Source organism: Carlito syrichta, unplaced genomic scaffold, assembly GCF_000164805.1.
Source record: "Carlito syrichta isolate Samal-C Ts95f unplaced genomic scaffold, Tarsius_syrichta-2.0.1 Scaffold308820, whole genome shotgun sequence".
In the NCBI taxonomy this organism is placed as follows: Eukaryota; Metazoa; Chordata; class Mammalia; order Primates; family Tarsiidae; genus Carlito; species Carlito syrichta.
Genome location: NW_007252916.1, coordinates 73,506 through 135,057, shown reverse-complemented (window position 1 = coordinate 135,057; position 61,552 = coordinate 73,506). Strand labels below are relative to the sequence as shown.

General features: G+C 41.4%; 2 protein-coding genes across 3 annotated transcripts; one reads left to right on the top strand and one right to left on the bottom strand.

Annotated features, from left to right (window-relative positions):
- The first annotated feature begins 4,699 nt into the window (after positions 1-4,699).
- On the top strand, positions 4,700-37,728 carry NFRKB (nuclear factor related to kappaB binding protein). The gene is made up of 25 exons (XM_008065905.2): positions 4,700-4,963; positions 7,376-7,577; positions 9,923-10,050; positions 12,166-12,340; positions 12,891-13,028; positions 13,660-13,733; positions 14,620-14,704; positions 15,085-15,265; positions 15,528-15,636; positions 15,866-15,992; positions 16,234-16,299; positions 21,332-21,411; positions 21,519-21,565; positions 22,753-22,813; positions 23,263-23,437; positions 24,368-24,474; positions 24,910-25,033; positions 25,219-25,298; positions 25,442-25,662; positions 25,757-26,027; positions 26,732-26,944; positions 30,105-30,872; positions 35,127-35,233; positions 36,040-36,175; positions 36,289-37,728. Exons 1-25 carry the CDS (start codon positions 4,829-4,831, stop codon positions 36,412-36,414), a joined length of 3,936 nt encoding a protein of 1,311 aa, XP_008064096.1. The 5' UTR covers positions 4,700-4,828; the 3' UTR covers positions 36,415-37,728.
- A 3,550-nt stretch (positions 37,729-41,278) lies between these two features.
- TMEM45B (transmembrane protein 45B) lies at positions 41,279-46,629 on the bottom strand. Of its 2 annotated transcripts, XM_021716464.1 has the most exons (6): positions 46,437-46,622; positions 44,850-45,056; positions 43,562-43,746; positions 42,911-43,056; positions 41,781-41,782; positions 41,543-41,622 (listed from the first exon to the last, which is right to left on the bottom strand). In XM_021716464.1, the coding sequence occupies exons 1-6, from the start codon at positions 46,612-46,614 to the stop codon at positions 41,615-41,617; spliced, it is 726 nt and encodes a 241-aa protein (XP_021572139.1). In that variant the 5' UTR covers positions 46,615-46,622; the 3' UTR covers positions 41,543-41,614. The 2 variants fall into 2 exon arrangements, with proteins under 2 accessions (XP_008064095.1, XP_021572139.1); XM_008065904.2 differs by lacking the exon at positions 41,781-41,782 and having other exon boundaries at positions 41,279-41,622; positions 46,437-46,629.
- Positions 46,630-61,552: the final 14,923 nt, after the last annotated feature.

The following is a 61,552-nucleotide window of genomic DNA, read 5'->3' as shown; positions in this document are numbered from 1 at the left end:
CGGGAGCGGCCACTGCACTCCAGTCTGGGCGACAGAGTGAGACTCCAACTCAAAAAAACAAAACAAAACAAAAAAACCCACATATCTGATAAAGGATTGTTATTCAAAGCATACAATGAACTCTTAAAACTCAACAATAGAAAAAAACCCTAACACAAAATAGCCAAAGTCCTTAATAGACATCTCAGCAAAGAATATATACAGATCATAAATAAGCATATGAAAAGATGGTCACATTTTATGTCTTCAAGGAAATGTAAATTAAACAATATGAGACACCACTACAAAGCTATTAGAATGGCTAAAATTCAGAACATTGACAACAGGAACTCTCATTCATTGCTGATAGGAATATAAAATGGTATAGCTACTTTGGAAGGCATTTTGGCAGTTGGCTTTATTCATAATTGCCCAAACTTGGAAGCAATCAAGATGTTCCTCAGTAAGTGAATACATAAAACCATGATATATCCAGACGATGGAATCTTATTCAACACTAAAAAGAACTGAGCTATCAAGCCATGAAAAGACATGGAGGAAACTTAAACATACATTATTAAGTGAAGGAAGCCCATGTGAAAAGGTCACATACTGTGTAATTCAACTATATGGCATTCTGGAAAAGGCAAAACTGTGGAGACAATAAAAAAATCAGTGGTTGCCAGGGGGGAATAGACAAGGAGGAATGAATAAGGGAAGCACAGTTGATTTTTTAAGGCAGTAGAACTACTCCGTATTATACTGGAATGGTGGAGAATGATGTGTCAATGAAGGTTCCTCAGTTGTAAAAATGTACCATTCTAGTAGGGAATTTTGATAATAGGGGAAGCTAAGCATGGGAGGGGGTCTGGTAGTATTTGGGAAGTCGAAATACTTTGTTGTGAACCTAAAACTGCCTAAAAAATAAAGTCTATTAAAAAAATAACTTACAGTGGTTTGACTCTTTTGCTCTCTCTGGTTTGGTTACAGTCCCGGGCTACGGGAAATATTGATGACAACTATGAACTGATATTCCACTGCCATTTATACACTTGGTTGTTTCTAATTCAAGAACCTCTCAACAGTGTATCAGGAACTAAGGGCATCCGTGGAGCCGGTAGGAGATTGGGTTTTGTTTGGAAACCACTATTTTCTAACATGCGAAGAACTTCAGCTTGGCTAGCGGCTTGTCTGACATAGTCCCCACCCCACCAAGGGCACTGAGGATGGCCTCTGCACGACTGGTAGGAGTAACTGTGGAATAAGTAGTCTGAAGTCGTTGTAAATAAAACCTAGTAAATAAGAAGAAAGAGACGTAGGTACCACGAGAGGACCATTATAGAGTTTAATTTAAAATGCTATTATTCGACGTGTGTACTTTCTTTCCTAACATCGAGGACTCGAGAACGGGAGGGAAAGATGAGAACACCAAGGGGCACAGGCTGAGTTCCGTGGCTTCCTTATTGATCTCCGAGAAACCGAGATTTCCTCAAGCGCACTAATGTGCATGGCTCATAGGGCTGTGATACAAAGATAGCAAATAAAAAGTGGTTAGCGTGTTGCCTGGGGCAGGATATGATCTCCATATACGTCAGCCAATACAATTGCATTCACTCATGGGCTATGGGGCCTTGATGAGCTACGCCATCCCTGCCCTCCGAAAGCTCTTAAACCAGGTGAGACGCACAAATAGTCTGGAAACTGCATTCCCACAACAGCCTAGCGCAGAGCACCCTGGCCAGCCCCTGCACGTCCTCTCGCGCAGCTCCAGGTTCGTCCGCTGTAGCCCCGCCCCGGCACCACCCAGGCCCCGCCCCGCTCAGCCCCGCCCCTTCCGCCGCCCGCGCCCGGAGCGTGCACGCACCCAGACGCCTTGCGGGAGCGAGCGCGTCCGGGAACCCGGGGCCGGAGGAGGGCAGCGGGTTAGGAGACCCGTGTCTACGGTTCAGGTGAGGGCGGGCGGGGGCGACGAAAGGGTTAAAATGCTGTGGGGGAGCGGAGGGAGGGGGCATTTGGGTCTCCGAGGTCGCTACCTCCGTAGGCATGGGACGGCGGAATGGGGCGTGGGAGCAGGGCGGCCCAGGTGGGTGGGGGTTAGGGTTAGGCTCGATATGGGGGAGGGGCAAGGGCGAGAGGCGCAGTTCAGAGGGGCGGGAGCCGGGCGTGGACCCCTGGTAGGGTCATAGAGAGGGAATTTGCTTCAGAGGCGAAGGGTTTGGGGTAAGCGGTTGCTCCGGAAGGAGCCAGGGGTTTAGCTTCTGCACTGGGGAGGGTCCAGGAGGGAAAGTTAGCCCAGGTGTAGTCGAAATGCCGGTGGGAGAGACTTCCTGGTCTATTCAGAGGTCCAGGACGCCCCAAGACTTAGAAATCCCAGGCTTCCGGGGTTCCAAACTTCCTGGCAGCTGCCTGCTTTTTTGTAGTTTGAGATTTTGTTCAGAATAGTGGCAGGCCAAAGGTTGTCACTGGAAAAGACTCCATTTAGCTAGACAGTTCACCATAATTGAAGAAACTTGTGAGCAAGTTGCTTAGAAGTGAACCTCCTAAGAGTCAGGTAGGACACTGACTTTGCTGCCGATGCTCTGTTCTGTATCAGTTCTGTTGAGGATTTTATTCTGAGCATCAGGTTGCATTTGTATTCCCCCCATTTTAAAGTTTTTTTAAACTCATGCTGTATGCTCTTTCACGTGCTTCAGTTATTTAGGCACCAAGCATGTTCGGGATGTCATTTCACTGTGTGCTGAAGGATCATGATGGGGCACAGTTGCTTGGGGATCACTCAGCTGCCTTGATCCAGCACTGGTCTTTCTGCTGTGTCTTTACATGGATCTAAAATCTCTTCAAGAGAACTTAAAATCATGTAGTGGAATGGTGCTTCATTTTACATATAGTTATTACAGCTCTGCTCTTTATCATTTGAGGATTTCAGAAATGAGAAGTGCCTACGTTAAGTAATATAAACTGTTACTTATCTGGAGATTATTCATTGCAGGATTCCAGGATTGGAAATAACAGTAGGGAGGACCTGGTCCAACTTTACTTCATCTTGCAGATAAGGAAAGTAACACCTGGTACAGTAAGATTTGTGGAATGTCAATGAGTTAGTGGCAGCCCTGAGCTAGAAATCTGGTGTTTTGACAGTTAAATCCTTTTTCTTTCCATTTTAGTATGTTTTTGAGCCTATCTGATAGGAGTGGGAGCTAGAGAGAATGGATTTAGTTAATATATGTAGAGTGAGTGAACTCAAGCTCCCTGTGGTCCTGTTAGCATTGTTCAGTTGTATGCTGTCAACTTTTCACCTGATTCCAGCCATCATCCTTGTGAGTTGCTCTCTGAAAAAAACTTTTATGAGATAGGGTCTTATTTCATCCCCTCGTATGGAGTGCAGTAGCATGTTCATGACTCACTGCAACCTGGACCTCATGGGCTCAAGCAGTCCTCTGGCCTCAGCCTCCCAAGTAGCTAGGACAGTAGGCAGGGACCATCACACCTGGCTACTTTTTTATTATTTTAATTTTTGTAGAGATGAGGGTCTCGCTATGTTGCTAGGCTGGTCTCAAACTCTTGATCTTAGGCGGTCTTCCAACCTTGGCCTCCCAAAGTGTTGAGATTACAGGCTTGAGCTAACTGTGCCTGGCTATGAAATTGTTTTAATGTGTACTTTTCTAATGGTGATTAGCAATGTCGATTATTACAGGAAGGAGAAAAATACAGTTATTTGCATGGCTATAAAGATCAAATGGTCCAACTAAAGGCAGACGGGCCACTGACTATTGATTGTCATGGTCAGGTGCATGGAATGTCAGATATTTATGTGGATTAAGTCATATCAGAAAGCTTCCTTTTCGTTTAAATTTTGAGAGTTGTTATACAGGAAATATTATGCATAGTGTTAATAACATGGGTTTGCAGGCAGGCCGACCTAAGTTTCAGTACTACCTCTGGTGTTGGGCAATTTACTTATCTACTTTGAGCTTCAGTTTTGATATCTATAGAATAGATATAATACTCTTCCCTTGCTCTGTTGTAAGAATTAAATGAGATATATGAAAGACCTGGCACATAATAGGCCCTCATGAAATAACTGTTATTGTTTTGTCTTAGCTTTACTAATGTGTGGATTTTCAGTGAACTTTTGTGAAAGAACAACAAGTAATTGCTGAAAAACAATAATTGAAAGCCACGTACCACGGTGGCTCTTGCCTGTAATCCCAGCACTTTGGGAGACCGAGGCGAAAGGATTACTTGAGCCCAGGAGTTTTGAGACTATCCTAGGCAACATGTCGAGACTTTGTCTCTACAAAATAAAAAATAATTCGTTGGGCTTAGTGGCGCATGCCTGTCGTCCCAGCTACTCGGGAGGCCAAGGAGGAAGGATCACCAGAGCCCAGGAGGTTGAGGCTGCAGTGAGCAGTGATTGTGCCCCTACACTACAGTCTAGGCCACAGAGTGAGACCCCAACTCAAAAAAACAATTGTTAAAGAAATTATGTTGTAGTAGAGAGATTATTGATCTAGAAAGTCTAAATTATGAACTGATCTGTTTATCATTTACTCTCTGAGTCTTATTTTACTTACCTGTAAAATGAAGTTATAAGAAGTTTATGAATTTAGGCATTACTGTGGAAGCATTCTGAGAAAAGATTTCTACTAAATGAGACTTGAAAATCCCAATGGAAATGCAGTGGTGGGAGGGAGGGAGAAGAGCTGTTTAGCTGTGACTAGGGTGTAAAATAGATTTGAGATTGATTATTTTGTTTGGAAGAGTATTAGCATCATCTAGATTCCTGGGATTTCTACCTTTCTGACTCAAGATGCATGTATTTGTCTAGAATACCTGTGGAGAATAAACAATGGATTCCTTAGACCATATGTTGACAGATCCCCTGGAACTTGGTCCATGTGGAGATGGCCATGACACACGAATCATGGAGGATTGCTTACTGGGGGGCACCAGGGTCAGTCTACCTGAGGACCTTCTAGAGGATGTAAGTAGTAACATCGTTGTAATCTTTTCCTCTCTCTCAGCTTCCCAGTAACAGCTATGATAAACCATTTCTACTCTACCAGTTTTCAGTTTTTTGCTCTCTCTTTCATGAATTTTCTACATTGCAGGCAGATCTATTTTTTTTTAAGTGTAAAGTCTGTTTAATATTCTGGTTAAGGAAGAAAATATAAGCTACATTCTACATGTTTAATAACATGTTTGAATTATTTAATTATGATATAAGCTCTCCCTTCCCCCCTTTTTTTGAGTCGGGATCTCACCCTCACCCAGGCTACAATGTGGGGTATGATCAAGGCTCACTGGCTCAGGTGATCCTTCTGCCTTAGCCTCCCAAGTAGCATGTGTATGCCATCACGCCTAGTTAATTTTTAGATTTTTATAGAGATGGAGTCTTGCTATGTTGTCTTGAACTCCTGTGCTTCGGCCTCCCACAGTGCTATGTTTACAAGTGTCAACCCTATTTTTAACAAGATAATTTTCAACAATTAAAAAAAAGTATATTTTAAAAGCAGAATTATATATGTGTTTACTGTGTTGTGATTCCTTAAACAAAATCAAGACATATTTTGTCTGTCCATAAGGTAACTCTCTAGTCAAATAATAATATGTCATTTGGGATAGGAAGTCAGCACGCTTTTGACCACTTTAACAGGCAAGATGTGAAATCATTATTATTGTTAAGGAGGCTATCATTTATTTAAGCCATTGTATGTAAAAATTTCTCTTTTTTTGGTGTTAAAAAAAGGATGCTGACTTTGGAATCTTTATTTTATTTTTTCAGTGTATAAAAACATTTAATTATGTATTTTGTTTTGCCATGTTTCAAACATACAGACAGGTATAGATGACAGTATAACAAACACTCCACTCATCTATGTGTTACCCAGTTTTAGCAATTTCACTTAGTTATATTTGTTTTATGTTTTTCTTTCATAACGTATCAAATGTAGATAAAATTAAAGCCATCTGCATGCCCTTCTTTGATTCTCCCGGCTGCAGTAACAACTGTACTGCTGTTTATATATATATATGTTTTCATTTTTGTTGTCCTTGCATACTCTTTCAGGGTAATCTCTTTATGTTAATCATGAAGTCATCAAATGCTTGTTTTATTAAGTACCTATTCTGTGCCAGACACTTAGTTAGATGCTAGGAATAAAATGGTGTGCAAAAATAGTCTTGCGGGGGTGGGGGTTTTGGGGGAGATCTTGGACTTTGTGTCTGAGGTGCTTTTGGTACATTCATGCAAAGATGCCTGCTAGTGTTTCTCACCTAGATGGTGGTTACATATGAGTGGTTGGATTTCTGGGTTGTCTCCTACTTAAATGCTTCAGTGGCTGTCCGTTGTCCTAAAGTTACAACTCCTTACCATTTTTATAGTCCTTGCTTCTCTCTGCTGTGTACTGCCTCCTCCCTCCTTCCTTCCTATACTTGCTCTAGCCAAACATTGCCTGAACACTTTTTATCAAAATTAAAGTGAAATGTATCACATATCAAAAGAGTATATAAAATGCATATGTGTATGTGTGTGTATGTATTTAAAGAAATAAAGCATGCATGTAGCCACCACCTAGGTTAGGAACACTAACTAGCAATACCATTTAAGCTCCTTCCGTATCCCTCTCCATCTCATCCCACTGTTCCCTCCATAGGTAACTGCTGCCTTTTCTTTTGTGATAATTCTTCTTTTGTTTTTGTGGTTTTGCTCTGGATTTCTAACCCCCTCCCCCAGCAACGTTTTTCCCTTTCCTATCTCCTGTCTTAAATGTCACTTTGTCCGGTGGGTGTTCTCTGAAGTCATAAGAGTGGGATGTGGCTTCTATACACCTCAGTCCTTCTTAAACTGCCTTGTAATCGCATGTTTAATCTCCACACACTATATATGCCAGTCTAGCTTAATACTGGGCACATAGAAAGTATTCAGTATATAATTAGTGAGTTGAAAATAAACTCCATCCTGTTTCTTTTCACTCTTAGCAGGTGACCTCAACTCCCAAGTTCTTTCCTCCTGTTAGCCTTTTCCTGCTATTCAATTTAGGCTGAATTCAGATGTCCATCGTTATACCTTGTTGGGAGAGATGGCTTCAAAGTGGGATTCTCTCTTCTGAGATCATTTTCCTCTGGATTATTTACTCTTGGGTATAAGACTGTTGTTTATATGTAGTCTTTAATAATCTCTAAGTTTTGAGAATGGAGTAAGGATCATTGAAATTTTAGTTTGCTTAAAAAATTTAAAAACTTAGATGGTAATGCTAGTTACACAATTGTGAATGTACTAAAAGCCACTGAACTCTACACTTAAAAATGGTTAAAATGGTAAATTTTATGTTATGTGTATACTACACACAAAAAAATGTATTTTTCTTTGGTTTACTTTGCCTGTTTCTCCTAGCCCGAGATATTCTTTGATGTTGTCAGCCTCTCAACATGGCAGGAAGTATTAAGTGACTCTCAACGGGAACACCTCCAGCAGTTTCTGCCTCACTTTCCTGAAGACAGTGTTGAGCAGCAGAATGAGCTCATCCTAGCCCTATTCAGTGGGGAGAACTTCCGCTTTGGAAACCCTCTGCACATTGCCCAGAAGCTTTTCCGAGGTCTGTAGCTCAGCATTCTTTTTTGAGAGGGGTGCAGGGGTTCGGAACACATTCACTCATGTGGATATGATATTCCTTTCTTCATTTTATTCTCTTCATTTTCATATACAGTTACTGAGCCAGCAGAAAGTGATTTTGTGTAATAGTTTGCTGCTTAGGCCTTTTTTTATTTTTGAGTTTGGGTCTCACTTTGTTGCCCAGGTTGGAATGCAGGTGCACGATCATGGCTCACTGCACCCTTGACCTCCTAAACTCAGGCAGTCCTTCCACCTCAGCCTTCTGAGTTGTTGGAACTACATGTGTGTGCTACCACACCTGGCTAACTTTTTGATTTTTTTGTAAAGACTGGGGCATACTATGTTGCCCAGGCTGATCTCGAACTCCTGGACTCAAGTGATTCTCCCACATTGGCCTCCCAGAGTGCTGGGATTACAGGTGTGAGACACAGCGCTTGGCCCATTTTTAAATAAATAAAAATGTGTTGACCTATCAGAAATACATGATATGGACTCAACTGTGTAATCACCACATAGATCAAGAAATAAAATATTTCCAGCATCCTAGAAGTACTCCTTTATTATTAGTCTTAAAAAATTTTTAAAGAAATTTTAAAAACAGCTTGTTTTATTGCAAGTACATATATGTTTGTGTGTTTATATATATACATTTTTTTTCCGGTGGACTACATGACACATCATTGCTAAGCACTTCAGTGAGTAACAAGCACATTCTCGCACATAGTCACAGTCCTGTTATCACACCTAAGAAACTGTACATTGAACAAATAATATGGAATATTTCATGTTCAGGTTTTCTTACTTGTTCCTGAAATGTTCTTTATAGTTGCTGATTAAATGTTCAAGTTTCATGCATTGTGTTTGAACCTCATGTCTCTTTAGCTCATTGATTCTGGAGCCCTATGTACCTTTTGTTGTCTTTCAGTACACTGATGTTTTTAAAGAGCCCAGGATACTTGAGTTGTAAAATCCTGCTTTCTGGGAATTTGTTTTCTTCTCATAGTTAGATTCGGGTTAAATGCTTTGGCAACAATACAATATGGTAAACGTTGTCTTTCCTATTGTCACCTCAGGGGGCACATGGTGTCACTTTTTCCATTTTGGTAATGCTATGCTCAGTCATTTGGTTGAATGGTGTCTGCCAGATCTCCTGATTATAAGGGTACTTTTTTTTTTGTTAAGTCATTAAGCAATCTGTGGGGTGATACTTTGGGACTACGTGATAATCTTATTTCCCCAAAACCTTTGTTTTACAAGCAGTTTTTGCTTCCATTATTGCTTCTTGTCTGAATCAGTTATTGCATCGGGCGTTACAAAATGGTTTGGGACTACTCTTAAGTCACAGTTTACTCTGTGTCCTATGGAGAGGAGCTAAGAAAGACTCTTCTTCCTCCTTTCTGGAGTGACTTTGTTTTGGCAGGAGGCCCTGAAAGGCAGCATGTCTCCCTGGGTTCTGGACAACCTTTCAACTGCCAAACACTGGACAGAGCAACCTTTTCATTTCAAGTCTGTCATTATCTTAAGAGTTTAAAATTAGCGTTCCTTCCTTTGTTTTTGCTTTTTTGAGTGAATCTCATTCAGTTGGTCATAATGGAGTGCAGTGGCACAATTATGGCTCACTGTAGCCTCCAATTCCTAAGCTCAGGGAATCTTCCTGATTCTCCTGCCTCCACCTTCCAAGTAGCTGTAACTACAGGAGCACACCACTGCACCTGGCTAATTTTTGAGTTTTTTGTGGAGATGGGGTCTCTGCTATGTTACCTAGGCTGTCCGCTATGTTACCTAGTCTCCCAAAGTACTGGGATTACAGGTATAAGCCACCACGCCCAGCCCATTCTCTCCTTTGATGAGTTATTAATGTAAAGAGAAATTTCTGTCTGTGATCGGCCGAGATCTGTTTCATTGAAAGTGGGCGTATGCTGTCTTCTCTAATTGAGCAGAAGGGAAACCTGCTTGACTTTAGTGGAGTTGTATAAGGGGCTTTACTTATGTAATGTTAGCACTGTTTCTTATGCTGATGTGTTTTTCCCAAAACAGTATGGTAGTCTGGTAAGGATACAAAGAAAGAATATTAAGGCAGCATATTCCTTGCATATTTCACTCTGACCAGTGCTGTATTTCAGTTGTAGTGTGGTTGTTACAGTTATCAGCCTTAAATGAACTTTTATCAGTGCTTTTCAGCATTTGTTTACTTTTGGTTCTTTTTCTTGATTCTCTTGAATGTTTGCAAGTTTTCCCTTGAGTTCTGTGATAGTTTACCACATTTTAAACACTCATTAAATATTTGTTGCCTGATGTATATATAGTTGTATCTCTGTTTTTTTTAAGATGGACACTTTAACCCTGAGGTGGTCAAGTATCGGCAGCTATGCTTCAAGTCACAGTACAAACGCTACCTCAACTCTCAGCAGCAGTATTTCCATCGACTGCTGAAGCAGATCCTTGCTTCCCGGAGTGTAAGTAGTGCTGGGAATGGTATATAAAACATGGGCAGTGAACTCATAGGTATCAAGAAGCTGTTCAGATGCAAAACATGAAAGGTGCCACTAAGAAAAGCATGCTACTAATTTATCTATCTAAGTTAAGCTATGTCATTCCTATAATCAGTTTTAAGATGTGTCCTGATTTTACAGATGTTAAAACATGAAAAAATATGTGCTTCTTAAGACTGATAAAATATAATGTCTTCAATATTTACCTGGATAAACACATGGATTTCAGATCCATCATGAATTAAGGAAAACTAGGATGCTCTGGAACTGACTTGCAGGTGTGCCCAGTCTTCTGAATGCTGTGATGGAACATAGCACACAAAGCTTAATGGCCCCTGGGTCTCAACCAGCCTGGGAATTCTTAGAGGCAAACTCGTTTTGATTTTAAATGTTTTTTTAAGCTTTGGTATAGAAATACTTGGATGTCCTTATGGAAATTGGAACTGGAAACCAATTCCTTATCAAAACCTCAAATGCCCATGTCATAAGAGATAAGATAGACAAGTGGGACCTCATCAAACTGACAAGCTTCTACAAAACCAAAGAAACCATCAAGAGAGCAGGGAGACAGCCCACAGACTGGGAAAAAATATTTGCCAACTGTGTGTCTGACAAAGACCTAACATCCAGGATCTACAAGGAACTCAAACGTGCCGAAAAGAAAAAAACAGACCCATTATAAAGTGAGCAAAAGATATGCACAGATAGTTCTCAAAAGAAGATGTATGAGCAGCCAACAGATACATGAAAAAATGCTCAACCTCACTAGTCATCAAAGAAATGCAAATTAAAACTACAGAGATACCACTTAACTCTAGTCAGGAGGGCTATCATCAATAACTCAAAAAACAACAGATGCTGGAGAGGATGTGGCAAAAAGGGAACACTTCTACGCTGTTGGTAGGAGTGTAAACTAGTACAACTTCTGTGGAAAACAATGTGGCAATTCCTAAAAGATCTAAAAATCGACCTTCCATATGACCCAGCATTCCCCCTACTGGGAGTATACCCGGAAGAACTCAAATCACTCTATAAAAAAGATACCTGCACACATATCTTTATTGGCATTGTTCACAGTAGTCAGAACATGGAACCAACTGTACTGCCCATCAAAAGAGGACTGGATTAAAAAAATGTACATATGCATGATGGACTATTACGCAGCCATAAAGAACAAAATCACGAATTTCATAGCAACCTGGATGAACTTAGAGTCTGTAATACTGAGTGATCTTTCACAGCAATAAAGAAGTGAGTTTCACATGTTCTCATAAGCGAACCTTGGACAATTATCATAATACTGTAAGAAAAGGATTGGCAGTAGCGGGAAACTGCTGGGGGGGCAGGAAAGTGGGATTGGCAATAGTGGGAATCTGCCTGGGGAAGGGGGGGTCACACCTCATCAACAAGGGTACCTACATAATAAACATCTGTACACCTAACCCTGAATTGTACCCACATCTTTAAATAAAAAAAATTAAAAAAATACTATTAAATCTTCCCTCCCCCCCCAAAAAAGAAGTAGTTGGGTATCTAGTCTAATAAATATTTTTGGTGGAGGAGTTTAACACAGACTTTGGGTTTTTCACCATGTAATAATAATATAGGTTTTGTTTTTTTTTTTTACTTTTTTTTTTGAGTTGGAGTCTCACTCTGTCGCCCAGACTGGAGTGCAGTGGCCGCTCCCGGCCACCGCAGCCTCGACCTGTTGGGCTCCGGTGATCCATCCACCTCAGCCTTCCGAGTAGCCGGAATTACAGGCGCGCGCTACCACGCCCGGCTGATTTTTTTCATTTATTTATTGTAGAGATGAGGTCTCGTCTGCCCAGGCGGGTCTTGAACCCCTGGGCTCAGGCGATCCACTCACCTCAGTCTCCCAAAGGTGCGGGATTACAGGCTGAGCCATCGAGCCCGGCTTTTTTTACATATTTATACATGTGCATCTTTCTTTGTGATCTGGGGGGAGAGAATTGAGCTTGTTTAATCCTGAAGAGAAGAAAATGTAGGCTCGTAGAGTATGCTTTGTTCCAGAGCAAGGTTTGGAATGATGACATGTACCCACATCTGATCTCTTCCTAGGATCTACTGGAGATGGCCCGGCGGAGTGGTCCAGCCCTTCCCTTCCGACAGAAGCGCCCTTCACCATCTCGTACTCCTGAGGAGCGGGAGTGGCGGACCCAGCAACGCTACTTGAAGGTCTTGAGGGAAGTGAAGGAGGAGTGTGGTGACACGGCCCTGTCATCTGATGAAGAGGGTGAGCATCCTTGGGCACTTAGGGTTGCTGGGGTGTTGAATTTACACCGGCTACTTGTCCGGTTGGAGCCAGCGGTAGCCATTTATCTCCCTAGCAAAGAGCCTTCCTACTTGTCTGGGGGTGGATAGTGGGACTCAGAAGCCCTTGGTCTTTGGGTTCCTGAGACATTGCTTTTAGACGGGGAGTAACTACCTGTCCTGTTTATCCTTGTGGTCACGCGGCATCTGAGTTTAAATGCGAACCTATTGGACGAATCCCTGCACAGCAGGGCTCTCTCCACAGTAGGCCTGACTGGTCTCATTGTGCCACTTGAGAGAACTGCTTTTCCCCTTACAGGAGAGTAGTAGTGACTGTTGGCCTGCTGCAATGCGACCCCATCACTCTGTTGAAGTCTCTCTTCCTGGAAGAGCCGTTTAAATGAACTAAGTGTGCTCCAGCTCGTCTGGGGAAGGGTCAGAAAGGAATGTGGAACCCTGGCCTCCATGTGGTTGGCTTAGCCTTGTTGAACCCAAATGGCCACTTACCCAATCTCCCCTATTGGAGTCCACAGCCACGTTGGATTTACAAGAAAAATTTTCTTTTGAAGATCTCAGCTCATGGCTTCCGAGCTCTCCAGCACGTTCTCCTAGTCCTGCGGTGCCCCTGAGGGTGGTGCCCACGCTTTCAACCACGGATATGAAAACTGCAGGTGAGAACTGAGCTGGTGCTGCTACCGTTCTGGGAAATCACAGTGTAGATCTGAGAACTCCTTTAGAGGGCAGTGGGGACTAGATTCTTACCTGCCAGGAAAAAAAAGCAGTGCTTATTAGAATTAAGTGATTTGGAGAAGATTTTATACCATTCCACTTTTTTACATCTGGAGGTAGGCCTGCCTTCTTTCCTTTGTTTTAAAAATTTTCCTCAGCAGCTGATGAGCTGATATTTTGAGCTAAAAAAAAGCAGAGTTTTAAAATAACAATATTGAAGGACAGTTCAGTGATAGAACAAAAGGGATAACCAGAACCAAGGTGGTTCTTTAGCATGTCTGTGAAGTTGGAGAATTTTTATTTGGAATAAGAATCAAAGAAGAATATTAATAACCTTTAGTGTGTTTTAGAACCAGCTAAATAACTGAAGTCATTTTTACCAATGTATAGGAAAGTAGAAATGTTGATCCTGTGACTGTTTTAAGATTTTTGATACTTGTAATTCACAGAAATCAGAAGGGAAACTCAAAGAAGTATCTTACTTTTGAAAGTCACAAGTGACCAGAAAGATTTAAATTGAAGTGTCATGGTAGTGAATGACTAGTCCATGTGGTTTGGTTCATTTTCTCTCAGATAAAATAGAACTGGGGGACAGTGACCTGAAGATAATGTTAAAGAAGCACCATGAGAAGCGGAAACATCAACCAGTGAGTGGGAAGGGGTGTGGTCATTAGTGGTTTTCAGTCTATTGTCTCTGGATTGGCTATCGTGAAGAAGATACCTGGGAGTCACTACCTCATTTATGCTTACTTGTTATTGGGACAGGAGCAACCAGTGAGGCTCGATAGTGTGAAAGATGTGAGACGACACTTTGACTTTAAAGGCATGCTTAACATAGTGTCTGCTCTAACCTTTACAGCAACACTGTTTAGTATGTGACTCTTAATGTGCACCCTATCAGTGCTCAGAGGCTAAAGAGCTTGTCCTTGGTCCTATAGCCAGTGAGCGACAAAGCCAAGACCCTGTGCTCTTCCCACTTTTTACTGCTTCTATTATTCCACTCTTCCAAATCCAAATAGCACCAAGTCAGAGAGTTTAGTGGAGAAAAGATGGTGCCTTTTCAGGAAGGAAAGACAGGGACTTTCAAAGGCAGAGATAGGATTGGAAGAGTCCCACATTGGAAATCATTACTGAGTTCTCTTTCTTTTCTAATTCCTATGATACTGAGTAGGTCTGTTAACTTTTCTGAACCCAATTTTCAGACTTTGTAAAATATAAAATTACTTAACAAGACTGTTTAATGAGCACGAGATAAAGAATGGAGAAGAGTCTTATACCTATAAATGCTGTACAGTAAAAAGACTGGAACTGGATTCTGTGCACGAGTATGAAAACAGTTGGTTTTTTTTTAAATTAAATGGAGATATGGGAAAAAAACCAGTGGTTTTTATCTCTGAATATTTTAAATTCAACATGATTTCCTCAAGTGTACCTAACATTAAATTGTATCTGTTAGGTAAATAAATAGAGTCACCATCAGTGTTTGCTCCTTTTTTGGGCCTTCATAACCAAATCTCTGAATATCACATCTAGGATCACCCGGATCTTTTGACAGGGGACCTGACCCTCAATGACATCATGACTCGAGTAAATGCAGGCAGAAAGGGCTCTTTGGCAGGTAAATAAATGACTGTGAGTTCCATCTAGGTAGCTGTCGTTAAATTGCATGAACCTTAAAACATGTGGCAAAAGTAAATGAGACCACAGCTTCCTTTATGCTGATAACCTTTGTTTCAGTACTGCTTCTATGGATTTGTAGATGGGAAATGAATTTAAAATCAGAAACAACAGATTATTGATTCTTTAGTAGATATTAGAATTGTGTTGTAAATCACTCATTGATTTTGGATTAAAAAAATTCTAAATGTCTTATTACTGAGACTTTTCTATCTGTTGGGCCTGGGGAAAGGAATATGGGCCTGGGGAAACGAATATGCAGATATTCCTTTCTGATGTGGGGAGTACGGTTCTGTGACTTATGTTACTGTTTATTCCCAGCTCTGTATGACTTGGCTGTCCTTAAAAAAAAGGTTAAGGAGAAAGAAGAAAAGAAGAAGAAGAAAATAAAAATGATCAAATCCGAGGCAGAGGATATGAATGAGCCCCTAAGTAATACTGAAGGGGTCCCACCGCTCTCTCAGGCCCCATCTCCACTGGCAATTCCTGCTATCAAGGAAGAGTAAGTGAACAACAGAGAGAACAGAATGCTCAGAGTAAAAGATTAAACCAAAGGCTCTGCCCAGTTCCCTGGAGCATGTTGCAGCTGGCTGTAAGTGTACTGGGCATGTAAGCCCTGAGTCCTAGCATCCTGCTGGGAAAATGTATTGTGTGCCCCCTTCTTAAATTCTTTTATGACTACTAGGAGGCTTGGGGGCCTGAACCAATCCAGGGTTGTGATCTTGGTCTTTTTTGCTTGTTCTTATATTTTCTTCCCTCATTAGGCCCCTTGAAGACCTCAAACCTTGCCTTGGAATCAATGAAATATCTTCCAGCTTCTTCTCTCTTCTGTTAGAGATCTTGCTGTTGGAGAGTCAGGCTAGCCTTCCCATGGTAAGGTTTTTGGAAAAGTTGTGTGTACATCAGAGTCTTCAGATTATAAAATCTTTAATGGTCGATAGCTTAAGAAGCAAAACTCTGGGTTTCTCACAAAGCTGTGTAGCTAACTTGCTTTGTGACTTGGACACACACTGGACAAGTATGCCCCAGTTTGCTCTCACAGATCGGTAGAATGCTGGTGTAGAAGAGAAAGCTTACTAAGATCTGCCTTACTTTCCCTTAGCTAGAGGAGCGTGTTTTGGATTGGCAGTCTTCTCCAGCCAGCTCCCTTAACAGCTGGTTCTCTGCGGCCCCCAACTGGGCTGAATTGGTGTTACCAGCCTTGCAGTATCTTGCTGGAGAAAGCCGGGGTAAGGTGCTCTTTTTGGTAGGATTAGTATTTTCCTCCCTTTCATCTCATTAATTATGGTAAACCGTTTGTCTTGTCTATTATGCCTTTGCATAATGCCATGCCTCTGAGGTTCCTGCTATCCTGATATACTATGGAACACTCAAAAAACTATCTCAGAGCTCAGGGATGACTGTTATTTGTTACGAGTTTAACACTTTTTCTGACCTGTGTGGCTTGCTTATGTGATCTGTTTCTTGCAGCTGTTCCTTCCAGTTTTTCTCCATTTGTTGAGTTCAAAGAGAAAACCCAGCAGTGGAAATTGCTTGGTAAGTAAGTAATTCACACTACCTACCTAGCAGTAGGTTTTTGTTCTGTTTCCTACCCTCAGCTTCCCTTGCCTTCTAGTCAATGCAGTCCAGCAGCTTGGCAAGAAAGTCAATATTAGGACTTATTTTGCTCTGTGAAAGAATCCTTCAAGACCTTTTTTGTACTCTTTTTTTTTTGAGTTGGAGTCTCACTCTGTCACCCAGACTGGAGTGCAGTGGCACACTCATGGCCACTGCAGCCTCAACCTGCCTGGCTCAGGTGATCCTTCCGCCTCACCCTTCCAAGTAGGTAGAACTGTTTTTAAAGAACAGCATCCTTATTTGTGTTTTAAATTTGTAAAGCTCCACTTAGTTTGTAGGTTGTCATAAAATGCCTCAGAAGTCACTTGGTGACTGTTTCCTGGTGATGGTGATAAGAGGGAAATTCAGAGTTGGTTTCCTATTGAAATTCTCATGTTTCTCTTTGCTTTCTCTTGAGTGCTCTTTAAAAAAAAAAAAAGCTTTGTGGAGAAAGCAGTCATTCCTTATTATTATTATTTTTTCTGTCGCCCAGGCTGGAGTGCAGTGGCACACTCATGTCACCACAGCCTGACCTGCTGGGTCAGGTGATCCTTCCACCTTAACCTTCCAGGTAGCTGGAACCACAGGCATGCATTGCCATACCTGCCTGATTTTCTTGATTTATTGTAGAGATGAGATCTTTTTTTTTCCCCCAAAATGAAACATCTTTAATTTTTCCTTTTCTGTGTTAACAAATCACCAACTTTTCTTTGATAGCAGTAATCTGAAACTCATTCATGCAAAGCAGATACTCCAAGAAAACATACTACAAAAGGACATGAAATCCTTAGTATGAAATGGGGATTGTGTGTTGAATGTCCTCATTCACAAAAACCAAGTTTCTGTGGATCTCTAACATCACATTCCTATACAATATCTGCTGAGGGGGGTCCAGGCATTCCTACACCTCTGGAGAGGATTCTGTGGCAACATCCTTGAATGTCAACAACCCCTGAGAACAACAACTACAGCAACATATATTTACCAAGTGGCAGTGGACTCTAGGCAAAACAAGAGAGTTGAAGATAACCAGATCCAACTGACATAATTACATAGAATTATGCAATAAGATAATGTATTAGAGAATGTTTCTGTGTTACAAATTAAATCTGGGAAAACAGGATGAAATAAAATCCACTCAGCCAGTGTAGACACTTTTTTTGAATGATACAGCATAAATTTGGACACCAACACAGGTATGTACATTTTTCAGTGCTGTATTTACATCACACAGAGTAAGTTGCGTATACTGCTCAGATGGAAAGCTCATAATGAGTTAGAAGGTCCTAGTCAAGTTTTAATGTGTACAACAATGAATTGAATATCTTGTTAAAATGCAAATTCTGATTCAGGAGATACGGAGTTAGCCTGATTTTCTGCACTTTTTTTTTTCAGTTGGTAGGTCTCATTCTTAGCTATGCTTGGGTGTGGTAGCATAATCACAACTCATTGAAACTTCAATCACCTGGCCTGAAGGGTTGCTTCCACCATAGCCTCCAAAGTAGCAGGGACAAATGGGTGTCAGGTGCCAAGGCACACAAATACAACACAACATCCATGCTGAGATAATAAAATAGTAAAATATAATCTCAATCTAATAATAAAGAAATGTGTTTTAAGCAGAAATCCACCTACAGGTATCTTCCATGGCATATAATTTGTAAAAGTATATTGTTTGTTTTTAGCTTCCTAGAGAGCAAGTCTCTTCTAATTATTCTTTATTCAGACCTTCCTGAGTTGTTCTGGGCAGTAACCACCATTCTGGGTAAATGTGCATTTTATTAACCATGTTCTCCATGGAGCTGATGGAGCATCATGTGAAGTCTTAATTGTACATGTTCCCATCCTTCACTTGTATCTGAGGATCTACCCTATTATCAATTGGAATCTTGGGTATCCACACCTTCTCAAGTTCCCCAGCCACAAGAGAACATTTTTAATACTGCAGCTGCAGATCGTACATTCAAGGTGAGAACAATTAATGGCAACTAGGCAGCATGGATGATGAGAACAGAGTGGTCTCTAGTATGTAGGGAGACGTGTCCTTCAGAGTCCTTGAATATCACAAGAACAAAATTAGTTGAAACAAACTTACTAGGCAGGGCCATCACAAATAGTATAGTTTTAAAAATGACATTCCTTCTGACTTGGGACACATTTACCTGAGACCAGACATTCTTTTCCTTTTTCTCCTACTTCTCTGGGATTACTTTTTTTTTTTTTTTGAATCGGTGTCTCACTCCATCACCCAGTCTGGAGTGCAGTGGCAAGCTCACAGCCACCTAGCGTCAACCTGCTGGGCTCACGGCTCAGGCAATCCTTCTGCCTCAGCCTTCCAAGTAGCTGTAACTGTAGTCACACGTTAGTATGCCCAGCTTTATTTTTGATGTATTGTAGAGGAGGTCTTGCCAAGTGGCTCAGGCTGGTCTTCATCCCACGGGTTCAGGCAGTCCACCTTGGCCTCCCAAACTGCTGGGATTATAGGTTGAACCGCCGAGCCCGGCCCTGTGGGATTTCTTATCAGGTGAGATGATCTGGACAGGTCACAAGGTGACAAGAGGCTGAAGCGACATGTGACATGCGACATGCGTGGATTCCAGAGAGCGGTACAAAACTGAGAGGAGATGAAATCTTGCCATGTTCCTCAGGCTGGTCTTGAACCCCTGAGCTTGGGTAATCCTCTTATCTCTGCCTTCCAAAGTGTTGGGATTATAGGCGTGAGCCACCACACCAGGCTCATTCCTTATTTATTACATTCATTCAGCTTGTAGGTGTTGACACCATGTCAGGTACTGGGGGTATTTTTCCTAAGTTAGACAGTGTGCTCCCCTCATGGAACTTAAGGTCAGTTTGGGAAACAAATATTCATTCAGATTAAATAGTAAACTCTGATCGTTTCTGTAAAGGAAATTTCAGAAAGGATGGGAGTTTATCATAGGAGTTGGTGTAGTCTGGAGAGGCAAGGAGGACCTTTCTGAGGAAGCTGTGTTTGAGTGAAGATAGGTGATGAGTAGGACCAAGCTAGGCAAATCGAGGGAAAGAGTGTTCCAGGTGGAGGAAGCAGTATCTGTTAGTAGTACTTGGGGAAGATTCTGTTTAAAACAGACACACAAACCTGTGAAAGAGACATGATAATCTGGACCCGGGTAGAGAGAATGGATACATTTGAGAAAGTGGTAGAAGCCACAGGACTTGGTTGTGAATTGGCTATGGGAGTGAAGGAAGAGCAGTGTTAGCATGGCCTCTGCTAGATTTGTAGGAAGGCCCCATTCATCAAGGTAGGTGGCTATGACAGATTGGGCTTTGGGGTGGTAGAAGCATGAGTTTAGTTTGGATGTGCTGAGTTGGAACTGCCTTTGAGGTATTTAAGTGGAGTTGTTGAATAGTAGGATATGTGGAGTTAGCATTCCTGTCCTAGAATTAAGGTGGAGAGCCATTGGCATGTATGTGGTTGAGGGCATGGATGCCATTACCTCCAGGGGAAAGTGTCAAGTGAGGAGGGAAGAGGGCCGAGGAAACTCATGGCAGAAGAGACTGGAGAGCATGTGGGCAGGAGGTGACTACTGAGATAGGAAAATCCTGGTGGAGTCTTTGGAGCCCAAGGCACAAGAGTGCCTAAAAAGTGGAGATTGGATGTTAGCATTCCTGAAAGATTCAGTAAGATATGTGGAAGAAATTGCCAGTATTTTAGTGAGAGTGATTTGATGAGAATTAAAGCTAGTGTGAGTGGAAGGTGACCATAACCACTGACTGCAACACTTCCTGACTGGGGGGTTGGAGTAGCCATGGTGAGAATACTTCTACTAGGGCTTGGCAGGCTGTTTTGAACAGGGCCAGATAATACATTTTTTAAGCTTGTGGGACAGATGCTTTCTGTTGCATGTACTCAACTCTGCCGTTGTTCAGAGCTTTCTGCAGATAGTGGTATTGGTGGTATTGTGTATTTACTAGTGAAAGCAAAGATAAGTGTCTTAGTGAACATTGTCTAAACAGCCGCTTTGAGAGGGGTTAGCTGCATTCTTCACACAGCAGACCTGGGTGATGGTTCCATGCCTTCTAGCCTGGGCAAGAGAACTACGTACTATTCATTGTGTGCCAGGTGCTGCAGTCAGAGCCTCAACAAAGTGACCTGAGAGGAGGACACAGAGGGAAAGTGCTCGTCTCTTTCTGGGCAGGTCATTGAGAGGTCAAGCCTTTTCTTGCCCTGGGAACTTCTTATTGCTGTGCTAGTGCACACAATGCCTCTGTGTCCCTACTAGCCAAAAACCTTTTCTCTCCTACAAGAGTGGGATTACTTCCCTGGTGTAAGCTATCATTACATTCTTTGTGACATCTACTTTTTTTTTTGAGTTGGGTGTCTCACTTTGTCACCCAGGCTGGAGTGCAGTGCCACGGTCATGGCTACTGCAGTCTCAGCCTGATGAGCTCAGGCTGTCCTCTGCCTCAGCCTTCCAAGTAGCTGGAACTACAGGTGCGGTGCGTGCCACCATGCCTAGCTAATTTTTTTGATTTATTGTAAAGACGAGATTTTGCAAAGTTGCCCAAGCTGATCTTGAACCCCTGGGTTCAGGCAGTCTTCTCACCTTTGCCCTACAAAGTGCTGGAATTACATGAGTGAATTGCTGTGCCTGGCTAACCTCCCACTTTCTGAGTAATTGTATTTATTAAATGTGCTCTTTCCTCACTTGACTGTAAACTCCATGAGGGTGAAGAAAATTCACTGAATGACCCTGGCTTCACATAGAGTGCTTGGCACTCAGCAAATAAATACTGAGTGAATGATTTAATTAAGTGGCATCCAAGAACGATAGTCCAGGCAGACTTCCTCTGACTGGAAGGGCAGTGAATGTGCAAAGGATCATTGCCATAGCTCCTGATATGGTCTCTGTCTGGCACAGGTATAGCAAGTAAAGAGAAAGTGGCATTCTCAATACCTTAGATCTTGTTTTTTGGTTTTTTTTTCCTCTTATAGGTCAGTCCCAAGATAATGAAAAGGAATTAGCTGCCCTTTTCCAACTGTGGCTAGAGACCAAAGACCAGGCCTTCTGTAAGGTATGGTTTTTAAGAAATACCAGATCTTACTCATTAGTTTTTCAGAGTCCTTAAGTTAGCCAGAATTCTTTAGTTCATTTACCTTTTAATGTTTTCCTTTTCTCCAGCAAGAAAATGAAGACAGCTCAGATGCCACAACACCTGTCCCTCGGGTGTGAGTACAATACTCTAATGGTGGGTGGTAATGAAACAGTAGTTGAAGGTACTGCCATGGTTTTGCTGATATTTAGAGCTGATATTTAGTGCTGATGTTAGAGCTGTAATGGACTCTAGAGATCCTAGGGATTCTTACCTGCCTCAGCATACCTGAGAAGGACAGCACACTCCCCTCAGAGTGACTCCCCCCAAGGGCTTCTTGACTGGGGGAGAGGACTGTGCCATCGAGCTTCTGAGGGGCATGTGGTCTACCTTGTAGGTGAACATACTTTATCATCAGTATACTGCTCCCTGGGTTCCCTCTTTGAGAATGGTTAATCCACCTACCTCATTTTACCAATGTATTAAGGCGTGAGGTTGACTCACTGAAGATTAGTGGCAGGGCCCTGACTAGAACTGAGGTCCCTTGACTCTTAGTATCACATCGTCTTGTGCTTCTGTTTCCAGCCTTGTGTGGTTCTATACTGCGATTTTTCTTTTTTTTTAGTTGGAGTCTCACTCTGTTGCCCAGGCTGAAGTGCAATGGCACCTCAGCCTTCCAAGTAACTGGAACTACAGATGTGCGCCACCACACCTGGCTAATTTTTTGATTTATAGTAGAGATGAGGTCTCACCATGTTGCCCACGCTGGTCCCAAACCCCTGAGCTCAGGCTGTCCTCTCACCTCAGCCTCCCAAAGTTCTGGGATTATAGGTGTGAACCACTGTGTCTGGCCTTATAGTTAGATTTTTGAATGCCAATGCAGAGGCCCAGTGTAAGTGTGGCAGAACTGTTGTGTCGTGTAATAGGGGTGTGGAACTCAAGTTCTGGGTACTTTCCCAGGAGGCAGAAAAACTGCCATTGTCATCTAACACTCTTGAAACCCTTTATTTCTCTAAGGTGAATTTTTTGTTGCTATTAGAATGGGCTTACATAGCTGCAAGACTGAAAACAGTAGGTAAAAATGTCAGCCTTTTTCTTACCTACCCAATACTTTGCTGAATTTCTAAGAATCTAGTACTTTTGGAAATACCAACAGGAGTTAACTTGGTAGGAACTGTAAAGTGGGCTTTTCACCTTTGCATGAACTGAGTGCTTATGAAGAGAAATCTTTCCAAGTTGCCGAGGAAGTGGTTCTGAAGAGGAGTGATGGGTCTGACTCATGTGCCAGCTCTCAGGGTTGACACAGAATTCTTTATGTTCTAGAAGAACTGACTATGTGGTGCGGCCCAGCACAGGGGAGGAGAAACGGGTTTTTCAGGAGCAGGTAAGAAATACCTAGAAGTCTCTGTGAGCCATGCAGAGAAAAGCTCTGAGCCTGACTCTCTTTGAGCCCACACTCTTGGAGAAAATCCACTCCTTTCACTTTAGATACTCTGTTGCTTGAGATTGCTTGTTGGGGTGGAATGGTATGAGGAAAAGGAATAAGAAATGCTTTGATATTCTTTTTTTCCAGGTAACGAAGTACATTTATATTTACCTCTTTGTCCTTTTGCTCAGTGTCCAGCTCTGAGGACCATTTTTTCCCCCACTGTATTTGGCTCAATATTCTAGTAAAATCACCTGTTTCCTTCCTGTTTTATTTTTCTTTTGTAGAGATGGGGTCTCACTATGTTGTCCAGGCTGGTCTTAAACTCCACAACTCCATGTGAATTTCCTTATAGAAAGAACCTCACTCATTTTGACTTAGAAGCCTTGTTCCTTCTCTGTTTGTAGGAGCGTTATAGGTACAGCCAACCCCATAAGGCGTTCACCTTTCGCATGCATGGCTTTGAGTCCGTGGTGGGGCCAGTGAAGGGCGTGTTTGACAAGGAGACCTCACTCAACAAGGCTCGGGAGCATTCACTGCTGCGCTCTGACCGGCCTGCCTATGTCACCATCCTGTCTCTTGGTATGTGCCCTCTATTCATTATCAGGGTTCCCTTTTTTGATCCCAGAGCTTTTCTCTAATTAACCTGAACTCCATTCTCCCTTTTCCCTCTTTCATCCAGGGATGTCTTTGAGGGTCAGGCATAATTTTCAGAAGCTTTGGAGTTTGTGAATTGAAGGAGAAATTTGCCCAGAGACTGATGCCAGGAATCAGTGTTTCTTCCTGAAGTCTGGCCTTACAATTGTGTTCATTTAGGAATTGCTAGGCCACCTGAATAGTTATGTTATGTGTAGGAATTTTCTTCCTCCAGGCTGTGATTCCTTTAAAAATGAGAGTTCTTAACCTTTTTGTGTGCCATGAGTCCATTTGCAGTCTGTTGGAACCTTTGGAATTATGCTTTTAACTGCATAAAATAAAACGTGTAGAGTTACAAAAGAAATCAGTCGTGTTAAAATAGTTAATGACGGTATTAAATTTGGTACAGAAATAGATATGCTTTTATTTTAATACTGTATGACAAGATCCGGCAGCAGGTCTTAGCGATAACTGTAATTTTCAGATAGTGATGAGTGTAAATGATATTTTGAACTTTTCTGCAATAATGTTAATACATGAAAATATTTGGTTTCTATTATACCATCATAGCACTCCAACATATGCTTTGTCATCTTAGTTCATAATTGAAGAAAATACAAAATTTCAGTTAAAGATATAATTTCTTCCCACCCAAGTTCACAGGCCCACTGAGTTCTAAGGTGGTTTGCCTAAAAGTCTGACAGGTATAGGAAACTCCATTGACAAAGGTGCCAGCCATGAGGGGGGAGTTGGTGAGTTGGTGGGGTAGAGGAGCAGGATCCCCAGGGAGCTTCCCCTACCAGAGCAGGTTGGGAGACGGTCATCAAGAGGGAGCCTGGCTTGACTCTTGGACTTTGCGTTTTCTGCTGTCATCAGTTCGGGATGCGGCTGCTCGACTGCCAAATGGAGAAGGCACACGGGCAGAGATCTGTGAGCTCCTTAAAGACTCCCAGTTTCTTGCACCAGATGTCACCAGCACTCAGGTAGGATGGAGAAGACATTACTTTTGCTTTGTTTTAGAATGATTTAAGAAAAATTATTAGGAAATGTCACATATAACAAAGTTTTAAAAAAGGATATCTTGAAAAATGCATAGTGGTGACCAACCAAGATCCTTTACTGTCAGTGAAGCACAGATTTGGCTCTCGGCTTTCTTTTAGCTTATGATAAAGGAAAGAAGGCCAATCACTTACTCAGTTCACAGTATCCTTACAGTGAAAACAGGTCAGTATCCAGTAGTCTTACAGCATTTATTGTTTTGCCAAATGATTTGACAAAACATTGGGAGTACACAGCTGGGCTTAAATATAATCTCTTTACCAGCTGTAACTTCACATCCAGTGTTTTTTTTATCTAGAGTACAATTACCTTCTGTTATCTGAGTCTGACTTATTTCTTCCCTTTGCTCTGGTTTGTAGGTGAATACAGTAGTGAGTGGTGCACTGGATCGGCTTCATTATGAAAAAGACCCTTGTGTGAAGTATGACATTGGACGAAAGCTGTGGATCTACCTGCATCGTGACCGAAGTGAAGAAGAGTTTGGTGTGTGAGGCCCCTGGGCAGTGTGTTCAGCTAGATTAGGATTCCTTTTGACTTTCTGGCCCAGACAGGAGAGGATTCTAGAGGCAGGATTCAGCCCACCAGTGAGGCACTGGTTTTTAGCAGAATCTTCTTCCTTAGTATACTGAGGTTAAACTCTTGCCAAAGCTTACCACTCTTGTTTACAGAGCGGATTCACCAAGCACAAGCAGCTGCAGCTAAAGCTAGAAAAGCCCTTCAGCAAAAACCTAAGCCTCCATCCAAGGTGGTAAGTGAGAGCAACTGCTTAGGGATTCTGGGATGGCAGCAACTAAGAGTTACTGCTAAATGGCTTTCATTTACCATAGTACATGTCTTTCTTGGAAACCTTCTGACACCTACAGGTAAATTTCCTTTTATCTTCCATTCTAGAAGTCTAGTAGCAAGGAGAACTCCATAAAGGTTCTCAGCAGTGGCCCTTCTGAGCAGAGCCAGATGAGCCTCAGTGACTCCAGCATGCCACCCACCCCAGTCACCCCTGTAACCCCCACCACGCCAGCATTGCCTGCCACTCCGATCTCCCCTCCACCTGTGTCATCGGTGAACAAAAGTGGCCCTACCACCATCTCCGAACCAACTAAATCTAACTCAGGGTGAGCATCTCCTTTCCTTCTCCTCCAAATTCCTTTTGTATATATGCCCTAAGTGCCTGGTTTTTTTTTTATTTTGCCCTGATTTTCCTTCTAGGGTTCTTCTAGTGTCCTCACCAACAATGCCACAGCTAGGAACAATGCTTTCCCCAGCTTCCAGCCAGACTCCACCTAATTCTCAGGCTGCTGCCCGGGTTGTGAGTCACTCTGGCTCAGCTGGACTGTCCCAGGTGCGAGTGGTGGCCCAGCCTAGCCTTCCTGCTATTCCCCCGCAGTCAGCAGGGCCAGCCCAGACACTGCCACAGATGCCAGCAGGACCACAGATCCGGGTTCCAGCTACTGCCACACAGACCAAAGTAGTGCCCCAGGTAAACAGGGAAGCTGCAGGTCATTGGGTGGCAGGGAAAGCGGAACTAGTGGTGGGCTGATGGGTCAAGTAGGCAGAACCTGGGTCAGGACTGAGACATCATAGATTATTGCTGTTGCTGATGATGGACGCCAAATCAGCTCATTTAATGTTCAAACCTGGGTAAGAATTTTTACATATTGTATTTTATATGTTGGGAGTCAGTAAATGAGTGATTTACTCAGGATTCTGACATCAGGACCGTGGTAGAGATGGGGTATAAATCCAAATCTTGTTGAGTCTAAATCTCAGACTTCTTCTATGGCGCCTCTAGTTTCAGCCATTTAACTAGTTGTGTGAATTTAGAGGAGTTGTATCCTCTTTGCCTCAGTTTCCTTTACTGTAAACAAGGTGTACTATATTCTCAGTGTGTAGGAATAACATATTATTTAATTGTTAAATGTAAAGATATTCTGAAAATTAAGCTGTTATACACAAATAAGACCTTTGTGTCTACAGCCATACCACTCTGAACATGCCCAGTCTTGTCTAGTCTTGGAAGACACTTATGTACTTTTTAGAGAATGATGATTCCCCTTAGCACAGTTAGATTAGAAGTACTCTTAGAGGAATACTTCCTGGGTGGTAAATGTGGGAGACCTTTTTTGGAGTGCTGTTCTGCATCTTAGTGTCTAATTTAGCTCTTGGCCTCATGCCCTGAACTAGACAGTAATGGCCACCGTTCCAGTCAAATCACAGACTGCAGCAGCCACTGTGCAGCGGCCTGGACCTGGGCAGACGGGGCTTACAGTGACAAGTCTCCCTGCTGCAGCTAGCCCCGTGAGTAAGCCAGCCACAAGTTCTCCTGGGACCTCTGTGCCAAGTGCCTCCACAGCTGCCGTTATTCAAAACGTCACAGGACAGAACATTATCAAGCAGGTAGGTGGGCCTCTTTCCAGGAGATTCTTACTCCTTTGTCCTAAAGCAAGAACTGCTGAAATTGGAGGTTCTTGACCAGACTGGGAGCCTGTGGGAAGAAGATATGTCATCTTTGACCCTTAGTTTATAGGTACTTAGGATGTGAGTTCACACCAAAAGCTGTGCCACCTTTATAGATGCTGAAGAGATTTCTTCTATTTCTTTCTGTAATTCAGCATTTAGTAGTTGAGTTTTTTGGATTTGGAGTAAATGCTCTATGAATTTATTTAAAGACTTGTGGCATAATTTATTCAAATTCCCATGGCCATGTTTTATTGGCTTTTCGGTTTACCACTAGTAAAAGTAGAATATATTTGTACTTTATTACTTGTGAATATAAAATGATAATTGTTGAACTTCAAGAATTGTTAAGCAGAATAGCGACTAATACTGATAGGAGTGTTTCCCATGTGCCTGCACCGTGCTAATAAGCATTTTATACCTGTTAAATATAATAATCTAATCCTCATAGCTCTGTAGTTTGGCACTTTTGTTATCCTTGTTTTAAAGATGAAAAAGTGGAACTACATAACAAAGTAACATTTTTTTTTCATTCAAGAAAACTGAATGTCTGTCATGTGCCAGGCGCTGTCCTAAGTATTGGGAATTTAGTGGTATATTAAACAGACTAAATCCCTGCCTTCATGGAATTCATATTCTCTTAAGAGCTGGGAGATAAAGACGTCAGTGTCAGGCAGTAATAAATGTTGTGAAAATCAGCAGACAGACGAAAGTGTGGAGAGTGGTAGTGTGCTGTTTTAGCTAGGGTAATAAGAGAGGGCCTATCTGAGGTGGTGACATTAGAGAGAGAGGAATGGAGTTCAAGAGCTTGTCGCATAATGATGATTGAGGGTGAAACGTCCCAGGCCTAGAAATGGCAAGTGCACCTGTATCAGGCGATGGTTGAGGAACAGCAGGAAAGCCATCAGGACTGAAGCGTAGTGAGGAAGTGTGAGGGTATAGGAAGATGAGGTGGGGAGAGGCTGCCAGTGTTTAGATTATACAGGGCTTGGAGGTTGATTTAAATGTGATAGGGAGCTGCTGGAAGATGGTGATCCAGGGTGACTTGATCTGGTTTGCATTTAAAGAAACACCTGGCAACTGAGTAGAATAAACTATGGGGAACAAGAATGGAAGCAGGGAAATCATGTAGGATCCCATAGTTGGAGTAGTCCAAGCTAAATGCAATGCTGGCTTAGGGTGGACTGAGCAATCTTTAGGGGTGGTGAGAGTGGTGGTGAGGGTACAGGTGAAGGGAGAGCCAGCCAGTATGGTTTTTTGGTGACTCTAGTAGGGGTCTGAGAGGAGGAAGGTGAGAATGCTCCCATGGCTTTGGCTTTAGTGGCTGGATAGATAATGGCATCATTTACCATTAGAGGAAAATTGAGGTGTGGAGACTGTGAGACAGACAGAGAAAAGTGCTTGCGAAGGAGGTAGCAGCACTTGTGTCTGTGCAGTGACAGTATGAGATGAGACTTGTTGGATGTGGATCATGAGTGTGCGTGATGGGACCAGGGGATTGGTGGCTTTGGATGATGGGTTCAAAAGAGAAAGTAAGGTGAGGAAGTGAGTATGGTTGCCTATGAGGACAATCTGCACCTGTGGGTTCTGTGTCCTATGATTCAACTTACTGTGGCTTGAAATATTCAGAAAAAAACTTTTAAAATAACAGTACAATAAAAATATACAAATTTAAAAACCAGTACAATAACTACATAGCATTTACTTTGTACTAAGTATTGTAAGTAATCTATAAATGATTTAAAATACACAGGAGAATGTGCATAGGTTATATATAGCTACTACATCATTTTATAAAAGGGACTTGAGCATCCATAGATTTTGGTATCTGCATGAGGGGTCTGTCTACTTGGTCCCTAGCAGATACCTAGGGATGACTGTATAGGTAATTTTTAGAGGAATTTTGCAACTGAAGAGAGCAGAGAACTGGAGTGGAATGTGGAGTGGAGTGAAGTAGGTAGAAGGAGGTGTGGAGTTAACTGTAGTTGGTTGGTTTTTCAGGTGGGAAGTGTTGTAGCATGTTTGCATTCTGATGGCCGTAGTCCAGTAGAGGGGAGAAAGTTGATCATGCCACAGCGAGAGAAAGTCCCTGAGTACAACTGGTAGCGTCTATGACACATGGGAGAATTGGCCTTAGGAGTTAGGAAGCTGGGTGTGGTGGCACACACCTGTGGTCCCAGCTGCTTAGGAGGCTGAGGTGGGAGGATAGTTTGATCCTAGGAATTCAAGTCCAGCTAGTGAAACAGAGCAAGATCCTGTCTCAAAAAAAAAAAAAAGATAGGAGTTGGCATAGGAACCCAAGAAGTTTGGCTCCAAAACCCATACTCGGAACCACCATGCCACACTGCTCTCAAAATGAAGGTTAGTCCAAATAAAAATAGAAATTTTTGAGACAGTGAAATGTGAATACATATATACTGATACTATATTAGGTAGTGAAGATAGCTGTGTGTGTGTGTGTGTGTGTGTGTGTGTGTGTTAGTTTCAAAAGTCCTTTTCTAGGTTGCAGCAAAAGAATAGATCTTGAATTTACTTTAAAATGTTTCAATTTCTTCCCCCCATCTCTCCCCCACCCAAGGTAGGGAAGGATGAATAAAACAAGATTGACAAAGTTAGATTTTTATTTTATTTTTTGAGTTGGGAGTCTCACTCCATTGCCCAGGCTGGAGTGCAGTGGCACGCTCTCAGCCATCCCAGTGTTGACTTGCTGGGCTCAGGTGAGCCTCAGTCTTCTAAGCAGCTGGAACTACAGGCGTGTGCTACCACGCCTGGCTATTTTTTGTTTTTTTATTGTAGAGATGAGGTCTTGCCAAGTTGCCCAGGCTTTTCTCAAACCATGGGCTCAGGTATTCCCCTCACCTCGACCTCCCAAAGTGCTGGGATTACAGGCTTGAGCCAGAGTTAGAAGTTTTGAAGCTAGGTGAAGGGTAAATGGGTTTGTTATGCTATTCTTTACCTGTGAATGTTTACTATGATTCACAATACAAAAGTTCAAAAGATATATGAAACATAAACCCATGAAATGGAAGTTTGACTAATTCTGCTGTGTCACTAATTTAGCATCTTGAATCTCTCATCAATGCTGCTTCTCCCCATTCAGGTGGCAATCACTGGGCAGCTTGGTGTGAAGCCCCAGACAGGCAACAGCATTCCACTCACAGCCACTAACTTCCGCATCCAGAGTAAGGATGTATTGCGTCTGCCACCCTCTTCCATCACTACAGATGCCAAGGGTCAGACGGTTCTGCGAATCACTCCGGACGTGATGGCCACGTTGGCCAAATCCCAGGTTACCACAGTCAAATTGACTCAGGACCTCTTTGGGACAGGAGGCAGCACTACAGGCAAAGGCATCTCTGCTACCTTACATGTCACTTCCAATCCAGTCCATGCAGCTGATAGCCCTGCAAAAACCAGTTCAGCCAGTGCCCCTTCATCCACTCCAACAGGTACCACCGTGGTAAAAGTGACTCCTGACCTCAAACCAACAGAAGCCTCAAACTCGGCTTTTCGCTTGATGCCAGCTCTTGGTGTGAGTGTGGCAGACCAGAAAGGAAAAAGCACGGTAGCCTCTTCAGAAGCAAAACCAGCTGCCACTATCCGCATCGTGCAGGGCTTGGGGGTGATGCCTCCTAAAGCAGGCCAGACCATCACAGTTGCAACCCACACCAAGCAAGGGCCCTCAGTAGCCAGTGGGTCTGGAACTGTCCACTCTTCAGCAGTATCCTTGCCCAGTATGAATGCTGCTGTGTCCAAGACTGTGGCTGTGGCTTCTGGGGCTGCAAGCACCCCCATCAGCATCGGGACAGGAGCCCCCACTGTGCGGCAGGTCCCTGTCAGCACCACGGTTGTGTCCACATCCCAGGCTGTGAGTAACTGGTGATAAAGAATAACTCTTCTTTCCAGGAAACTTTTTAAGGCTGTTAAACACCCCTCTCTCCCAACGCGACAGACTCCTTAAGGACTAGGGAATATTTAGGAATGGAAATTAGAAACCCTGTTTATATCACTTCATTTGACCCAACTAGATTTGTTTACTGATAGACATTTTTGTTTTCTTTTGAAACACAATTTATAAAAGAATAGTACTTGTATACATTATTTTAAAATATTAAAAGAACAGTGCAGATGAAATAAAATTTCTTTCACCATATTGCAGTTCTCCCTTCATGAGGACTAATTACTCTTGGTAATTTGGGATTTATCTTCCTAGTCCTTTTCCTAAGCATTTTGATACATAATGCACATAGTTAAAAAAAAAACAACAACTGAAAACCTGTGAGAGACCTTAATCTATATATTGTTCTATGATTTGCTTTATTTATTTTTTTAAAATGTCTTGGGGATTGTTCTAGGCCATATATAGATACTAACTGGGGGGTTCTTGATATCGTAGTAATCTATAGAAGTGGTTCTGTTAAAGGGCACGTTTCCACTTGTTAACCAGTGCTACAGTGACTGTTCTGGATTCATGGAGGTATACATAGTGAAAGTTTTAATATTCCAGTTGTGCTACAAAAAAGGCCATACCAACATGCACTCCCTTCAGCAAGTCTCCTGTTTCCCCTAGACTTTAACCAGTGCTGTTATCACATCTCTCTCTCTTTTTTTTATATTACATCTCTTTAGCTTTGTGTATATGTCTGACTGGTGAAAAGGAGTTTTTCTGATTTCATTTCTCTAGTGTGAGTGAATAAATTTTTGCCAATTTTCTTTCGAAGTAGTTGGCTTTTTCATATTGTATGAGATAGTCCTTTATATCTTCTGGATGTTCTTTATAGAAATATTCTCTTCCAATCTGTCAGCTTAACTTCACATATGGAGACTTTTTTTTCTATAAGTATTTATAATTGTATCTGATTATATCCATTAGCGTTTTCTCTAATCTTTTCTAGGTTTTGTGCCTGTCCCCTTTTCAACCCAGGGTTATAAAATATATTTTGTGTTTACAAAAAGTTTAATTGTTAATTTATTTGAAATGTATTTTTATGAATGGCATGAGGTGTGTAGGGATCTCATTTCATAGTTTTCAAATTATGCCAAAATCATCAGCTGTCCCTTCTTCACTACCTTTAAATACTACATTTCTCATAAATCAGGTTTCCATATCAACAAAAGTATGTTTCTGGATGGATGTGTGTTTATTTTTTAGTCTCTAACACAGTTCCACTTTATAAGCTACAGGGTGAGACCCAAAAAACCCGGAATTTATTTATTTTAAAAATGTGTATTTATTCTAACATGTTTAAACTTCAGTCACCTTCTAAGTACTCTTTGTTTGATGCAATACACCCATTGAGACACTTTCCACTGTGCAAAACAGTTTTTGAACTCATTGATTTTGATGCCTTTTAGAGCTTCTGCTCTTTTGTGTTTCATTTCCTTCACATCAGCAGAACATTTTCCTTTGAGGACTTTTTTCACTGGGGAAACAAAAGTCATGTGGGGTAGAATAGGGTGAGTGGGGATGGGGATCATGCTGTTTTTGGTTAGAAACTGTGGAACACTTAGCACGGTTGTGGGCAGGTGTGCTCATAAATCACCCATCGCCGGGCTTGGTGGCTCAGCCTGTAATCCCACGCCTTTGGGAGGCTGAGGTGAGCGGATTGCCTGAGCCCGCGGGTTCGAGACCCACCTGGGCAGCGAGACCTCATCTCTACAATAAATCAAAAAATCAGCCGGGCGTGGTAGCACACGCCTGTAGTTCCGGCTACTTGGAAGGCTGAGGCGGAAGGATCACCAGAGCCCAGCAGGTTGAGGTTGCAGTGGCTGGGAGCGGCCACTGCACTCCAGTCTGGGCGACAGAGTGAGGCTCCAACTCAAAAATAAATAAATAAATCACCCATCATGAAATAAGCAAAGGTGTTGAAAGAATCTCCAAAAAAAATTCACTGAAGCTGAAATGTAGCCTCTCACAACAATGCTAGTTTGTATACCGATGCTGATGGGTTCCTAGGATATTTACCTAGTGGGGGAAGCCTGTGCTTAAATGGGACCCACACTCCAAAAAATAATTCTGACTTTTTTTTGGTTCCCTTTTGTTTGTAGGTAAAGGTTAATTTGGGATAAAATCCTGAATGATGAAGAAAGACACTAGTAAAACTAACACACAAAGAAAAAAACTCTAATACAGTGTGTGTTTTTTGTTTTTGTTTTTTTTAAAGCAGGATTTATTGAGAGGACAGAAAAGCTCCCACAGTGGGGGGGAACCCAAGGGGGTTGCCCCACAGTGTGGTTTAAAGGAAGAATCTTTATTTAGGTTTCTATAGTTTCTATATCACAGAAGTTAAAATGAGATGGGGAATCTGCACTTACTTGATTCACTTCTGTTTCTCTTAAGTCTAAGAAAACTCTGTATTAAGTTTATGTTAAACTTTTCTTTGTCTATAGCTGTGCAATTTAAGTTTATGTTTTTATGTTAATTTAATATTTTTGAATAATTATTTGAAATTAATTTTTTGAATGGTACTATTTTTATTTAAAAGGCTATAGACAAAAAATTTCATATTAATCCATTAACCCCAAATTTAGGTTTATGTTAGTTATTCTCAGCTTTTTTGATTTTAATCACGTGTCTTGGTTCTTTAGTTTTTTTTATTGAAATTGTTCCATATCTATGAAAATGAATTGGTTACTATAAATATTTACTATTGTGTATCTCTTGTTTTCATTAGAAGTCACATAAATATCAACTATAATCAAATAGTTCATAGAAAAAAAGAACATATTTTTTTTTAATCCAGTATTTGAAGAACTGGATTAAAAACCAATGCCTCAGAATGTCAGAGTGATTAAAGTAAACGAAAGTGAATAAAAATATATTGGCAAAAAATCCTTTTCCTGACACGAAAATGTTCTATCCAGTGCCATTTATCCTATTATGATCAATCTAGCAACCTCCTGCACCTTGAGGAGGTGAATCTCCCCCATTTACTTTTAAATTATATTTTCTAATCTAAAAAAAAAAAATCTAGGTAAATGTGGAGAGCGTTTGGTGGAACAGAAGTAGTGAATGGTGCTCCCCCCGCCCCATTCTAGTCAACTAGTTAGACTGATTCCTGAAGGGATAATTTTGGTTGGTAAGCAACAAAGGCATTTTTGGGGAAGAAAATAAAACCATAAGTAAATCTATGTGTAGACCCTACCTGTTGACATCTTTGTTTTTTAACAGGCTACAAATTGTGAGTAAACTGTATGGAGAGTGGTGTGGGGACCTGCAACACAGTTTTGCGGCTGAGTGCCTGGCTTCTTTAGAATTAGTCTGCTCATAGGAAATGTCTATGCCCTTTCTTAGCTCCTGTCAGCTACTCCTCTTTAATTGTCTTTTAAAAATCAGATTTAATTTACGTGAGGTTTTAATGCATATAAATTTTAAAACCAATGCATCCAGAAAACAGGTGATGTAGTGACCTATCTTAACCAGCTTGAAGCCCCCAAAGACTAGGCCTTTTCAGTTCTTAAAAAATTTTTTATTCTTCAACCTTATTAGCTTGGAAGTTGGACTTTTCATTTGGTTGAGTTTATTATTAGTGTTCCTTAACTAACCTCTCTTATCGCTGGGAGAAATGGAAAGCACCTGGAGTGTAATCTGTTGTAATTCAGCAAGCCCTGCTCTTTGTTCCCCATCACTGCACTTGGCACTCCAGAGAAGTGTAGTCGTGTGCTTGCTGTATTAACTCTTGAGCTCTATTGTCCTTCCTCACATTAATTTCATCAAACAGTAGTGTGCCAAGCACTGTGCCATGTCTTGGGGGATACAGAGATGAAAAAGACTACCTTTTAAGAAGCTCAGAATCTAGGACTGTGTTTAGGTGAACACACACCTGCCTTTGCGATTTAGGTACAGGCTTTATTCTGTTGAAAGTAGATGGAATTGGTTGCTGCTGCTTTGGGTAACATGCAGTAGGACATAGCAGATCAGATGACACCTGATTATGGTATTTGAGTGATTTTATTAGTGCTACCTGGGCCCAATCCTCAGGGATATTGAGATGCAGGTGGGTATCATGACTGAAAAAGTCTGTAGTGCTTGCCCCTTAGTTCCTGTTGCCCTATAGGTGACACTTGGTGGTTTTCTTTATTTCCCTCTATCTTACAAAACCTGATTGCTTTTTCTCTTTAGGGGAAGCTGCCTACGCGGATCACAGTTCCACTCTCTGTGATTAGCCAGCCAATGAAGGGCAAGAGTGTGGTCACAGCCCCCATCATCAAAGGCAACCTTGGAGCCAAGTGAGTGCTGTGTTGTAGTGAAGGAACCAATTTGGGGGGTGGAGGTGGCAGACAGGGCATAAGTATCAGGCTTTGTCACAGAATGGGAATGTGGCTGTTCTTTCAGGTGTGGTCTTTCTGGGGTCCCCCTTTGATCTCTTTCCTTCATTGTGTCCATCAACATCATTTATAGAACACCTAGTACTATTTTAGGTGCGGTGATTAAAACAGGCAAAAATCCATGCTGTCTCCAAGCTTACATTGTAGAACAGGGAGAGGAATAATTAAAAAGCATTATACTATATTGGGCAGTGATGTGTACTGAGGAGACTAGCAAGGAAGGGGTGGGAGGTGCTGGGGTGGGGCTTAGGTGAATGTGATGCAAGCCTCCTTTTGACATTTGAGCTTTAAACCTAAAACAGTTCAAAGGATAAGGGTCACCTGGTGCTCTGGCCTAAACAGGGATAAAGAGTACGATGAAATCAGTCTAGTGTCTCAAGACAGCTTGTGTGATGAGGCTATTGTGGTAAGGTTTCTTGCCAGGAGCACATACTTCTGGGGCCCTGTCCATTACTCCCACTGGTCAGGGCACAGAGCCTAGGGCATCAGGGCACTGGGTGCTTCTGGGTTTGCTCTTTTCTTCTGCCATGGGAAGTATAGAAGCCAGAAGAAAGGTGGTCTCAGCAGCTGGTTTCCATTTTAATCCAGAATGCTGGGATTTTCACTGGCACTAGACTTCCTTGTTGTCCTTCAATGTGCGGCCTAGATGTGGGTCAGAGAGAATATCCCATGATAGTGTTATACCTTCTCTTACTTTCCCTCCACAGCCTCAGTGGGTTGGGTCGTAATATCATCCTCACGACCATGCCAGCGGGTACTAAACTCATTGCTGGCAATAAGCCTGTTAGTTTCCTCACTGCCCAGCAGTTGCAGCAACTTCAGCAGCAAGGCCAGGCCACACAGGTAAGGTCCAAGGCACTGTCGGCCATATCAGGCTCCTGTCTTATTCCTTTGCTGTTCTTAACTGATGAGCCCACTTGCAATCCACTGACCAGATCTTCTCTCTTTGCAAACAGGTGCGCATCCAGACTGTTCCTGCATCCCACCTCCAACAGGGAACAGCTTCTGGTTCCTCCAAAGCAGTCTCTACTGTTGTTGTGACCACAGCTCCATCTCCTAAACAGGCACCTGAGCAACAGTGACTATGAGCAAGAGATGGCTTCCATAAAAGACCATACCTGATCTGTCCTGGCTGAAAGCAAGGGAACAGGGAACTCGCATCCTTCCTCTAAGCTTGTCTGTCCAAGGCAGTCGGGAGGAGGATGATGGCAACAGTGACCTGGATTCTGCTGCCATGCTCCACAGTGGAGCACCCTGAGAAAGGTTCACTACAGGGTTCCAAGGTTTGCACTGTACCAGTCCAGGAGAAGATTCTGTTGGAATTGGGGAAGGTCACAGTTATGTCATACAAGCCAGGGTTCTCTTCTGAGAATAAGACACACAGGGAGGGCTTACCAGTTGCAGAGTACACAGCAAATAAGCCTTGTTCTGTATGAGGGTTGTATTTTTCAGGTCCCGGTCTTCTCCATGACTAGTGGTCTGGATAGGAGTTTTGTGTCCAGAAAATTTTATGTAACTTATTTTTTTAAAAACCTATCATACGTCTTTATCAAATAGAAATGGGTGTTAGCCCCTACACCAAACTAATTACTTATTCTTTTGACTAGAATGAGAGAGTTGCAAGAATCTTAGTAAGTTGGGGGCTGACTTGATACCACATAGTAATCAAGGGTCTGTAAGGTGGGAAAAACAGACAAAGTAAAGTGGTGTGGATTTCTTGACGTGGGTTGGTTTGGTACTACTTTTTAAGATGGAGTGTTGGGATCTATTTGTACTTGTCCACTTTTTGCTTGGCAAACCTGCTCACACTTGGAAGTCCAGAGCCAGAGGACAGAGCAGGAGAATGAGAGTGGAAATGGTGCTTTTGCAGCACAGACTTTGTTACAGTTCGGAGTTTACGTTCTGCTGTGCTCCAGAGCAAGAGTCACAAACCAGGCCCTTAGGACTGGCTGCATGTTTTTGTAAATAAAGTTGTTTCGAAACACAGCCCACATCCATTTGTTTATGTATTATCTGTGACTGCTTCTGGGTTAGCAGGCTGAACTGACAGCCTAAACTGTCTCTTACATGACAATTTTGTTGACTCCTGCTCCAGAGTAAAGTTGGTAGGAGGAAAATGAGGTGCAGAGGGGTCTGCCTGGCAGTACCAACCCCAAAAGAGGTCAGTCTGGATTTGCAAGTCTTTTAATCCTGGCTTTTTCACACTTCTCATCCTCCATCAGCTAGAGGCTGAGATCAGAATGATATTTTTAAATGTAATATGGAATTAAAGCACTGGTTGTTAACATATGCTTCTCTTGTCTTGGGGCTGGGTGGGTAGAGGTAAAGCTTTTCTGCAGTGATAGGGATTCCAGGTCTCTTGAGAGTATCTCAATTATTAAAGATTTTATCTCCTACCTTGTATTTTTAATCTGTGGAAATGTGATGATCTGTGGGGCCTGGGTGAAGAAGTGGAGCTGTTCTTGTCTCCTGGTGGGAAGTAGAACTAGAAGACGTGGGATAGAGATGGCCTGGTGTAGATGTTGGGAGGTTAGGCGGATGGCAGGGGAGTGGAGAAGGGGCTGAGGACTTGCTGGCTACACAGTGGTTTTATAGACAGTGCATTTGATTCTTAGAGAAATTCTGTAAAATGGATGTCATCATTCTCCTTTTAATGGTGGTAAGATGTGAGTCTGCGTTAAGGTTAAAGAGAACTAAGAGGTAAATGCGGTTTTCACTTTTTTTTTGAGTTGGAGTCATACTCTGTCACCCAGGCCGAAATGTAGTGGTACCCTCAACGGCCACCCCAGTGTCGACCTGCTAAGCTCCTGCAGTCCTTCCGCCTCAGTCTTCCAAGTAGCCTTCCAAGGTGCATGCTACCACACCCGGCTAATTTTTTCTTTAAATTATTGTAGAGACGGGGTCTCGTCAAGTTGCCTGGGCTGGTTCAAACCTGTGGGCTCAGGCAGTCCACTCGCCTTGGCCTCCCAAAGTGCTGGGATTATAGGCTGAGCCACTGAGCTCGACCCAGTCTTCACATTTTAAGTCACTCCCCTTTCTGTTGCCTTCCTTTGGGTACAGTGGCTGTGACATGTCTCGGCAAACCTCAGGGACAATCCAGACTTAGGAATTGGGAAGCCTGGATTACAGAGAGCAGAGGTGAGGAGGGTAAGCTAAGGTTGAGCTTGTCATGGGCGAGTAGGGGTCTGGTGCAGAAGTGAGACTGGTAACAGAGACAGGATTGCAGTCAGGGAAATGGGTGAAAAACCCTTCACCTGCGGGAAGGAGGGTGCATCTGTGTTTTGTAGTACTTGGATATTTGCACATCTTGGTTATTTCCAAGAGTCATATTTCACATAGAAAGTCTTGTGACAGTTGCTAAATGGGAAAAAGGTAGACATTTTTAGAGATCTTGTTTTAGGTATTTACTGCTGGCTGAAAACAAATGCCTTCTGGGTTTACTTAAGTGATTTCTTGGAAGTAGCTCTAGCATTCAGCCCCAGCCCTGCCCACACTGTTACTTACTGAAGTCACCTGACTCTGCCCGTCTCCTTTGTGCATGCAGACATGCACATCCTGGAGTGCAAGGCTGTAGATAAAAAGAGTAGGTCTGTTTCAGGATGCCAATGTGGGGTTGACTCCCCAGGAAGTGTAATCTTGGCACTGTCCACTAGAACAGTGTAGACTGGAAACTGTTGCAGTTGTTCATGGTGACAGCACCAGAATTTGCACTGCATATGCTTCCTCTGTATCCTGATTCAGGAGTCTCCTGGAGATGGATGTGGCAGCTTTGGTGGGTGTTTTTCAGGAAACAAGTCCGGAAGGACTTCCGGTGGCAGCCATTGAGCCCCTGAGCCTCTGGTTGATAGAGGTTGGTAAAATTCAGACAACATTATCTCAGACAGTATTTGGAGAATAGTACTGTGATTGGTTTATTCTTCAATACCACTTCTAAGAATGTTTATGCTAGGATTAATCACTTCCATGAAGATATCACAGACCGTGCTGTGTGAAGGGCATCCAAATACATTTTAATATTTTATATCTGATTTTTACATCTCAGCCTCTCCCTCTGGAGAAAATGCAGCATTTCATTAAAATATTCTGCTCTTTAAAAAAATCTCAAATGTGGATTTTTATTTTAATGAAAGTGAGGTAGCAAATAGGTTCTGTCTTCCTACCTCCATCCCTAAGGAAAGAACACATTTTATGTTAATTACCAATAATAGGGTCTCCAGTGCATGTTGAGTGAATTCTTGAGTTTATGCACAGTTGGCAAACCAAGGTGAACCCTGAAAGTGGACCCAGGAGTTCTCAAATTCAGTGTTTTTAGTAGTTCATTTTTAATCCCTACACTGTGATTTCAACTCTGAAAGACTGGTTGTCAATGGAAGGTTACCTTTTACTTAAAGTACAGTGTTTTTTCTAAAGTGCGTGCAGTGCCTTATATAAATTCTCTCTACGGATTTGTGTGACATAGCAGGGTAGAACAGTGAGAAAGATCCCCTTTTGAGTCATACTGAAGACTGGGTTTACCTCTTGGTAGCTGTGTGACCTTAGGCCAACCACCATTTCTTCAGGACCGCATGCCACATTACAGGTGGTTATGAGACCCAGAGGAGATAGCACGCATCTCAGAATCCAAAAATACTGTGCAAGTGAAAGGTATTATTTGATCTCTAAGGCACTTCAACTTTGTCCTAACCTGCTTTTATCAGTTTGTAGAACTTAATAGATTTAACTGTTTTCCCATGCTTTCACTACCTTTGTTTGATATATTTAACACTGTTCTTGTGTGCTTTCACTGCCTTTGTACATGCCACTCTCTTTGCCTGGAATGTGCTTTGCTTATAGGGCCAGATCCCCTTTCTTCTCCCCTCCTTTCTCTCTCATTGTGGTTGTACTCACCTCTCACAGTACCCACCACACTGGATATAACTGCTGGCATGTCTCTCCCATTATACTGTAAACTCCTTGCTGGACACATCCCATTCATCCTTATAGCTATTTCACTGGTGGAATAGAGTAGATGTTTAATAAATATTTGTTGAAGGAAATTTAAAAAAAGAGCTGGATATTGTGGCTCACACCTGTAATCCCAGCACTTTGAGATGCTGAGGTGGGATGATTGCTTGAACCCAGGAGTTTAAGATCAACCTCTGGGCAACATAGACTTTGTCTCTACAAAAAAAATTACAAAAAATAGCTGGACTTGGTGGCACTTGCCTGTAGTCCAACTGTTTGGGTGACTAAGGTGGGACGATCGCTTGAGCCTAGGAGTTGGAAGCTGCAGTGAGCTAGGTTCATGCCACTGCACTCCTGCTTCGGCAACAGCCTGAGACCCTGACTCAAAAAAAGAAAAAAATCCAGAATCAAGATTAGAGTATCAAAACTATATTACTAATTCAGAATTCATGTCCTTTGCTTTCAGCTATATTAAAACTGAAGGCTTTCTATAACCTGATGTTTTTCTCTCTACCTCATTATACAGCTTTCCTGTCAGATCATCTGTTAGGTTAACCAGGAGTCAGAACATCTGAGTTCCAACTCAGCGGGACCACTAACTAGCTTCCTGATTTTTTTAAAAAGTCACCTTTGGCCCAATTTTGTCTTTTACCAACAGTGGTATTGCTGTACTCTGGTATTATTAGTTAGGATATGTTTAACAAGTAATATTTAAAAAATAAAGTTTGAATTTTACTTTTAAAAAATATGAAAGAATTGTAACTTTCTAAAATAAAGGCATTGTCGTTCTCTTACATCCTGATATCTTTCTGATAAGAAAGTACCTGCTTTCTTGAGAAAAACCCGGGGGTAAGTTATCCAAAGCAGTAGGAAGTTTTCCTGCTGGATTCATATCTTGATTCACCCACCAGGCGCTTCCTGTTCTAGAACTTTCAGAGTCTCTGATTGCTCTTTACACTGAGACACAGAGGCTTGTGCTTAAAGGCATTACTTCATTTTTCTTTATAAAGGTTATTGCACCAACACAGACTTTGTGTTTAAAAATCCAAACAGCAAGTTACACAGAACACTGAAGGCCTAATTTCCTGTTTTAGGACCTCCAATCTTGTATTAAAGGAGGAGTTGCAAACGTATAGACCTTAAGAGCAGACCACAGCGAGCATTAAGGTGGAGAGGGCGAACTACATTCACTCTGGCTGTTCAGTGGGCTGTCTCCGCCATCTGCGTGGCCTGCTCATTCCTCATCTGAGCCATTCAAGAGTGCCGTCTGGTAAGTGTGATCTGACTTCAGCTTCTGAATCCCAATGATTTCTCCTCCTCCGCGTCTCCTCATCCGTGTCAGAAAACTAATGAGAAACAATAAGAGCCAGTTAGGCAGAGAAATCTCCCAATTCCTTCACCCAAGAATATAAAGGCATCTACTGGTTCTTAAAGCATTCTCTATATATATTTGTTTAGAGACAGGATCTCTGTTGCCTCGACTGGGGTATAGTGGCACTATCACGGCTCACTACAGCTTTGAACTTCTGGCTCAAATGATCCTCCTCCCTCAGTCTTTCGAGTAGCTGGGACTACAGGATACACCACCATGCCCAGCTAATTTTTAAAATTTTTTTGATGGAGACAAGGTCTCCCTATGTTGTCCAGGCTGATCTCAAACGCCTGGTCTCGAGTGATCCTCCTATATATAAGCACTGGGGTTACAGGTGTGAGCCACTGCACCCAGCTCCATTTTCTTTACATTGCTATCAAACACTGTGCTTACTTGTCCACATATCTGACTTCTTTGGCCGTGATTTATTCACCAGTAGGTAAAGGGACTTGTGGTTAAAATTACTGAATATCACAATTGAGACCAAGGTCTCCTGCCTTCTGGTTCTTGTTTCACTGGCCAGTAGAACTAATGAGATCCTTTCTGTTTTGTCTATGTAGGACTCTTTCTGGGTGAAGTATATCTTGCTTTGGGACTAGGGAAAAGGCCTAGAGAATACTCGTAAAAGGTAGGAGCAGCTCAACAGCAATAACACTAGTAATACCATTTGCTAAAAGACACCGTTGCTCTGTGAGGCTCTGCCGTTTACTACTCATCTTTTTGATGCCTTAGTTTCCCCATCTGTAAAAATGTATTTCATAAAGCTATGAAGATTAAATGGGATAATACAATGTAAATGCTTTCCACAGGGCCAGACATGTGCATAGAAATCATGGTTATTTATATACCTCTAAAGATATATACTCTGGTATATTTTTTAGTTGTCACAGCATTTCTGGAAGTAGGCAGGGCAAGTCCAGAAATAAGATGATGGGTCCAGAAAGAACCAGTGACAGCAGGGACTGCCATCCAGTACTAATTCCCAATTCAGTGTGCTCCTCACATACCACAGGCTTAAGGTCTGTCAGAATCTCATTTGAAACCTGAGTCTCCAGGTTGCTGCTACCCAGACAGGTAACTTCAAAAAGCATTACCCTCATTGTAAATCAGGTTAGTGAAACTTGCCCTATGGATGTTGAGTACTTTGCACAGAATCTGGTGTACAGTTGGCATTCATTGATGGAAGTTAAATGGTGGAAGTTAATCAGATCAGAACTGCTTAGGGGCTAGGAGGAACAATGTCACAACAGTCTTAAACATACCAGTGAACAAGAGAGTAGTTGACAGCCACAATGCAGAGGGCAGCCAGGTAGTGCCAGCTGAAGCACATGGTGATGAACATGAGGTTTGCTTCATCGTTCTGGTCCCATTCAGGTGTACCAAAAGGCGGGAAGAGTACAAATCCAATCTAGGGGGTCATACAGAGAAGGGGCTATTGAGATCAGTTGTCCTGAGAAGAAACCTCACATTGTGGCCACCAAAGTGACCCATAAATTTCCAACCAGCTCACAGTTTCCGCCCTTTTCACATGGGAAATTGCTCTAAGTTACTCTCGGTTTTAGTATATGGGCTTATTTAAAAACAATACAACTTCAGGGTCCACATTTCAAGTGAATGGTGTAGTGTGAGGAGCCTGTAAAATGGATCAGTCCATCCATGGGGGATGACCGCTTGGGAAATATTTGATCTTCATATTTTGTAGATTTTTGCTTATTAATGCATCAGCAGGTTATTAATAAATAAAATTGTGGAGGTAAAGGGGTGGGAGCGTGGAGAACAGAGCCATCTAGACTCGTTCCCACACATGTCAGTGCTGCATTTTCAGGTACATGCTCTTGTTGGGACTTCTCTTGGGCATACTCAGTGGGGCTCCTCAGTCCAAACCACACAAGGGGCCTTATGTGAATAATTACCTGCCAGAACCAGGTTCCCTGGAGAATAACGAGACTGGTTCGAAAAAGTTCCAACACAATATTGTCCCGAAAGATCACCTCCAGGAAGATACTGACACACCCTCCAAACAGAGCAAACAGCAGGAATGAGTGGATGTGCTGGTCCAGGGGAGGCCTGTTGTGGACGTGGTAGTAGAAGAGGAAACCTGCCACAGACCAGATGTCAACCATCAGAGATCTGCAATTATCACTGGGATTTCCTCCTACACCTGTCTCAAAGCTGGATTTTCCAGCATTTACATAACTTTACAGGGCAACAGATATGCATGGGTATGTTAAAGAGTTTTAGCAGCAAAGGGCGTATCTCTTTACAGAACCCATGGTAGGGTCAATACAGGATGCATAGGTGAAACGTTGCTGATTTCTTAACAGATTGTGTGTATACTTGAAATTCGGGTTTGCCCTCATTCAATCGTTTTAAACTGAGGTACAGAAGTCAGTGAGATTGTTGGATTACAAAATGTGTTTTCGTACCCCAGTTAATGGGAGTCATATTGGTTAAAGCTTTCCTCACGGCTGGGTCTCCTGAGATTTGTGATGGAAGCAAGATAGGGACTTCTTTGGTGAGGGGTGGAGTGCAGAGTTTCTCTTACTTGACCAAAGGAATGTATCACCCTGCGTGGTGGCATTCTACCAGTTGGGATATTTTGTATGTATGCATGTGTGTGCCCCCGTGGCAGTGGGAAGGTGAGGGAGGGGGTCTGTAGTGTCAATCAGAGGCCTTGAGAACCATCTGAAAGCCTCTGGCTTTGGTGGACTGCTCTATGGAATTATATCGTCTGGACCTCCCAGAGCATAGGACTAAGTCTTTTTTTTTTTTGAGTTGGAGTCTCACTCTTTGTCGCCCAGGCTGGAGTGCAGTGGCCACCGCAGCTTCGTCCTGCTGAGTTTAGGCGATCCTTCTGCCTCAGCCTTTCAAGTAGCTGGAACTACAGATGCATGCCATCATGCCTGGCTAGTTTTTGTGATTTATTGTAGAGACGAGGTCTCACCAAGTTGTCCAGACTGGTCCTGAAGCCCTAGGCTCAGGCAATCTTCTCACCTCGGCCTCCCAAAGTGCTGGGATTACAGGCTGAGCCACCACACCCGGCCAGGACTAAGTCTTATTCGGGTTTTGGGAGTCCAGAGTTGTGGATCTTCTGGGGAAGCTTATTATATTTACAACATTTCTGGTCTTTTGTACTCTGATCCCTCATAAATATAGTTGTTTGGCTCCCTTTCCTCTTTTCCATCTGTTCCACAAAATTACCTTCGACGAATACTGCCATAGCCATAACCAGTCTGTCCACCCCCAAGGGAACGTGCGTGACCAGATAGGTGAGCATATCAACAAGTCCTGAGACACCAAAGAAGAGGTACATGGTGCTGTGCTGCCAATTCATTAACTTCACCCAGTGGTTTTCATGGTAGAGGTGGAGGTGGGGCCCGTCTGGAACAAACTGTTCTGCGAGGATTCCTGCAGGGAAATGAGTGGAAATTAGCGGGAAGGACAGCTCCAAGACAAATAGGACAGCGAGAAGTAACCCAAAGGCCTGAATGAAGTCAAGATAGGGTTGATGGTGGCCTATCGATCGGTAGACCTATTTTGCAGCCTTGAGTGCAGCTTCTTCAGTAAAATTATATGTTTGGTGAATAATCTGTGTGGACATCTTTCGTTTTTTCTTTTAGGTGTTTGGGGTTGGGGAAAGAAGCAGCAACAAACACAGCCGCACACAGGACCCCAGGAAATTTGTCTAGGAGCGGAGATGAAAGCAAGGCTTCATTACTTAAATGAGAGCATGGCTGATACACTAATCTTTGGGTTCCCCTGCCAAGTGAGCTGTGAAAGAAATCCCAGACAGAGGCTCACGTCTGTAATCCCAGCACTTTGAGAGGCTGAGTGAGGTGGGAGGCTTGCTTGAGGCCAGGAGTTTGTGACCAGCCTGGGCAACATAGTGAAACCCCGTCTACAAAAAAATAGACTTAGCTGGGTGTGGTAGTACATGCCTGTAGTCCCTACTTGGCTACTTGGGAGGTTTAGGAGGAAGGACCTCTTGAGCCCAGTAGTTTGAGGTAGCAGTGAACTATGATGGTGCCATTGCATTCCAGCCTGGGCTACAGCGTAAGACCCTGACTCAAAAAAAGAACAAAAGGGGTGGGGGGGAGAAGGGGAAGGAAAGAGGAGGGCGGAGAGAGAGAGAGAGAAGGAAAGAAATCCCAGACAGGAAAAAAAATTAGGTTCAAAATAGAATCTGGGTAATGAAGGTACCTATACCTACCCAAGAAAGAGAAGTAGCTTCCAGGTGTGTGTCTGCAGGGCTGACTTCAAGTGAGTCCCCTTCCCAGGCACTGTTTTAAAGTGTGTTTTAAAACACTGGGAAGCCAGCTGGAGGTCCATGATGGGGACCAGAAAATTGATGAAGTTGCATTACAAGGTAGCTCTTAGTTCTTACTTTTTCTACTTTTATCACCTAATTGGGGAGGCAGAAGATTTGTCTTTATGCCTGGTGCCCAAAATGTCTTTAGGGAAGCTTAGAAGAAATTCTTCATGACAACAATCTGGACCCTGTTCCTCAAACATATGTATATCAAACCAGCCCCTTCATACAGTATGTGTTCTGTTCCTACAACTTCCTACAACTTTCCTTGTAAGGAAAAGAATGTAGTTTATGTGACAGGTTTTCATAACCCCAAGGTAATATAAATAGATGTTACGTTAAGGCAGTCTAGTAGCCAACTGGAAATTCTTGTCCTGTTATTTGCCAGTGGAGACATGTATTTCATAGGCTCAGAAAATGGATGAAAAGTTCTGGGTATGTTGCAGAGATTGTCTAGACCAAATGGCCTTTGCTCTTACCAATGACCGAAAACAAAGTCCTGATTGCGGCTTCAATGATCTCAAGACGCTCATACTGATGCTGTCGGCTGCTCTTCCGCTTTTGGTGAAAGTACTTCCACGGGTACTTCACTGACCACCACAGTCCAACTATCAAGAAGAAACTCCCTGGGAGTGCATGGCCCTTGAAGTTCGCCATCAGGGCCCCAGGTCACCTAATAAATTGGGAGACAGATGTTAGGTGGCTGAAAGAAGAAAGCATATGTATGTATATTTTGGCAGGAAACACAACACATGCTTGAGGACTCCAAATCATAGGCCACATTAAAAAAGATCAACTCATTTTCAAAAAACAAGCCTTTAAGTGATGTCACTGAACTCTCATCTGTTAAGTGATTTACATGACCAAGAGAACTCCCCTAGCTGTAAGGGTTTTAAAATGTGGGTAAAATAAAAGAACCTTAGTTGGGGAAGTCGGGAGTGAATAGATATTTATTAATCTCAGTGTAGAGATCCATAACATAAACATAAAGAAGGGAACTAGATAAATATCCAATGACATAAGCATTTTTTTAATATCAAAACATCAAAAGATAAACAAATCAGAAAAATGTTTGTAGCCACTATGTGGTAAGTGGTCATTACATTAGAGAGCCTCTACAAAGTAATCAGGAAAGATCATAGAAGAACGGTAGAAGACATGAGCAAATGCTTCACAGAATAGTACAAATGCATAATAAATCTTTCTGTAATTAGAGATGTACAAATGAAAGCACAATATTGTTCATCTAATTTGAAAATAAGAGTTTTGGTGCTCCATTCTAGTACAAATGAATGTGGTCAATATGAATAAAATTTTGTAAAAATCATAGTTAGATAATCATTAACTTAATCTGAAAAATATCAGGCATGATTTGGTTTTATCCCATTTACAGTAGTATGAAGCTATAGCTAGGATTTTTTCAGAAGAAAATAATTGTTTTTCCCTGGGCCTGAGTGGTTTCCTAAAGAATATGTAACGTGGGAGAAAAATAGCAGTTTTGGTGAATGCTATGATTTGAATGTATTCCCTCCAAAATTCAGGTGTTACAATATGACAGTATTAAGAGGGGTCCTTAAAGAGGTGATTAGGCCACAAGGATGCCTTCCTCCTAAATAGAATTAGGTACCAGCATAAGGGGGCTTAATGGAGGGAGTTTGTTTCCATTTTTGTCCTTCCACTGTGTGAGACTGCAGCCCTTACCAGACACCAGATCCCAATGCCTTGATCTTGGACTTGCAGTGAGAAATAAGTTTCTGTTCTATACAAATTACCCAGTCTGTGGTATTCTGTGATAGTGCAAAATGGACTGAGACAGAAAGTGGTACCAGAGAAGTAAGATGTTGTTATAACAAACACCTGAAGACGTGTAAGTGGCTTTGGAATTAGGTAATGAGTAGAGGCTAGAACGGTTTTGAAGTGAATGCTGGGAAAAGTTTTTATTGCCGTGAACAGAGCATTAAGGGTGATTCTGGTGAGGGCTCAAAAAAGGAGCGCTCTAGGGAAAGCCGCCTCCTTAGAGATTGCCTACATGGTCATGAACAGAATGCTGGTGGAAGTACAGACAGTGAAGATAATCTTGACATCTCAGCCAGCAATAAAGAACTAGGTATTGGAAACTGGAAGAAAGGCTACCCTCATTTTTTGTTTGGATTTTTGTATTTTAGATGTACAAGATTAATGTTGTTTTCATATCCTTATAATAAAGTGGTAAATAACTTAGCTAAATTATGTCTGTGTTCTAGGACTTTATGGAAGGCAAAACTTAAAATAGATGGGCTAGGATATTTGGCAGAAGAAATCTCAGCAGCAAAGTGTTCAGGATGCTGTATATCTTCTTTTAACTGCATGTAGTAAGATGTGAGAAAAGTGACTTGAAGGTGGAATTTATTATCAAAAGGGAAGCAGAATGTAAAGGTTTGGAAAATTCTCAGCCTGGCCATGTAAAAGATTAAAAAGCATTGTTTAGGAGAGAAAACCAAGACTATGGCCAGTGACTGTTTAACAAGGAGATTAGTAATCATAGAAGGAAGCCAGATGCTATTCATCAAGACTGGGAGAATGATCCAAAAGGCATTTCAGAGATCTTTGGGGCTTCCATATTCATCATAGGCCCAGAGAGCTTGGGTCTTGAGGGCAGAGTGGTTTTAGGAGGAGGGCTCAGGTACTGTGGGACCTCAAGGTTTACTGCTTAGGACCACCTCGGGTCTCTGCTGCCTGCATTCCAGAATAGTTCTCCTGAGTTGCCCCAGCTATGGCTCAAATGGGCTGCCATTCCAGAGGTGGCATCCATGTGGTGGCATCCATGTGGTGCTAATTCTGCAGGTGCACAGAGTGTGTGAGCTGTGGGGGCATGGCTTCCTCCACTTGGATTTTAAGGGATGTCTCAGAGAGCCTCAGGCCCAAAACAGACTTGTCACAGGGGCGGAGCCACTGCAGACACTGCAGTGCAATGCAGTGAGTAGGGCAATGCTTAGTGACCCCAAGGGGTGATCTAGAACCTTGGGGCCCAACCCTCATCCCAGTGTGTCCAGAAGGTGGGACCTGGAGTCAAAGTAAGTTATTCGCAAACCTTAAGATCTATTGTTGTTTGTCCTGTTGGGTTTTGAACCCGAGACCTGTTATTTCTTTCTTTTTTCCTGTTTCTCCCTTTTGGAATAGAAATATCTGTCTTGTGCCTGTCCCACCACTGTATTTTGGAAGCACAAAACTTGTTTGTTATCATTGGGTTTACACCTGGAGAGAAATTTGCCTCAGGATGAAATTTGCCTCAAGGGGAATGAGCCTCTCACTTTTATCTGATTTAGATGAGACTTTGGACTTAGACTTTAAAGTTCATGTTGGAATGAGTTGAGACTTTTGGGGGCTATTGTGATGGAATGAATGTATTTTGCATGTGAAAAGAACATGAACTTTGGGGGGATCATAGCTATGATTTGAAGGTGTCCCCCCAAAATTCAGGTGTTGCCAGTGTAATAGGTGGGTAGGTTAAGAGGTGGGTTTTTTGTTTTGTTTTGTTTTGTTTTTGAGTCAGGGTTATTGCCCAGACTGGAATGCAATAGCACAATCACTGCTCACCACAGATTAAATCTCCTGGACTCAAGTGATACTTCCACCTTAGCCTCCCGAGTAGTTGGAACTATAGGCATGTTCTACCATGCCTTGCTTATTTTTTATTTTTGTAGAAACAAGGTCTCACTATGTTGCCTAGGCTGGTCATGAACTCCAGTCCTTTTGCTTCAACCTCCCAAAGTTCTGGGATTATAGGTGTGAGCCACCATACCCAACCTAGGATGTGAGGCCTTTGAGAGGTGATTTGGCCATGAATGTTCCTCTCTTGTGGAGGGATTGGGTGCCCTTACAAAGGGTTTGATGAAGTGAGTCGGTCCCCTTTTTTGCCCTTTCTTCTTGTCATGTGAAGATGCAGTCCTCACCAGACCACAGATGCCAGTGCCTTGATCATGGACTTACCAGCCTTTCGAATGGTAAAAAACAACAGCAGCATTTTTTTCTTCTTTTAAAATTACCCAGTTTGCTTATTAGTTCTTGGTGCTAATTTTGCTATAGCACAAAATAGACTAAGACAATGATCTAGAAAAGACCACCTAGAAACATAAGGTGCTTATGATTTGCATAGCCTATTCCAGCCCTGGCCATGTTCCTACCCGCCTATCACTGGCTAGATTGTCAGGGTTGTTTCACATCTTACACATTGACAATTGAGGATCCTACTCTTCACTGGAGAATTTTCACAAGCTTTTAAAAAATGCTAATATTTTTCAAAAAGTCCAATTGTATTAAAGGCTTATAATGAAAAACAACAGTACCCTGCCCCATCCCTCCTCACCTCTTTGTAAAGCCGCTTTCAACTCTTTCAGCTGTTTCCTTTGTTATTTACTTTCATAATTCTAGTTAGTTTGTGCATGCTGACATCTGTTAATTTATTACTGTCAGGCATTATCTACCCACTTCCTGGAGCTCGCTCTCAACCTCCCCCTCCTATCCACCCTTTTATTTTCATAGTAGTTACATTATACTCATTTGCTTACATCATTAGTTTCATTATTATGACTCTGTAAATCCCAAACCCTCTAGGATCTAATCCTAGGCTATCTCCTAATCTCTCCCAGCAATCTCCCCCTGCCGCACTGGATCCCTTCTATTCCTTTAAACAGTTAAGTACAGTCCATTCTTGTGTCAGGACCTTGCACTGTCTGTTCTTTATGGAATGATCTTCCCACAGAATGGCTTTTCTCTTTCACTTTACTTAAATCTCTGTTCAAATGTTACTTTATTCCCTGACTTCTTTATGTAAAATAGCAGTCCTGCTCCACTTTTTAATCTGTGTAGACTTGTAAATTATCTTTATGAATCACTGTCTGAGACCACAGACTAATTTTTTAAAGTGACTATCTCTATCCACTAAAACATAGAACCCTTGAAAGCAGGGAGTTGACCTATTTTGTTATCACAGTTAGTTAAGAGCTTTCAGCAGGACTAGACACATAGTGAGAACTCAATAAATATTTGTGGGACAAATGAATGCTGGTCCAAGTAGTGCATTATAGGTATGTTTTCTTCAATATTTTTGTTTTATTCTTGAATTAATAATTGCCTTTTTATTTATGTGTGTGTGCATGTATATAAAACAGAGGTGCCAACAAAAGTATACACATTTTAAGTATGATGTTTGTACAAAAGATGGTGTTAATCAAATGAATGCTAGTGTCACCAAGTGACAGGCAGGATAGTAAAAGAAAATGGCAGAAGCATGGTTGAGAGAACGTCATGTTACACATTACTACCATAATTCAATTCAACTTCAAAAATTAATACATAGAGAACATCACATAAAATGTGTGTACATCTTTTTGGCACCTCCCGTGTGTGTATGTGTATATATGTGTGTGTGTATGTTCATATATATACACACATATGTGTATATGTGTGTGTATACATATATGCACACATACATGTGTATAAATGTGTTTTTCCACAAAAGAGCTGACAGATCTGTCAAATGTCAACCAAATTAAATTCTAGATATTTTCACACCAGGTAACTTATCAGTTCTGTTTTATTCCCAGCAACCTCTTTTGCAGAGCTTTCCCCCATCCTACTCCAACATTGAACCAGTTGTCTGTCGTCCTGGAGCACTAGGCACCATATTTCTCTTTGCCTTTATTCAGTTTTGGTTCTCCCATATCTTGGATACCACTTATTTTCTTGATTTACTTTCGTGTATAGGCCTCTAATAGTCCCCTAAATATGCATAAAAGGGAAATTCTTTGAGAATTTGCATGGTTGTCAAGCTCTACCTTTTTATTTGGTTGGTTTACTTAGTCCCTTCATTTTAATGTGATGATTGATATGGTTATATTTACATCTGTCATTTTGCTGTTTGGTTTCTGTCTCTCATACATTTTTTCTTCCTCTGTACCTCATTTCCTGCTGTCTTTTGTGTGTGTATAACAAATGATGTTAGAATATAATTTTAAATACCTTTTCATTTTTTAATCTATATATTTAACTTTTTAAATGTTTGCTCTAGGAATTACAGTATGCATTTTTAAGCTACTTTAAGTTAATACTAACTTAAACTCTGATAAAATATAATGACTGTTCTAATATAGCTCCATTGCCTACCTCTTCAAGCCTATGTATAGCCATTAATCTGGGGAATGGGCCACCTGAGACCCAATCCCCACCACTACACAATATGTCCATGTAATAAACATGCATATGTACCCCCAAATCTAAAATGTAAAAGAAGCCATTAATATAAATATATGTATATATGAATGGACTAAATAAACCATACTAATAAAAAGACAGAAACTGTGTGTATATATAATCTAGGTTATATATATATACACACATATGTAAATAATCTGGGTTATAAGCCAACAGTGTGACAATTATTGCTTTAAACAATTCTACATTTTCAAAGACTGACTATATATAGTCTTGAAACTTTAATCACATTATTTAACATTTCCAGTGCTCTTCATTTCTTCCTGTCCATTTGAATAACTCTAAAATCTCATTTTCTTTCTTTTTTTTCTATTTTATTTTGTTTTATATATTTTATTTTATTTTATTTTTTATTTATTTTTGAATTGGAGTCTCACTCTGTCGCCCAGACTGGAGTGCAGTGGCCGCTCCCGGCCACCGCAGCCTCCACCTGCTGGGCTCCGGCGATCCTTCTGCCTCAGCCTTCCGAGTAACTGGAATTACAGGCATACGCTACCATGCCCGGCTGATTTTTTTTATTTATTGTAGTGATGAGGTCTCACTGCCCAGGCAGGTCTCGAACCCGCGGGCTCAGGCAATCCACTCACCTCAGCCTCCCAAAGGCGTGGGATTACAGGCTGAGCCACCGAGCCCGGCTTTCATTTTCTTTCAACATAAAGGATTTCTTTTAATTTTTTCAGCTTTATTGAGATACTACTGACAAATGAAAACTGTATATATTCAAGGTGTACAATGTGGTGATTTGATATATGTATACACAGTGAAAAGATTGCTACAATTGAGCTAATTAGCATATCCATCACCTCACCTAGTTACCTGTTCCTTCCGCTGTTATGACAATGCCTGAGATCTACTCTCTTAGCACATTTCAAGTATACAGTTTATTATTAATAATAATAGTCACCCTCCTGTATGATCCATCTCTAGAACTTATCCTAAAACTGCAAGTTTGTACACTTTGACCCGCATCTCCCCATTTTCCACTATAAACCACATAACCACAGTTCTACTCTCTGTTTCTTATAGTTTGGCTTTTTTAAGATTCTACATATAAGTGAGATCATGCATGTTGGGAACTGGCCACAGAGGCCCACCTGAACATTAAGGATCAAGGTGGGCTATGGACCCTGAGACCACTAGGATGTGTTCAGGAACTGTTGGAACCATTTCCTCTTCCCTTTTTTTGCTGTTTGGTACATCTCATCAGAAGGAGCTCTGCTGACCTAAGCTGAAGGCTCTGTGACTGTGACAGGCATGGCCAACTCTAGAAACTCATTGTTCCTGTTTCCCATGAACTGTGGTTTCAGCTTAGGTATTAGACATAATTCAAACTCAGGTCACATTTGGGAGCCTTCTATTTGGTACAAATTTCTTTTTAAGACTTAAAGTATATTTGTAGAATTAGTATATACATATGGAGAGCTGTTTTCAGTTTTAGGTGGTATAGATGATTATCTAGAGTTACCAGAAATGGCCCAGCACGAACTTTGGACCGGGCCACATTCCTAAGGGCCCAGCGTGTACTTTTGAGTGGGCTGCATTCTTTTAAACCGGTTTTAGCTACAGTTAGTGTAGGGTTTTTCTACTTATTATAGAAATTGAATTTATTTTATTCATAGAAAGTATTGTAGAATAGGTTATGCTACATCAGTGAATTTTGTTAGTTCAAGCATGATCAAACATATTTTGAGGTTTAATAAGAACACAGCTAACTTCAGAAATTTCATTGTTCCCATTTTCTACCATTGTGGTTTTGGCCTTAGTACAATTTACAGTTTATATTTGGGTTTCATTTTTAGAAGCTTTATTGCTGATGGTCAGCTTTATATATTAGGATTAGGAATTAGAAACTTTTATAGAAATTAAGATAGATATATAGGATTTTAGAATAGCCATTTTGTTAAGAGATTGTAATCAATTGTTCCTAGAAGTGGCCCAGCGTGATCTTTGGACTGGGCCACATTCTTTAGGAACTGGTTTGAGCTATAATTAAGAGTTTCTATAGTGTAGGTAGAATTAGCACAGAATAGAAAGGTATTAGGATTTAAGTTAGTCATTAGGTGTTGTGTATGCATAAGTTTTAAAAGTTATTGATTATTAGAATATTATGATGTTAGAATTGTTGTATTGCTTTTGAGGAACATTAACCAAGCATAAGGGATAGTGAGATAATTTTGGGATTGTCCTTCCTCATGCTTGGGAAAACGCCTGGTGGGTGGGGGACACCCCTCATCCACCTGGCTTTGTGTTCATGTAAAAGTCTTGTGTTTTAATTGGGATTGTCCTTCCTTATGCTTGAGGAAACACCTGGTGGGTGGGGGATGCCCCTCATCCACCTGGCTTTGTGTTCATGTGAAAGTCTTGTGATTTAACCTGTGAAAATTTGGGATAAAAGACTTACGGTTTGTCCCATTAAACGGCTTCTGCACTAGACAGAGTCCAGTCTCTTTCTTTCTTTCTTTTATTATCTATCCCTTCCAGATTCACCGACGCCATCTTTCCTACCAGGGACCCCCAATATCTGCAGGGGCTGGCCCCCCACACATGCAGTGCTTGTCTTTCTGTGTTTGGCTTCTTTTACTTAGCATGTCGTCTTACAGGTTCATCCAAGTCGTTGCAAAGGGGAGGATTTTCTTATTTTTTAAGACTAAATGATATTGCACTGGGTGTGTATGTGTCACATTTTTTTTGTCCATTCATCCATTAATGGACACTTAGATTGTTTCTGTATCTTAGCTATTGTGAACAATGCTGTAATGAACAAGGGATTGCAGACATCTTTTTGAGATACAGTAAGTCCCCTACATATGAATGAGTTCTGTTGCAAGAATGCATTTTTAAGTCCAATTTGTTCATCAGTCCAACAAAGTTAGCCTAGGTATCCAATGGACACAATTGACTATATGGTACTGTACTGTAATAGGTTTATAATACTTTTTACACAAATAATACATAAAAAACAAACATAAAAATGAAGACATTTTTAACCTTACAGTACAGTACCTTGAAAAGTACAGTAGTATAGTACAGTGCAACAGCTAGCATACAGGGGCTGGCATCAAGTGAATAGGCAAGAAGAGTTAGTGACTGGAGGAAGGGAAGGAGGTGGGAGATGGTAGAGCTGAAGGAACATCAGCAATAGGAGATGGAGGGCAAGCTGCAGTTACCTCACGCCTGACATTGATGGCACAGGTTCTGGCTCCTTGCTGGATCCAATTCTACCTACCCTCTTGCTTGATAAAATGATTCAATGATTTCTGGATAGCTCTTTTTTTTCTCGTCATTGATCTCACTGCAGCACTGGATTACGTTCCTAATGGCTGCTGCAACCTTCGTGTACCATTCTATGTTCAGCTCCTATGCCTCAAAAACTAACAGTGCCTCCTCAAATAAAGAAAATTCCTTGCCATTTCCTGCATCGTGAATCTCTTTGGTTCTTCAGTTACTTCTTCCTCTTGTCCCTCTTCATCCTTTCTCTGGGCCTCCAATTTCATTAGGCCTTTGTTAGCAAGCTCCTTGTGTTGCACAGCAAGTTCAGTGAAGTTGTCCTCTTACAGATCTAGCTCCAGCTTCTCACTTAGGGTCACTAAGTTGCTGACGACCACTTTGGACTCCTCATCTACTTCTCAAGTTCATGAAAATTGGGAACAAATTGCAGGAAAAGGTTCTTCCAAATCCCATTCATGGTGATAGCCACATCCTCACGCCAAGCAAAGTCAATGCTTTGTATGGCCTTACAGATGTTATAATCCTTCCAAGATTGTTGGAAGGTTGTTTCTGACTCGTCACTTGCCTTTCTATGAAAAGTGTGATGTAAATAATATTTCTTGACAGTCACTAGAACTCCCTGGTCCATAGGTTGGATGAATGATTTAGTATGCAGTGGCAGATGTTGGGATGAAAGTTGTCCATTAATGGGGAAGTGGCCCAGAACTTTGTCCAGCAGCAAAAGAATGTTGAATGCAGTATCCTCCAGGAGATATTTCTCTACCTCCAGGATGAAGCGGTGGAACAACGAGTCCTAGAAAATGGCCTGTGTAATCAGGCTTTGGGGTTACTCTTCCACACAACAGGAAATGAAGCCTTGACTATGTTTTTAAGGGCTCTTGGGTTCCCTGCATGCCAGATGAAGAGGGGCTTCAAGTTCATATTGCCACCAAACAACAGAGTTAGCCTATCCTTTGCTGCTTTATGGTCTGGCATCAACTTTTTCTCCTTACTGATGTAACTTGAGTCTCACATCTTCTTTCAGTACAGTCCTGTCTCATCCACATTAAAAACCTGCTCTGGTAAATAAATGCCTTCACAATAATTTCTCAAAGCATTTCAGGCAATTCCCGGGCAGCTACTGTATCTGCACTCACTGCCTCACGACTCACTTTTATGTTGTGAAGGTTGACTCTAGACTTGTACCAATGAAACCAACCATGGTTGGCATTAAAAGGTGCACCGAGGTCGGGCATAGTGGCTCAAGCCTGTAATCCCAGCACTTTGGGAGGCCGAAACGAGAGGACTGCCTGAACCCAGGTGTTTGAGACCACCCTGGGTCTCACTTGGTGAGATCTTTTCTCTACAATAAATCAAGAAAAATTAGCCAGGCGTGGTGGCACATGCCTGTAGTTCCAGCTACTTGGAAAGCTGAGACAGAAGGAGCGCCCGAGCCCAGCAGGTCGAGACTGTGGTGGCCATGAGCATGCCACTGCACTCCAGCCTGGGTGACAAAGGGAGACTCCAACTCGAAAAAGAAAGAAAGAAAGAAAGAAAAAGGTGATTCTTCTCTGTATTTCTTCTTTAAGTCTTCATATAGGCTTTTTGCTTTCTCTTAAAACAGCATTAAGCTGAGTGGGACTCAACAGTGATGCTGACCCTGCACCCACACACTGAGAAGTTTCTCCATCTCCTGTACCACTTTTCCACACTTCAATATTATTGTCAACAACATTGGCACAGCAGACTTCACATGTTCTGAGATCTTGTCCTTGTTCTTTAGAATCATGCCAATGGTTGAATGATTCATATTATAAGAATGAGCAATGTCTGCTATCTTTTCTCCTCACTCCACTCTTATTTTCACTTTTGTTTCCATTGTTATTGCTTGGTGTTTCTTAGCAGCACCAGCTACATCACCATACTCCTGTCTCATCCACATTAAAAACCTGCTCCGGTAAAATGTGCCTTCACCAATAATTCCTCAAAGTGTTTCAGGCAATTCCCAGGCAGCTACTGTATCTGCACTCACTGCCTCACCACTTACTTTTATGTTTGCTTCCAGACATCCTGGTTTGAAATAAAGATCTGTAACACTGTACCCTATACAGTAAAGTACACAAAAGTACAATCACTTGTAGAGGATGCATGCATATGACAATGTACGCCAGACACGTGAACTTATTTGATTAGACATGCGAACACACGTTTGCATTTTTGAAAGCTCACAACTTGAAGGTTCATATGTAGGGGACTTTCTGTAGTGATTTTATTTCCTTTGGATATATACTCAGAATTGGAATTGCCTGTTCATATGGTAGTTGTTTTTCATTTTGGGGAGAAATCTTCACACTGTTTTTTTTTATAATGGATGTACCAATTTACATTTCCACCAACAATGTATAAGGGCTCCCTTTTTCCACATCTGTGCCAATACTTAATTTTTGACTTTTTGATAATAGCCATCCTAATAGGTGTGAGGTAACATCTTTGGCTTGGATTTGCAATTCCTTCATGGAAATGAAAATCAAAGCCACAATAAGATGTTGAGCATCTTTTCATAAACCTGTTATGAAAACCTATTATGTCCATTTATACGTCTTCTTTGGAGAAATGTATATTCAGGTTCTTTGCTATTGCGTTTTAAGAGTTTCTTGTATATAATGGATATCAATCCCTTATCACAGATATGGTTTGCAAATATTTTCTCCCATTCCATGGTTGTCTTTTTACCCTGTTGATTTTTTTCCTGTGGTATGCAAAAGCTTTTTAGTTTGGTGCAGTCCCACTTGTTTATTTTTACTCTTGTTGCCTGTGCTTTAGTCATATAGAAAAAAAATCATTGTTAAGACTAATGTCATAGAACTTTCCCCCTGTTTTCTTCTAGGTTATTTACAGTTGGAGGACTCGTGGTTAAACCTTTAATCTATTTTGAATTGATTTTTGTGCATGATGGAAGATAAGGATCCAATTTTTAAAAAAATTTTCTTTCTTTTTTCCCTTCCTTCCTTCCTGCCTTCCTTCTTGCATATCTAGTTTTCCCAGCACTATTTATCGAAGACACTATCCTTACCTCACTGTGTGTACTTAACACCTTTGTAGAAGATGAATTGACCTTATATGGATAGATTTATTTCTGTGCTTTCTATTCTGTTCCATTTATCTATGTGTCTGTTTTTTATACCAATGCTATACTATTTTGATATCATAGCTTTGTAATATAATTTGAAATCAGGAAGTGTGATGCCTCTGGCTTTGTTCTTCTTGCTCAAGTTTGCCTTAGCTATTTGGAGTCTTTGTGGTTCCATACAAATTTTAGGATTTTTTTCCTGTGAAAAATGTCATTGAAATTCTGATACAGATTGCATTGACTCTGTAGATCACTTTGAGTGGTATGGACATTTTTGACAATATTGCTTCTGATCTATGAATGCAGAGTATCTTTCCATTTATTTGTGTCTTCTTCAATTTCTTTCATCAATGTTTAGTAGTTTTCAATGTACAGAGTTTTGTTTTGTTTTGTTTTTGAGTCAGAGTCTCAGTCTGTCGCCCAAGCTGGAGTGCAGTGGCACGCTCACTACTATCCCAGCTTGGACCTGTTGGGCGCCATATGATCCTTGCGCCTTAGTCTTCCAAGTAGTGGAACTACAGGTGCGCACTACCATGCCCAGCTAATTTTTTATTTATTGCAGAGATGAGGTCTCACCAAGTTTCCCAGACCGGGCTCCAACCTGTGGGCTCAGGCAATCCACTCGCCTTGGCCTCCCAAAGTGCTGGGATTACAGGCTGAGCCACAAGCCCTGGCCATTGTACAGAGCTTTTACCTCCTTGGTTAAATTTATTCCTATGTATTTTATTCTTTTTGATGTTAATGTAAATGAGATGATGATGAATGAGTTGGGAGTCTCACTTCGTCACCCAGGCTGGAGTGCAGTGGCACGCTTGTGCCCACTGCAGCCTCGACATGTTGGGCTCAGGCAATCCACTTGCCTCAACCTCCCAAAGTGCTAGGATTTCAGGCTGAGCCACAGAGCCCAGTCCATGTAAATGAGACTATTTTAACTTCCTTTTTCAGATAGATCGTTGTTAGCATATAAAAACACAACATTTTAATATGTTAATTTTGTATCCTGCAACGTTACTGAATTCATTTATTAATTCTAACAGTTTTTTGGTATAGAATCTTTACAGTTTTCTGTATATAAAATTATGTCATCTGCAAATAGAGACGACTTTACATCTTCCTTTCTAATTTGGATGCTATTTATTTATTTATGTTTTGCCTATTTACTCTGGCTAAAACTTCCAATACTATGTTGAATAGAAGTGGCAAAAGTGGACATCCTTGTCTTGTTTCTGATTTTAAAGGAAAAGCTTTCAGCATTTCACTGTTGAATATATTAGCTGCGGTATTGTGATAAATGACCTTTATTGTGTTGAGGTACTTTCCTACTATGGCTAATTTCTTTACAGCTTTTTATCATGAAAGGATGTTAATTTGTCAAGTGGTTTTTCTGCATCTATTGATATGATCATATAAATTTTGTCCTTCATTCTGTTAATGTGGTATATTACATTTATTTATTTGCTTATGTTGAATCATTCTTTCATCTTAAAGATAAAACTTTCTTAAAGATAAAACTCATTCTTCATTGATTCATGGTATATGATCCCTTTAATGTGCTGTTGAATTGAGTTTACTAGTATTTTGGTGGAGATTTTTGCATTTATGCACATAAGGCATATTGACTTGTAATTTTCTTGTGTACTTGTCTGGCTTTCATCTCAGGGTAATAGTGGTCTCTTAAGATGAGTTTGAAAGTATTCTCCTCTCTCCAATTTTCTGGAAGAGTTTGAGAGTTTAACTGGTATTAATTCTTTTTAAATGTCTGGTAGAATTCAGCTATGATACCGTCAGGTCGTGGGCTTATCTATGATGGGAGATTTAAAATTACTGATTCAGTCTCCTTCAATCTTGTTATTAGTCTGTTCAGATTTTCTATGTCTTTATAATTTACTCTTGGCAGTAGTATATTTCTAAAAATTTACCAGTTTTTTCTAGGTTATCCAATTTTTGGGCATAGGATTATTCATAGTAGTCTCTTATAAGCCTTTGTATTTTTGTAGTATCAATTGTAATTTGTTTCTTCTTTCATTTCTGATTTTATTTAAGTCTTCTCTCTTTTTTCTTAGTTAGACTAGCTAAAGGATTGCCAGTCTTCTTTGTTTTTTCCCCAAAAACAAACCCTTAGTTTGATTTTTTCTATTTTTCTATGAATTTTCCATTATCTATTTATTTCTGCTCTGATCTTTGTTATTGTCTCTCCTTCCACTACCTTTGAGCTTTGTTTGTTCTTTTTTTTTCTGGTTCCTCAGTCATAAAGTTAGGCTTATATTAGAGATCTTTCTTTTTTTTCTTCATTTAGACGTTTATATGACTTTTCCAGTTTTCCTCCTGTTATTGACTTTGAGTTTCATACCATTGTGGTCAGAAAAGGCTTGTTTTATATCCTAACATATAATCTATCCTGGAGAATGTTCCTTGTGTCCTTGAGAAGAATGTGTATTCTGATGTTGTTTGATGAATAGTTCTGTATTATGTCTGTTAGATCCATTTGGCCTAAGGTATGGTTCAACTCCTATGTTTCCTTATTGCTTTTCTGTCTGGATAATCTATCCACTGTTAAAAGTGGGGTTTTGAGATGCTCTACAATTATCGTATTGCTGTGTTTTTCTCCTTTAGATTTATCAATATTTTCTTCATATTAGGTGCTCCAATGTTAGGTGCATATATATTTATAATTTTTATATTCTTTTGATGAATTGACCCCTTTATCATTACATAATAACCTTCTTTGTCTTTTTATACAGTTTTTGACTTAAAGTCTATTTTACCTGATGCAAATATAGCTACTTCTGCTCTCTTTTGGTTTCTGTTTGTATGGAATAGTTTTTTAATCTCTTCACTTTCAGTCTATATGTGTCCTTAAAGTTGTCAGTCTCTTGTAGGCAGCATATTTGGATATTTAAAAAAAATTATTGATTTAGCTAATGCTTTATGATTGAAAAATTTAATCCATTTACATTCAGAGTAATTATTGAGGGGTAAGGTTTTACTACTGCCATTTTCTTAACT

Bases quoted from the DNA above. Each gene is read 5' to 3' on its own strand.
- TMEM45B (XM_008065904.2), bottom strand. From the start codon at position 46,614: ATGGCGAACTTCAAGGGCCATGCACTCCCAGGGAGTTTCTTCTTGATA. The intron at 45,057-46,436 runs GTAAGAGCAAAG...ATTTCCCTGCAG, and splicing joins GACTTTGTTTTCGGTCATTG to GAATCCTCGCAGAACAGTTT. The intron at 41,623-42,910 runs GTATGTTTAAGA...GTTTCTCATTAG, and splicing joins AACTACTCTCTTGTTCACTG to TTTTCTGACACGGATGAGGA.
- NFRKB (XM_008065905.2), top strand. From the start codon at position 4,829: ATGGATTCCTTAGACCATATGTTGACAGATCCCCTGGAACTTGGTCCA. The intron at 15,637-15,865 runs GTAAGGTTTTTG...ACTTTCCCTTAG, and splicing joins GTCAGGCTAGCCTTCCCATG to CTAGAGGAGCGTGTTTTGGA. The intron at 21,566-22,752 runs GTGAGTACAATA...TTTATGTTCTAG, and splicing joins ACAACACCTGTCCCTCGGGT to AAGAACTGACTATGTGGTGC.